Source organism: Patella vulgata, chromosome 1 (assembly GCF_932274485.2).
Source record: "Patella vulgata chromosome 1, xgPatVulg1.2, whole genome shotgun sequence".
Lineage (NCBI taxonomy): Eukaryota > Metazoa > Mollusca > Gastropoda > Patellidae > Patella > Patella vulgata.
The window spans coordinates 2,453,971-2,526,059 of NC_065879.2; the positions used below are offsets into that span (position 1 = coordinate 2,453,971).

The following is a 72,089-nucleotide window of genomic DNA, read 5'->3' on the forward strand; positions in this document are numbered from 1 at the left end:
ACCTATGTTAAGAATTACAATGTGAAATATAATACTCCTGTCAAAAGTCAAAACCTATTAACTCACTTTTTTTTTTGATCAAAATTGAGTTAGGACCAAATTTGTAATTACTAGGGTATGTGCTTCCTGTTGTTTTACTAGATATTCTGATCTTTTGATTTTGTAAGCAGTACACCCATGACACAACCTAGCAACTTCCTTCATTTGCCTAGTATGCCACAGAAAAACCTAGTAACTCAATAGTCAAATCAATGGATAAGCTGGTGTTTAATATTCATTCATAATTACGTTTTCCTTTGTTTTTTCAAAATAAGAAACACATGTAGGTGTTGCCTTTTGACAGGAGATTAAATGCCTAGACCCAGACATGATTTAAGTTAAAACTGCCAAAATATCTGGCACTTTTAACTTTGTGTTGAATGCATTAAATATGAAATGAAATGGAGTTTAACATCCTATTCTTCTGCTTCAACTGGGCTAATCATCTTAATAAGACGGGCATACATCATTCCCTGTGCTATCAGGGAAATTTTGCCCAGACATCGGGGCTACGGCTTACTCTTATTTTGAATTGCAACTGTTCTGAGTTTTTTTTATGTGCACCAATATCTGTACACTGGACCTCAGTTTTCCGTCTCATATACTATACGTACGTTGCCCCTAATAATTGCAAGCTGGGCCCTCCATCCTGCACCAATTGACATGGGGGAACTACGCCTGAAAATCAAAATGAACTTTCTTGGCCAACACAGGGGTCGAGCACAGGACGTCCAGGTTTGCGAGCCAACGTCCCATCCACTGAGCCACCGTGGCTTTCGACATTGAAATAGCCCAAAGTCGAAAAAGTAAAAAGCAAACACATCAAATATAGGCCTATTCAATGACATCATGTCATCATCATGGTTTTAGGAGCTGTCTGTAAACTGTAAGCTTATCTATTGCTTGTTTCATCTCTCTTCCCATCTAATCAGTTAGACACAAATATCTCACCTACAATTAATTACAATGTAATTACCTGTCACACGGTTTCCAAACTCCGAAAACTGTGAAAACTCCAATCAAGATATTTTGTCGGCCATTTGTTTACAGGTTGATAACGAAGGTCACGTGGATGCCATTGGGTCATTTCATTGGTTAAACTATGCCGAAAAGAGTAATGCAGTGAAGTTGTAAATTACCAAATTTGTTTAAAACTGGGCAATTCTATGTTTGTGTACTCAATTTATATTCCACACAATTATTTATGTTATTGGAATAAAATGTTATCGGTCTGTTTATTCTAAGATAAAAAAATCAGATGGTCGTAAAACGGAAGTAGGAACGTTTAGGATTAGGATCGTTTGACAACGGTGACGGTTTCTAATCCGTTGAGAAAGTCATTTTGAGTTTTCAATTTTAATTGTTGAATAAAATGAACCCTTTAACGTGAGTATTTGATTTCGGAAACGTTTAAACAAAAAGTTCGCTTTGCCTCTCTTGAACTTGAACATAGTTTGGCGGAATATCGTTTGATTTTTTATATTTAGAAATCATTTCCTGAAAAAGAAGCCACACGACTGACGACACGTTTAACTTTTTATGGAACTGGAGCTCGTGGTACTAGGAGAAAAAAACGAGTTAGCAAGGATAAATGCCCCCCCCCACCCAATCTTACCAAATATAAATCATTTCCCATACGATAAACCAGTTTTAGCAAGATTTTGTAGTGTAGACCTGCTGTACCGCAGTGTAGCGAATTGTAGAAATTCATCAAAAATCTACCTCAAGTTAAGGCTCAAGTGTCATTGACGGAAACGATGCATACAACTGTCACATTTAATCCTAGATCACAAGTTATTATATCGAATTCAAACTGTCACGTGTTAATTTACTTGCATTTTGTCCTATCCAAATGACTATTCATTACCCCAAAACCAGGCCCTCTATCCTCCTGCATCACTGGCAAGAGCAATCACACAAGAATATCCTGATGACCTTTCTCAGTCAACCCAGGGATCAAACACAGGGCCTCCAGACTAGCGAGCCAACATCTTACTCACAAAGCCACCGTCCCTCACACTTTTTAAAGGACCCTTGTGCCTTGACAGTTGGAATTTTAAATAAAAGTAGACTGAAGGGCCGCTGTCTGAGAAACTTCACCTTATTGCACAGTTCATTTCTAAAGTTTAAAATTTCAAATTGAATGACTCAAATTTAATTGAGGATTTAAAACCCAATCGTGTACATTGTGATAATTGAAATATTTATAATTATAAATTTGGTGTTATTTGCTTATTACATCACATGTTTGTGATCTTATTGATGTACACTCCTTTCATTTTCTTCTGGGGAGTTGGATGGTCGAATGGTTAGTGTGTGCGTGCTGCATAATAAGGTCTGTCATTGAGTCAACTGGCATGGTTTTGATTCCCCGGTTGTGGGTGACAATAAGTAGGGTTGTCTGTCCAACCTTGGGGGGTTTTCTCCAGGTCCTCCGGTTTCTTCCCACTGCTAAAACTCCCATCAAGTGAGTTATTGAAATAAAAATTGAACTATATTTTAGCCTCTCTCTCTCTCTTCCTGTCTTCTTCCCCTTATTACAAGTTATTCATTCATGTTTTAATTTCAGGAATGTGAAGAATCTACAGAAGATAAATCAGCGTGAATTGGAACTTGGAGTGATTGGTAAAAAGTCATGGCATGATGAATATAAAGACAGTGCATGGATATTTATAGGTGGTCTACCCTATGATCTCACGGAGGGTGATATTGTCTGTGTCTTCTCTCAGTAAGTATATGTGGCAGGGATTTAAAGCAGCTGTCACAGACAGACATTGTCCGGCATGATTCAGACATTTCAGGTACAAGCCTTCCAGTAGTACCACGCCGGAAAATCTCGATATGAGTGAATGATGAGTGGTGATTGGCTAATGAGTTCTACAATCGGGTGAATGAGTGGTGATTGGCTAATGAATTCTACAATCGGGTGAATGCTTCGGCGAAGTGGATACACTAGGCGAATATTCGTCTGATTATATCAAACATGTTTGATTGGGCCGAATGAGAGTGGACATACTAGGCGAATTTCGGCGCCGATTGATTAGGCCGAATCATTCGCCTTGTGTGTCCACCGCTTTAGACCTGCTGTGTCTCAAAATAGTGAGGGTACCAGTACATGTTTGGTTTTATCTGGTGAACCTTAATCTTTACACTTTGTAGTACCTTTTCTGTCCACTTAAACATCCTTATATCCAGGCCCAGGCTTGCACAAAGGCCAAATTTATAAGTTGTTCTACCATAAAATATATAACCACTATAACATTGGTCCGTTTTTTATTTTAGGTATGGGGAGTTGGTGAATATAAATTTAGTTCGTGACAAAGCGACAGGTAAATCTAAAGGTTATGGTTTTCTGTGTTACGAAGATCAAAGATCAACTGTTCTTGCTGTCGACAATCTCAATAGTTTTAAGGTAAGTTATTTTTATAAACGTAATTTACTTTTTATATGCCCACATTTCTGAAGTTGAACTGTGTGGTATAAATTGTGGTATTAATATATTTTGTTTGTCTAGCTATGTGGTATTGATATATTTGTTTGTCTAGCTATGTATTGATATATTTGTTTGTCTAGCTGTGTGGTATTAATATATCTTGTTTTGTCTAGCTATGTGGTATTAATATATTTGTTTGTCTAGCTATGTGGTATTGATATATTTTGTCTTGTCTAGCTATGTGGTATTAATATATTTTTTTTTGTCTAGCTATGTGGTATTAATATATTTGTTTGTCTAGCTGTGTGGTATTGATATATTTTGTCTTGTCTAGCTATGTGGTATTGATATATTTGTTTGCCTAGCTATGAGGTATTGATATATTTGTTTGTCTAGCTGTGTGGTATTAATATATTTTGTTTAGTCTAGCTGTGTATTATGAATATTTACTATATGTTTTGTTGTAGCTGTGTGGAAGAGTGTTACGTGTAGATCATGTATCAGAATATAAATTACCTAAAGAATTACAGGACATTGACGACGTTACCAAGAAAATACGCAATGAAGGAATAGCACCACGGACACCAAGTCCAGAACCCGAGTCGGAAGAAGAACAGGAGTATGAAATTCCAATTAAAAAAATTAAAACAGGTGGGTTAATTTTTGAAATTTGGGAATGATTTAACATTCGATCGTTTGGGATAAGTATTGATCATCTGCAATCTAATTAAAACACAGATCCTATTTTGTTTAGTTTTTTATAGTTCAAAATTTCGTTTTACTTGTCTTTACTACACTAGTATCTTCAAGAGTTGTTATATAACCCACGGTCTGGATGATGTAAGGGATTAGCCAATGAAACGTTCTGTTAAGAAGAGTTTTTGGCGTAGGGGTGCATGGAACTGTGGGTAACCCACTAGAAACATCAACGCTGATTGGTTAATCAAATGTCTGATGCCATGGGGGTCAAAAGTCGCTCGTATAACCCCTGAAGCAACCTTCCACTACAATTGGTCAGATCATCATGTAGTGTAGGCCATCAAAATTATATAAAAAAAAAAAAACAAAACGAAATATAGATCCGTATTATAATCAGATTGGATGATCTAGGTAGTTTTGTGTTTGAAAGGTTGCAGTACAAACCAAGTGTATTGATCTAAGTTTGCTTGTGTCATGTGAAAGATAAACTGGAGAAAATAGGGAATAACACGCTAGTATATTCTTATTGATTTACATTATAGGAAATTGCTAGTGTTGTGCAGTGTTTTCCTTACTGAATTTGCTTGGATTTCTGGCTAAAATTACTAGTGTTTTGCATGCTAAAATTACTAGTGTTTCTCAGTGTTTTACATGCTAAAATTGCTAGCATTTTGCAGTGTGTTCCATGCTAGAATTTCTAGCGTTTTGGTGTGTGTTCCATGCTAGGTGTGCTAGTGTTTCGCAGTGTGTTCCATGCTAGTTATGCAAGTATTTTGCAGTGTGTTCCATGCTAGTATGGCTAGCGTATCGCAGCTTGTTCCATGCTAGATGGCTAGTGTTTTACAGTCGGATGGTTTATCATTTGATAATTTTGATTAGAATTATTTTTATAAGCCCACATTTGTATGAAATTTGTCGACCACTCAGACAATTTAGCTGTGTGCATATGCCTCGGTGTCTGGCAACCTATCTTACACTAATATTTTTTGTTCATTATTTCAGAACAGGGATCTGAAAAAAAAATCAAAAAAGAGAAGAAAAAGAAGAAGAAAAGAGAGAAAAAAGAAAATTCATCAGAGACGAGTAGTGAATCTGACGCGGAAACTAGTAAAAATGGCACTGGCAAAGTAAAAGAGGAAAAGGAGGATCGTGGTTACGACCGAGCTATGGCGAGAAAATCACATGATTCTAACGACAGGAGACCTTGCCTCAACGAGGGTAGGGGTGAAAGATCGATGGAAGCTACTGGTGATAGGAATCATAGCAACAGCGAGGGGAGACAAAGAACTCAGGATGATAGGTCAATGGAAAAATCTGATGATAGGAATCGTCGCAACAGCGAGGGGAGACAGAGAAATCGGGATGATAGGACGATGGAAGCAACTGGTGATAGGAAACATCGAAATAGGGATGGTAGGTCGATGGAAACATCCGATGATAGGAAACATGGCAATAGCGAGGGTAGACAAAGAACTCGGGATGATAGGTCGATGGAAGCACATAGTAAACAAGGAAATAGTGAGGGGAGACATGATAGTGATAGAATACATCGCAGTAGTGAGGGGAGACAAAGAATTCGGGATGATAGGTCGATGGAAGCAACTAGGAAACATGGCAATAGCGAGGGAAGGCACGATAGTGATAGAATACATCGCAGTAGTGAGGGGAGACAAAGAACTCGGGATGATAGATTAATGGAAATGGCTGGAGATAGAAAGGAACAAAATGATAGCAGAGGCAGAGAAAGATCTAGATATGATCGAGAAGATGAAAGACGTACTGACAGAGGGATGAATGATAGATATGAGAGGAGGAAGGAAGTAGAATGGAATAGTGACAGAAACAGAAATTATCAGGAAGATAGTTATAGGCCAGAAACAAACACTAATCGCTATGGTAACGACAGCTTGTACAGAAGTCATTATAGATCGGACACAGAGAGATCACACCAATATAATGAATCGGAGCGATATACAAATTCAGATAGGTCCCATGACAGAAACTCTTATCGATACCGCGATTATGAAAGTGAAAAACGATCAGATGAATATGATAGACATTGTGAAAGACCTAGTCGTGAATATCCAGACAGAGATTTAAATTCAGTGGATAGCAGACACAATCGTTTCGGAGAATCTGTTCGTCATGGAGAGTCAGATGTTTACAGAGACTCTGATCGTCATAGAGATTCCGATCGTCATAGAGATTCCGATCGTCATAGAGACTCCGATCGTCATAGAGATTCCGATCGTCATAGAGCTTCTGATAGATATCATGATTCCAACCACCGTGATAGATCCTCTGGTCGTGATAAGTATCGGTGATAGATAGTTTTTGAATTGTGCCCAGTATTTGTGTTTGTTGAAGGCAGCATTAAATATCAGGTTATTAAATTCATCTTTTTTATTCTTCTGAAAGAATCTGGCTCGGGGGTCACTTGCTTGAAAATTAGTACAGAAATGGCTTCTTAGGATGGTCCAGCGCTGCACAGGTTGTGCCCGAAAGCAAAAGTAGTATAAATCCAAAACCAGAAGTGGTAGTCCAACACTACCTGGCCTATGTAACTCCATGGTCCAAGCTACCCTTATACACCAAATCTGAGCCTCGGGACAACTCTAGTGTAGCTGCCCCCTCCTGAACAGACAGACAGACGAACAAACGACAGTCACAAATATTAATATAGATAATAGTTTAACATGTTAATTCTCTATATTAATCGGGTTAATGAAGGTCAGATCCGTCAGATCGGAATGACTGAAGTTAACAAGTGGTTGCCATGCATGATACGTCCACATTTTGAACAAGATGGGACAACCTACATGTAGCCTAGCTAAAAAAAAAAAAATGTTCTTACAATCAAGGGCCATCAAAATCTGCTAACAGTTGTGACTTCTAGAATGAACCACAACCTTGATATCCTTCTGCACACATAGCACTATGTATTATTCTACTTCGAGAATAGATCCCTACCCTAAATGGATCCCATATCCAACAGTTAGTACACGTATACTATTTTTTGTAATGCGGTCCTACTCTGGTTTACATCTGTTTTACACAAAAAGACTAATTAAACCTTTTCAAGTTTATTAAATAAAAGCAGAATATATACTTCTCAAAATTCTGGAAAAAAAATAAAAGGCACCATTCTGCCCGAACCAGTATCATCCTATGTAAACATTAACAATGTACATGCCATTGAGTCAACAATTAACGTCACATGTTGAAAACAGTCATCTTTTACAGAGATATTAGAAGACTTTCGTTATCCTCTGTGAAACAGATTGGTTTAAAAAGGAGAAGCTCCACAGGCATTTGCTGGCTTATGGAGGCAGACCACCATTAAATTTCACCATCTCGGTACTCACAAAATTGTAGTTCGTCTGTTTATAGCAACTCTTTCTCTCTTTTCTCCCCTTTTGCATGCCCACTTTTGTTGATTTTTTGGTCTAGAATGGACAAAGAGGGTTTGAATTAACATTTTCTGCCAGGTTTTGGTAAATATTCATGATTTTGAGGCGGAAGGATAACAGGATAACAGGCAAATAGGCCAGAATTAACATTGAAGTCAATGACGAAATTAATGGTGGTCTGCCTCCTTATGAAGAAATACATTATCTCCCTTTATTCCTACAACTCAACACTATAGTAGTATAGGTCTTATTATGTGTTTCTAAATTTTCTGCACCAACCGAGCTAAAGACAACATACGTCAGTCAATGTGCCATGAGGGGAATTTTGCCCAGAAGGCAATTTTTCCAACTGCTGTGAAATCTTTTACGTGCACATCCTTGGACGCTGTTCCTTGCCAGTTCCTCTATCGTGATTAGTGAGCTATTGCCTTACTCAATGAGCCACCCTAGCTCTTAGACTGGATAACCTGCTCTAATACGTCAGACTCGCTCCTACGTAGAAGTCAGAATAGCGCAGTGACATAGGAACCAGTCTGACGTCATTTAGAGCAGGTTGTCCAGTCTACCGTAGCTCCAATTTCTCGTCAAGACATACACGCTTGTGATATTGTAGTCCGTTCAGTTTCCATCCTTTGTCTAGTCAGGGGGGTTGGACGGTCAAATGATTAGCACGTGCGTGCTGTATCATAAGGCCTGTCATTGTGTCAACTGGCGTGGTTTCGATTCCCTGGTTGTACGTGACAAGGAGTGTCCAACTTCACAAGCAAATTATTGAAATAAAATTGAACCATATGTTAGTCCCAAAATGACCTAGGTTGTGTCGAGTGGACATTAAACCCCATTTCTCTCGCTCTCTGTCAAGTCCTGTACACCCCAAGACATTTTCATTTTTCCAAACTCAATCACGTTTACCCACTCCACACCAAATCAGCATTAACTTTGTTAGTCAGATTTCACATATTATGGCAAGGGTTATTTATGAACGTCTACACTAAGTTTGAGTATTATACCTCAATTAGAAGCAGAGTTATTGTCTTCTAAAATGTATGATAAGAGTGACAACTCTTTTTAATAATCCCTGTTTTCCTCGAATTATGGGGGACAAATAATTTAACAATATGATCAACATGTCGTTTATTCTATATTTCATATATAAAACAAAGCTATTGATATTCTCATATAGAAATACATAACTAATATATATATATATAACTTTATACACAAAGATATAAAAGTTTTTTAACAAAGAACTGTTCATTACTAGCACTTTAGCTTTTTTTATAAATAAAAAAATAAGCGAAAGTGCTAGTATCGACAAATAATGTAGTTCTTTTTTTTCAAAAACCTTTATATATTTGTGTATTTAACTTTTCATATAACTTTATATATTACATAACAGATCTAACTCTAGAGACAGAATATAACTGATATCTTACACCATGTACAAAATATTCTAGTTCTCAGATTATCCCTTCCCCAAGGAGTAGGATTGTCTTCCAACTTCATGGGTTTTCTCCGGGTCCACCGGTTTGCTCCCACTGCTAAAGACCCTTATGCACAAGCGAATTATTGAAATAAAATAGAACATGTTAGTCCTGAAATGACCTAGTTTGTGTCGAGTGTATGTTAAACCCCATCTCTCTCTCTCTTTCAGATTATCCTGCGTCATTTAAAAAGGGACACATGACTGTTTTTATTTTAAAGGATAATCATACATTCCTGTAAAACTGGATACTCATACATTTATGTTAAACATACATTATGCAAACGCTAAATCTGCCAATTGCAGATCTTTCTTTAGGCCTGAAATGTTATATAAATTATTAATTAGACATTTATCAACTTGTCCCGACCATAATCAACTCTCAATGCCACCGCTAGGCTGCGATATTTACTGAATTAAAACACGGTCTGCTGCTTCTGATCAAATAAAAAAATGGATAAACGAGACTTATGTTTTTTATCGTACCAACTTTAGTAATGATGATCGAGGCTGGGCCCAAAATTCAATCGCTAAATCCTCAGTTCAGAGTGGATCAATTTGACTGAAATTTTCAGCAAATTCCCTTTACATTATCTAGTTCTTAAGTATTATAGTGAGAACTACCAGCTCTTTATCTAATCTCCCATAATGTATCTGAAGAGTTCAGGGGAAGAACGATGTAAGTCACGTCTTTTCGCTTAAAAGGCAAAACAGACTTTTGGACGAGAATGCTTGACGCAAACAGAACAACAAGTGGGTTTAATTACAACTTAGAAATGATGTTTAATACGAATCATAATTACCAGTACAACAACAGACTTCCACTTTTCAGCCAAATTAAGGTCAAATAAAGGGTATGATGGACGTATTTGTCCAGGAGGCCATTTCAGGAGGGCCTTGGTTCGATGTGACTCAGATTGTTTTTACCTGAAATTGATACAGAAAGCTTATACAATTTGCTACCAGATGGCGCTATTAATTGGGGCTCGTTGAAAGAGTGGCTTAGATTGTTGTTCCCTGGGGCTCTTCATTTAATCTCTAATTAGGAATATCTGTCCAATGAATAACAGTTCAATTCCGATCAGTATTTGCAAAGTTATGATAAATTGAAATTTCGTCGATCTATGCTGCTTGGTTGAATTCAAGCCAGGAGATTACCAAGCATTGGTATTTTAAATTTTTAATGTTAAATAATCAATCTGAGTACATATAAGTGTGGATTAAGCCGTGAGAAATTTGATATTTTAACGAGAAATTCAAATGACACATTGTTACTTTAAACATCTTCTATGACAATACAACAACTTCAACAAACAACAACTGTTCGATCAGTGTTTAAATCAAAATAAGAAATAATAGTGACTATGAACAGCTGGTTATCCTGGGTGTCAGTGACTAGTTTCGTTCATCTTGAACTCTTCAGACTGATTGGACTCACGTGCCAGGCGTTTTTATTTATAGATCAACTTTAGGGCCTTGAATTGTTCCCATTTGTGATTGCCTGGCATCGAACAATCGCAACAGAGAATTTGATTTAGCCCTGAAGATGTCCCGAAACTCTTTGGTGCTTGGTTTGCAGAATGCAGGAGCTGTATTATTATCACAAGAAATTACTTTAATTAAATAAGTGTTACAGTGTATGACAGGCTTCTCAGTTATCATTGTTTATTGATTGTAGTTTTCCAGAACTATAAAAATTGTAAATAGTGATCCAAGAGGCTGATCCAGCAGTTGTTGATTCACAGAATCTGATATGTTCAACATAAATCATAATAATATACTAGATGATACATCTATATGTAGATATCTTCTGTCTGTCTAACCACAGTTTTTCTCCAGATAACGGCTTGAAACTTCGAAAAATGAGGTCATATTCAGGTATAAAGGGACCGTCTGAGGGTCCCAGAAAATACAAGCATCAAAATATATATCCATATCCCATTTCACATCCCCTCCCCACCCCCCCCCTCCTCCATAGCCTGTTCACACAAATCATGAACTCCTGATATTTCTGATATCAACAGACGATTTTGTTTTTCAGTGGGGTTTAACCAGTTTAAAGTTCTGCTGTTCTGTTCCAACTGGGTTCTTCAGTAACATGTTGGTTGTAATTAGACGACTTTTGAAACAACAGAAAAAAAGAGAATAGTTTAGAATCAGAACACATCGGGGCACAAGGCGGTCGTCTAAACTCTTCATTAATTCAATCTCACAACTCCCCAACCAAAACCTAAAAAATATTCTAAAATCCTGGACGATCCTCTCCATTGATTTTACTCTCACAAACTAAATCCAAGGACGGTCATCAGGAGTAGAGTTTGATGCCAAAGTTTCTGTCCATGCGTAACGGTAAAGTACTGGATAATGCGGACACCTCCCAATAGAGAGATCTGGATAGAAAGAGTCTATATAATAACGCACCGGCTAACGACTGTATCAACACAACTCCCATCGTAATTAACTGAAATATTTAAAAATAAAATGTTAAATAATAACTCAATCTGATTAAAATACAGATCTATATTTCGTTTTGTTTTTTGATATTTTTGATGGCCAACACTACGTGAAGATCTGACCGATTTTACTGGAAGATCGCTTCAGGGGTCGTACGAGCAGCTTTTGACCCTATGATGTCAGACATTTGATTAATCATTCAGCGTTGACATTTCTAGTGGTTTACCCACAGTTCCGTGCAGAGCACACCAAGAACTCGCCGTAAAAGACCGTTTCATTGGCTAATCCCTCACTTCAACCAGAACAGTATTATATAACAACTCTTCCAGATCCTAGTGTAGTAAAGACAAGTAAAATGAAATTTTGAACTATAAAAAACGAAACGAAATAGGATCTATGTTTTAATCAGATTGATAAAAATTATAACACATACTTATAGTTTATTGCTCTATCCAGTTACTAAATGCCTCTAAAAGATTATATTAAATATAATAAACTATTAAAAAAATAAAAATATTGGGGACGTTCAGTGAGTAAGACGTTGAAACACTATCCAGGACGTCCCATGTTCGCTTCCGGTGTTGCCCGAGAAATTTCCTCAGGATTTGTCAGAGTGGTTTCCCTGTCGGTGGTGCTTGACAGAGAGCCTGGCAAGAAACAGGGTCTAACTATCATTTCTTTTATTTTTTTGTTTCTATATGTTTGACTTGACGCCATAAATCATAGTAACTGGTTATCCAAACATAGTAGTTTTTTTTTATTATGTCCAAAGTACTAAATGACATTTAATTCTATTAATTCTGACCGTTAGTATAAGTTATGAATCAATCTAAAACTATTGAGTGAAAATGCTGTTGATAATTTATCATAAAGAAGTTATATATGACAGTACCTTAAACCTGAGATATTCGGGAATAATCCAAGAAATGGCTACAGCAAATGGAAAACACAGAAACCATAACATACATAACTATAATAATAAAAAAATATCAATACTTATAATCCCAGAATAAACTCTTAACATCAATTTTTAAAACGGTTGTTGTCAACAATTGGCATCGATATAATCAATCAGTTTGGATACATTGAAGGGTGGGTTAAGTCTTAGAAGTCTTAGAAGGTTATGTAAAATAATGTACCTTTCTCAAATAAGAGAGAGAGAGAGAGAGAGAGAGAGAGAGAGAGAGAGAGAGAGCATATCATGTTCCATGTCACTCTGTAAAATAATGTACATTTCACTAAATTAAAGAGACAACCAAACCCAACTGTGATCATATAGTGAATGAACTACCAAATTCATATATCATTACAGATGCATTATGTTAGAGCTATATCTGTCTATTGCAGATCTTTATTCACATGTCAAACCTATAATCAACTCTCTGGTCATCGGATGTCTTTTTTTTTTCCAACGAATTTAAACACGATTGCCAATTAATAATTGAATTTTAAAAAAAAATGGATAATCAAGACTTGGTGTATTATTGTAACAAAGAGAGGGAGAGAAATGGGGTTTAAGGTCCACTCGACACAAACTAGGCCATTTCGGGGCTAACATGGTTTAATTTTATTTCAATAATCGCATGCGCATAGGGGTCTTTAGCAAATGGGAAGAAACCAGAGGACCCGGAGAAAATCCATGATGTTGGACAGGCGACCCCACTCCTTGTCACGTACAACCAGGGAATAGAAACCACGGCAGTTGACTCAATGACAGACCCTATGATACAACGCGCCTACGTTCTCAGATGAGAGACTTTTGAAAAGCAACAAATAGGTAGGAATTATTTGCTTTCAAAAAAATATCTCACCACAAGCGCCATCTAACCAAGTGAATCTATAATACAGTAATATTAATGTATCCTAATGAAGTATTTTCATTTCCATTACCTTTGTGAAAGTTCCGTAAAATCCTCGTTTGAGTGAACTGCGTTCTGCTGCTATTGTTGAATGAAGATTCCACGCAAATAAGGCAGCCAATAGAATACGTAATACAACTAATGATATTCCTGCGTAACTTCTGTGAGCATGAAACATTCGATGACCTCGATCCTCATACTGTTCAGATAAAAACAAAAAACCCTGAAAATAAAATTAAACAGTTTGAAAATTGAGGGATTCAGATACTGTGAAAGTAGAATCTCTAATCGACATACATGTGTCAGTTCAAAAATGGTTCAGTTTCATTCAGGATTTACAAAGATGTGATGAATTATAAATTTGACAATATTCAGCATCATCTATATAGAATAAAAATAAGTCTGCACCAACTGTAGGGGGAGACTCAAACGTTCCGAGTGTCAAACGAGTGAAAAGGGGGATTTCAGGCTACAATGCACATGCACTGACGCCATGGAGAAAATATCTCAATCAACCTTGACAGCTGAAACATATTTATTATTTAAATACATCACGATTTTACCCGTCTTCATTAGCCCAGATTAGGAGCAGAACAATAGGACGTTAAACCCCATTTCATTTCATTTCATCACGATTCTAGCCACACCACCTTAGTTGTCGGGAGTGACAGAACTATGACAGATGTGAATTCTGCGTCACTCAATTGTGAATCTATCAATTCGGAACGTTCCGGACTGACAATCTAGCATCCCCTAGGTGTTGGTAAAAGTATTTAGATGGGCCTCTTTGTATTCTAATTGAATCCAAGCCAGAAGTGTTGGGAGGGGTAGGGAGGGGGAGGCTTAAATCTTTTTAACCATTGTCTTGTCCGGTCTGCCTTGTCAAACAAACAACATGACATCTTCAATAGCGAGTATTAGAGTTTCATCACATGGGGGCTCAGTACAAAGACTAAACTAGTTCACAATTACAAAAGATAGTTTGGTGTACTAAAACAGTGTTATCTCCCTTGATCAGTTCTCCACACGCCTTATATTGTCTTTACCAGAAGATTATCTATCATTAATTAAGCGTTAAATATAAATCAATCCAAGTACAAGGTTCTTTCTACAGATGACGAATTACCTACAGTCTTATTTTATTTAGCTCAACCTAGATACAATAGTGGCAATAACTAACCAATCGGACCATTTTTCTAAATTACAAAAATAAAATACAACAAAAATTCTTTGAGATCGATAAATATTCCGAAATGAACAACAAGGTCTCTTCTATTGCCACAGACAGTAAGACATACAGTAGGAATGTTTGATTATCCAGAATCATGTGTAATTATCAGGGCTGCGGACTTGATAATTGAGTCTTTCAGTTTCAATTGCATTACTCTGTGTTATGAACGTGGGGAAACTATCACTGTAGCCTGGGTATCATTTAATCTTGTGTATTCAGCACTAATTTCTTTCACATTCATTTAATATTAAATCTTTGTTTAAAAACTCGTAAAAATCAATTAAAATCACCCAAAATCATCTAATTTGTACTTGCGTCCAAGTTACAGTGTATGAACATGCTGTAATTAATGAGACAAAGTTAATTTTTATTCTTTGTATTAAGACGGGGTCCAACAATCCTTTCTAAGCGAGGAAGGAGAAACAGAATATTTCTTATATGTCCTAGATTACCTGTAAAATACCCAGAACTCCAACAACTTTCGCAGCAGGTTTTTTACTAATAACGGAAAGATGGGTATAACGACAATGTGCGCTGGCCAACGTCCATCCTAACGACAAACTCAACAACATATATAACATGGCAAACTGCGATAAAACATCAAATACTGAAAAATATAATTCATAAATATCAGAATGATCATTTTAACTAATCCTATTACACAAGACAAATTTGAGATTCCCTCAAAGATACATTATGTTAGAGCTTTTCTGGCTTCAAATGTTAAATAAATCATTATTTAGGCATTTATTCACATGGGCAAGCCAATAATTCTCTTGGGAGAGAAATGGGGTTTAACGTCCATTCGACACAAACTTGGTCATTTCAGGACTAACATATGGTTCAGTTTTATTTCATTAAATCACTTGCGAGTGAGGTCTTTAGCAGTGGGAGGACCCAGAGAAAACCCACTAGGTTGGTCAGGCAACCCTACTCCTTGTCACGTACTAGCGGGGAATCGAAACCACGCCACTGGATTCAATGTCAGACCTTCTGATCCAATGTGCATGCGTTAACCATTCAAAACTATACAGTTATATGGGACAACAATCACTGGTTTATTATACACAAGCACGACGTTTCGATAAGTATTCTCTTATCGTTATCAAGCACAACGGATTGTGCTTGATAACGATAAGAGAATACTTATCGAAACGTCATGCTTGTGTATAATAAACCAGTGATTGTTGTCCCATATAACTGTATAGTTTTGTTATGTTTCCAATTGCTAAATGCCACTAAAGGATTAACCATTCAGTTCGTTCTTTTATACTTTTGATGGCCTCTACTACATGAAAATCTGACCGGTTGTAGTGTGTTATATAACTCGACACAAACTAGGTCATTTTGGGACTAACATATGGTTCAATTTTATTTTAATAATTTGCTTGTGCGTAGGGGTCTTTAGCAGTGGGAGGAAAGCGGAGGACCCAGAGAAAAAGCCACGAGATTGATGGGTTATATTACAACTCTTCCAGTAGTAAAGACAAGTAAAACGAAATTTTGAACTAAACGAAATAGGATCTGTGTTTTAATCAGATTGTAAGCAAAATTATAAGGGCATATATAAATCACTGCCATAATTCATAACAATTTTTAGGCTACTGTTTTATTGGTCAATTCTGTTGGTAAAATAAACCGTATAACCTGTGGTGTTTGTATTTCTATTAAATCTATAATCAGCCAAATTAAAAACTTGACACTCTGGATTTTGGGGACTAGATTTTTAATATTTGGTTTAAGACAACTATTTTAGTGTTATGTTGGGCACAGACGACCTTGACATCAACAGAAAGCAAGAATACGTCTCGCCGAAAGTCCTTGACATTGATAACGTTCGTGATGTCACAGTACCCCCCAAAATGAAATTCACAGACTTGGAGAACAATCGGAATAAAGTGTTTAGTAACGGTTGTGGCCTCCTCTAGCGTCTTGTACTGCCACACAACGTCTTCTCATGGATCTCAGAACATTAGTAAACACTACCCGAGGAAGACGTCGCCACTGCTCAGCAAGAGCATGTTGAAGGTCCTGCAACGTCAGTGGTGGATTCACGTTTTTCCAGTTCAAGTTACGTGTGCGTGTTCAGCTTAAGCAAACTTGCATAGATTGACCTCACAAGCTTTTGTTTGCACGTGTTTTTCAGGTTTTTCATCTTTATATGCTCAAAAGTCACGTGATCCACGTGACTTTACAATTTTATGAAATTAAAGGCTTCTTACTACTTACTATCATTAGAAACACTTTAAAAATATATTTGACTTACCAGAAAAAAAAATTTGTTGAAATTCATCAGTGTCAAGTTTTTAATTTGGCTGAGTATATATATAACTGTTGTTCAATATTCACAACCACATCAATACAGATAGTAGGACATTGTATAATTTAACTGAGGAGTTCAAAGCAAAGGACGAAAAAAAAACAAGGTCCTGTGACCCGTGTACACATTAGCGTACATAAAAGATGAAATACTCACATTCTGATAGAAGTTCTTTAAAGGGTGATCCCATACCATCTTTAGAATAACTGAAATAAACAAATAAATATAAATCGTCAACAGAAACTCAACTAGATCATTTCTTAAATAATGTACAGCACAGTTGAGTTCACATAGCACAGTGGATGCTTACTGCTGGCCCCTGGATCTATTCACTTTAAAAGTTGATATATATCGATACAGGTTTTGTTCATTGCTTACAATGGGCCGTGTTGTTTGTCATGTCTACATGGTTTGTTTGTGTGTAGTGTGGTTCTCCTGCGCTTACTATACGCACGCAGGGGTCGTCAGTTCATTTTAATTTCAAATATAGTCTATATTCGTAAAGATGCAGGTTTTATCGTACAGGTTGGTCCAGAATTTTGACATTTTTGTATGATGGACAAAAAAAACCCTGCCCGGCCGGGTCCAGGGTCTTCAATTGCACATGCAAAAGACCTGCTCAGTTCCCTAATTACAAACTGTTGTTTAATTGGCTTGGTACAAACCAGGGTAAATGTTGTGTATTGGCTTGCAACAAACCATTGTAAATGTTTAGTATTGTAAATGTCTGGAAATTGGCACAAACCTACGTAAATGAAGCATCATTAGAAATCCACCAACAGATTGTAAACATACAGAGGTAGTGAGAAGTTGTATAACAAGCTGCATCGGGCCGCCTTTACTTAGTGTCTGGTACAATCTTGGTGCAAATATACACGCTAATACAAAATATCCCAACGTTAACAGCTGATAGAATCTCAACAATCCTGTAAAACACACAAATAATAGAACATAATAATAATCCTGTAAAAGAGAGAGAGAGAGAGAAAGAGAGAGAGAGAGAGAGAGAGAGGTCCACTTGACACAGACTAGATCATTTTTATTTCAATAAAATCGCTTGCATGTGGGAGGAAACCGGAGGTTGGACAGGAAACCTAATGCCTTGTCACGTACAACCGGGGAATCGATGACTCAATGACAGAGCTTCTGATCCAACGCGCATGAGCTGACCATTCGTCCACCAGACCCCCTCTATGGAGCGGACATTGGATATAAAAAGTATTTTTTTTAAGAAGCAGCTACAGTAAATACAACTGATTATCAATTTCTATTGGACAATCCAACATAATACAATATCTTCCTACCTGTTTCATCATCACCGAAATGTTCTGTAGGATTGCCGAGAGAATCCGGATTAAAGAAAGAGATGTTATACTGGACATAGTTTGGTTGTTCTAGCGGAGATCGTGGTCTGTCTACATCACAGGTATACGCATCACTGTAAACAACATGCCATATACGTGGTTTCACAAAGTGAGATACACTTAAATTTCCCTTCGTGGCATTCAGGTGATCTGAATAATACAATTTAATATTACACAGGTACATGTATCACATTACTTTTTACCTTTGTTTAAAATACAGGTACGTTACAACAAGTGTACCATCCGAACAACTAGACAATATACCTAGCTGCTAGCTAAAGGCACTCTTTCAGGGATTTACAAGCCTGCTATGTTTATAGTTAAAGTTTTAGGAGAGAGGTAATATAGGCCTAGTCTGTTTCTCAATCCTTTTCTGATAATAAAATATTGTTTATACAAACAAAAATAGTTAAAGTTTTAAAATATTAAACAACGCACCTAAAAATCAATTTGAAAACAATGAAAAGATAACATACAAACAAGTCTTGCTTTATTAAGTTGACGTAAACAATTATCATCTTGTCTAGCATCTCGCCAATCTTCGTTAAGGTACAGGTAAATATAAACAGGTGTGTTACCTGTAGTATTTAAACTATAACGTAGAACTGCATCACCTGTAACAAATAATTATTACACCTTACATACATGTACCGTATATCTAAAAAATGAAAAGAAATGTGGTTTAACATCCTACTGTTCTGCTCCGACAGGGCCAATGAAGACAAGCTCTGAGGGATATCTTGCCAGGACAGCGGCACTACGGCCTACTCTTGTATCAAATTCCAACTGCCTAGGGATCTTTTACGTGCATGGCAACCTGTACAAGGGACCTCAGTTTATCATCCCATCTGAATGACTATATGTTGTCCCTTGCCAGGCCCTGGCCCTATCTATCCTGCATCACCAGAAAATCCTGATGAACTTTCACGGCCAAGACCAGACTCGAACACGGGACGTCCAGGTTAGCGAGCCAACATCTTACTCACTGAGTCACCACTGCTCCTTTATCTAAAAAAACAACAAAGTTAATTGTTGTATAGGTGCATTGCATTCTTGGTATTTTGTCCAAGCATGCTTCATATCACTTTATTGTTTGTACATTTATACCGCACAACTAAGTGCTCACACTCACGTTAAAAAATATGGTACAGAAATGGTATAGACAAATAAATAAAAAACCTGAAATACAATAATGAATAAGACATATGTAAACATTGAAATCAATTTAAATTCTTATAAATTTCTTTAATGATTGACATGGTCCAAAATTTCATGACAGCCGTCTTACGTGCACGCGAATGTCTACACAGGAGCCCTTTTTTTTTGTACCATCCGAACGACTAGGTATTTAAGATAGGTGGGTTGGGTTTGACTTTTGATTTAACAGTAGGCCTAATTTTAGCTGTAATAAAGCCTTTAAAAGATGTTTGGAAATAGACTGAATCACTGATAATTAATGTTTTATAATCTCACCATGGAAACAAAAGGAAGAGATATATTGTCCCCCTTCAACTTGTGCTGTAAAACTATTAAACGTTCCTAACGTCGTCTTACTATCCACAATATTGACACAAGAAAAAATATAAACAAAAAAAAAATAAATAAATCGCATCCTATAACTGAAGAGAAAAATAAAATCTCAATAAATTCCCATTAACTCCACAAACATCGCAACCGGCTGTCTAATAGTTATTTCAAAAGAAATTATTGTTTATTGATGTACAAGAATTTTCTAAATAGGCCCTATATTCACAAGTACGTGTTAGCAGATGTCGTAAATAGATGTGGTTTTCTTATTTATTTAAATCGATGTTTTATGTCCCAGTATTCTTTGAAATTGTTAAGAAAATCTGTAGCAAAGAAAATATATCGGACATGATACAAATATTTAATTCTCCGCGTAATATTTTAAAACGAAATTGAATTTCGTGAAGCTTCATTTGTCGTAAAAACGACCCATTTATGGTAAAACTATCAAAATTGTGGATTGTTAATTCTGTATTTTGCGGAACGAAAATCAAAAACCTTTAAATAGAGTTCCCTCCCTTATAATATTAAAATGACAAATGCTATTTTATTTATATTCAACTTGATTTTAAATGACTGAAATATAAGCTCTGGTTTGATCATAAAGTCCGTCATTCAGTTATTTTCAAGTGGCTTGGTTTTTTGAGGGTCCTCAGGTTTCTTCCCATGGCTCTCTAAATAAACATGTACCAATAGGCTAGGCCTACATGTTTGGTGTCAGTCCTGATATAATCTAGTTTTATTTGAATCACCTTGCTTAACCCTTGTCGGTGCACGTTGTGAGAATCACATATCAGGTATCAAGGGGTTCATATGAACCCCAGTTATAATTCAAAATTTTTACGTACAGATATATCTGAATAAAAAGACAGCCGTTTAGTTTTTATTTGCATTCATATTTGACAACTGAAAAACAACTAAATTATTATACAAAAACATTTAAGTGACATTTGAAAAAGATTTAATAATTCTCACAAAATTGCTACTTTGTGTACTATGTGATAAAGAGGTTAAATGGCAATTCACGCTTGATACACAAATCATTGAATATTTGGAATTCATCATTTAATTTTTGGTATTTGTAACATGCAGATGTTAAAAGAGAGAATACTCTGGCATACGCAATATGGTATTAGGCAGCAAATACATTAGCAAAATCACTACTGTGAGTTGAAAGTTAGGGGTCCGATTGGACCCCTTGTTCACTTCAAGCTTTGGGCCTGATTTGCATGTAACAGAACTCTGCATGTGAGAAGCATATGAATACCGAACTCTTCGCTACGTGTAAAAATGTATAGGAGACAAAGTCACTAAATTTCAGAAAGCAGTGCCCAGTAATAACAAAACACTATAAAACATGTGCATGGGGTCCGAGGAGACCCCACATGCACCGACAAGGGTTAACAAATGTCACATATACCTTGGTTCACTTATATTCTGCAAATTGGCTTTAGCATGTCACATGTCACCCTCGTAATATTGGTCATACTTTATAAACCCATAGTTTCATCTTAAAGCAGGGGGTTGGATGGTGGAATGGTTCACGCGTGAGCATTGTAGCCCATCATAAGGTCTGTCATTGAGTCAACTGGCGTGGTTTCGATTTCCCGGTTGTACGTGACAAGCAGTGGGGTCGCCTGTCCAACCTTCGTGGGTTTTCTCCAGGTCCTCTGGTGTCCTCCCGCTGCTAAAGACCCCTACGCGCACGCGAATTATTGAAATAAAATTGAAACATATGTTAGTCCCGAAATGACTTATTAGTTTGTGTCAAGTGGACATTAAACTCCTTTTTTCTCTCTCAACCAGAATGCGAGCACTGCCAAGTTCCTTTGACAGTTAAGCACATTTTGATTGAGTGCAATCATATCATGAACATATTATAAGATCAAATTATTATCACTGCGCTCCACTACCTCATTATTTGCTGTTATAAATTTTAATTGAATATAATGTAACCTGTATTTTTGATTTAAACTATTTATAAAGGACTTGTATTTATTTTTAATTCTATGTATTATCTGTGATACTTGTTTATATTTTCGTACATATATTACTAATGTTTGGTGTCATACATGTAGCCCGGTTGGAGCTGATGTGCCATAAAGCTTAATTTCATTTCAATTCACGTTCTATGCAGTGGTAGGTTTTTATTGTCAAAATCCTACTGATAGAACACCAGAGACTGTTGTTATTTGTTGTTATTGTATTAGGCCCACTGATAGAACACCAGACAGTTTTTTTATTGTATTAGGCCTACTGATAGAACACTAGACCCTGTTGTTAATAGGGGTTCACGGTGGCTAAGTGGTTAAGACGCTGGCTCACTAGCCTGGAGGTCGGGTGTTCGATCCCTGCATTGGCCGAGAAAGTTCACCCAGATTTTCTGGCGTGGCTCCCCCTTGTCAGTGATGCAGGAAGGAGGGCCTGACAAGGACAGCTGTCTAGTCATTCGGATGAGACAAAAAACTGAGGTCCTGTGTACACATTGGCGTGCACGCAAAAGATCCCTTGACAGTTGGAATTCGATATAAGAGTAGGCCGTAGTGCCGCTGTCCGGGCAAAATTTCGTCTTCATTAGCCCAGTTCGGAGCAAAACAGTAGGACGCTAAACCCCATTTCATTTCATTTCTGTTGTTAATATTGTATTAGGCCTACTGATAGAACACCAGACAATGTTGCTATGATTGCACATGGTTACTGAGGAAAATAGTCTGTTTTCATGTCAATAAGTCATTTGTTTGAAATGTCAATCGTCGTGGGCGATTCGGATGAAGGTTTGATTTCTACTCCCTCGATTCAGTCAATGAAAACTGGACAAAAACCAATGATAATAACGAATCAATCTTTATATAGATGGAGTCCTGTCTAGTGCATACAACGTACATGTAGGCTGGATACCATTCTAGACTTAAGCCTACACACATGTACATGGGCTTGAGGGCTAGAGGCATACAGGCTGGAGTCTTGTCAATGGCTAGAGGAGACATACATGTAGGCCGGATTTCAATCTAGACTTAGGCCTACATAGGCTGGAGTCTTGTCAAGAGCTAGAGGAGGCATACATGTAGGCTGGAGTTCTGTGTAAGGATAGGCCTACATGGGCTGGAGTTCTGTGTAGGGTTAGGCCTAAACACAAAATAAAGCATAATGTAAAAATGCAGTAAACTATTAACACTACCAACAATTTAAATTTATTCCCATTTCATAATAAATAAATAATATATTAATATAGCTCATTGTTACTTTGTAAAACTTGTACCATTCTCTCTTTCCAAAAACTGATCTAAAAATCATTCACAACACATCACTGCATTATTATAGTTCGAAATATATTGATAGTCAATACTTGTACAGCCCTATGGATATATTCACTTGATAATCATATTACCGTACTTGATATGTTTGTTGTCTGTCTTGTCCACAGGTTTGTCATCATTTGTTTCTGGGTTTTTTATGCGTGGTACTGTTCTCCATCAAGTACTAGGAACACCCACAAGTTGACAAGTGTATGTAGGTATACCTGACCTATTTAACACCAACCGACCGACCGACAGAAATATTTTACTCTGATCATATATCTTCACCAACAAAAGTACACGATGTAGCTATGAATCGTCAATGTTTTCATCAGTTTTGCTTTCATCATGAGTCATAACACTAGTGTAATTCGAAAGCATCCGATCGCAATGTTTGGAAGAAATAGTTCCAGAACGTTTTGCCGCCAATAATAATTCTGCGATGTCTTCGGTGGCTATGTCTTGTGTTTCTCCATCTTTTGATTGCTGAATAACGTAGCTGACCGTATTGTCGCCATCCTCGACCTGGAACACCAGGCGCTCTCCAATCATCTCTTTTCCTGATGATGTCTCGGACATTTCTACATTTGCATCAAGATTCAAAGAAGTTTCAACTTCTTCCAGGTTTTCATATTCTACGTTGGTTACATATGTCACATTACCAGACTCACTGGATGAATACATCACCTCTGATTCCACATTTTCAGTCTTCAAAAACGTCACCTCGCCATCGTTTTCACTGGTAAGATAGGCAATGTTTCCGTTATCAGCCGTGATGAACGATACATTTGAAGTATCGTAAGATAAATTTGTATCATTTTGTACGACATATCTGATATTGCTCTTCGATCCAACAAAAGAAAAGGCATCTTCGGGCGTTCCGTTATTTTGTATTGTGATTAATTCTTCAGATATGTCCGCTGCTGCATTGTGCATTTCCGAGGTTTCTAATTCTTCTTCCTCTTCTTGCGTTAAAGTTGCATTATGGGCAATTTTTCTATGTCTATTTAAGAAATGTTGTTGCATGAAGCCCTGTTTGCACTCGACGCACACAAAGGAAAATGAATCTGCATGAGCCGTGTGCATGTGCTCTATTAATTCTGCTTTGTAACAAAACGATTGCGAACATTTGGAGCACTGCAGCAGATCGTCAGGGGTACGGTTGTATTTATAGCGTGTGGGACGAGACTCTAAAACCTTGAAGTCCTTTACATTATGGATATGCACCATATGATCCACCAATAACTTTGATCGTGCAAATACGACAGAGCACTCGGAACATCGAAAATTCAATAAATTCATGTGAATCAATTTGATGTGAGAGATCATTCCGGCTTTGTGGGTAAATCCTTTCCCGCAGTATGGACAATGGAATTTTTCAATATGAGGTTTCATGTGAATGAGCCTAATATGGCGCTGGCGATTCGATTCATGCCAAAAGCCCTGCCCACATTTTTCACACCTCAGTTTTGTTTTAGCATCACCGTGAATTTTTTCATGTCTCCGTAACTGAGATAGTTTATAAAATGATTTACCACAAACTTTGCACTTCAGGTTTGAAATTCCCTCGTGTATTTCCTCAATGTGCTGCTTCAAACTGTTGGCAAATTTAAATCTGGATGAACAAAGGTGGCACAAATGTTTTTTACTGTTAGAATTTTTACCATGAATCCAGATGCAATGACTTTTTAACGAATGAATGTGTTTATAAACTTTGTTATCACATTTAGAGCAAGTTAGATTCTTGTGATCATTTAATTCGTGTGTTTTTAATTCATGCCTTGTGGGAAATAATTTATTGTCACATATTACGCAAGCATACATCTTTTGCTTTAAATTTGCCCTTATCAATGTTTGCGTCTTGCCAGCAAGCTCAGAAATGCCATCGTTTTCACTATCTGTTCTTAAAACCCTCTTTGTTTTTATCAAATGTTTAACTACCCTAGTTTGATCTGCCTTTTCTTTTAATGAATTTAATTTTGAAATTTCATGTGCATTTGCGTCATCCATTTGACCTGGTTTTATATCGTTAGAATTAGAAGAATTTTGGTCCAGATTTTCCTTTCCGAAGAGATTATCGTTGACGCTTTGGAAAGATTTATTATCTGAATTCGGAGTCGTATCCACATCTTGTCCATCACTCAATTCATCTTCTTCTTCTTCATCAAACGAGCTTTTCTCCAGTTTCATGATTTTCGACGAGAGCTTTACCCCACGTAATCTATAATTACTCTTAGACGAATCATTGTTTGCTGACAGCAGATCTGTGTCTGTTGGAGGAATTTCTTTATTGATTACAGATTTTGTGCTTCCCTTTGGTCTTCCACGTTTTCTTGGTATTCTGTCAGTCAACTTCTCAGAATCATTGTTAGCATCTTTTTGAACAGTTTCGTTTGGTTCATCATTAATGATGCCTAAATTTGTCTCAACATCAGCTGATGGCAAAGCTTCGGATAAATTTGTCACGGAGCATTTCAACTGTCCCCTGTTCAATTTCTGTCGGGATTGAAGGAAATCCAAGATGAAAGTTAAACTGACTTCACTGTCCAGAATATCGGACCTCTTAACGTCTAAAATACATTTATTATTATTGGTCTCAGCGTTGTATCTTTCAACGATTTCAGTTTTGGAATCGACATCTTTTAAAACAAGATTTCGGAGAAATGACAGCGGAAAAGTCACTTCAATCCCTTTGACAATGTTGGACAAAAGCGGCATTTTGTTTAAGATTCATGCATAAAGAAGCGTCTGAAAATCGTCATCGAAGGTGTTGTGTCAAATTAGAAACATTTTTCTGGCATATCTCTTGCATGTTTTGTGAGTTTTTCGAAACATGATTCAGTGTTCATTACATTCTCATAAAATTCTCACGCTGACCAATTTTTAACTCTAGAACAAGAAATCTTTCAAGGGAAGCAACTCTTTTCCAAATATAGGATCAGACCACTTTTATATTTTATTTTTTTTATAAGTACAAAGATGAATAATACAACCGGATAACAATGAATAAAACATTTACTGAGTTGACTCACTAGGTTTGTATTGTACAAGGATGTCGAGTAGGCCTATTATACACTACACAATTATATGGAATACAAGTTATTAAAAGTTTATTCTTTGCTTAATAAAGACGAGAGATCACCGATCGCCGAAACGTCTCCAGAAATAAAGGTAGCTTGTAGTCTATATAATTGTATCACGTGTCATTCTCATTCAGTTACTAAATACCACTTAACCCATCTATTATCCACTCTTTGCAAAACACAATGGTTTTTGCACGTGTACATTATATTGCTTACAATGGTGGGGATTAACCGGTCATTCTAAAAGACAATAGTTTTATGCACACTTATATGGTTTATGAACTTGTGATTCACGCTTTAAGTTGAAACCGTTTAAAACGTATTTCCTAGCACAACATGGTTTCTTATTAATTGTATGCCTGTAGTAAGTAAAGGAGAGTCGCACCGCACAAACAGAAAACCACAAGACAAACCCGCGGACATCACACACAAAACACACAGACACCAAAAAAAACCCCGCTTATTATTTAAAAAAAAACAAAAAAAAACCACCCGTATTTTTATTATTTGAAGTTGAAATGAAATGAAATGAAATGAAATGAAATGGAGTTTAACGTCCTACTATTTTGCTCCGAACAGGGCTAATGAAGACGGGCATACGCCATACAGTGTGCTATTAGAGAAATTTTGCCCGGACAGCGGCACTACGGCCTACTCTTATATCGAATTCCAACTGTCAAGGGATCTTTTACATGCACGCCAATGTGTACACGGGACCTCGTTTTTTGTCTCATCCAAATGACTAGACAGCTGTCCTTGTCAGGCCCTCCGTCCTGCATCACTGACATGGGGGGGGACCACGCCGGAAAATATGGGTGAACTTTCTCGGCCAATGCAAGGATCGAACACCCGACCTCCAGGCTAGCAAGCCAGCGTCTTACCCACTTAGCCACCGTGCCCCCTTATTAAAATGAGAGTGAGAAATGGGGTTTAACATCCACTCGACACAAACTAGGTCATTTCGGGACTAACATATGGTTTAATTTTATTTCAATAATTCGCTTGCGCGTAGGGGTCTTTAGCAGTGGGAGGAAATTGGAGGACCCGTATAAAACCCACGAGCTTGGACAGGCGATCCTACTCCTTGTCACGTACAACCGGGGAATCGAAACCCCGCCAGTTGACTCAATGACCGACCGTATGATACAGCGCGCGCGTGCTAACCATTCGGCCATCTAACCCCCTTAATCAACAATGACAAAAAAACAACAGTTTCCCAAATTTGTACAGTATACTTGATAATTCCAGGATGAAGTAAAACTATCAGTTGAGTCATGTGCATCGTTACCGTTTCTAACTTGAATTATATCCAGACACCTTCATTTGTTTTCATAATAATTCAAGCCTGGAGGTCGGGTGTTCGATCCCTGCATTGGCCGAGAAAGTTCATCCCGATTTTCCGGCGTGGTTTCCCCTTGTCAGTGATGCAGGACGGATGGCCTGACAAGGACAGCTGTATAGTCGTTCGGATGGGACGAAAAACCGAGGTCCCGTGTACACATTGGCGTGCACGTAAAAGATCCCTTGACAGTTGGAATTCGATATAAGAGTAGGCCGTAGCGCCGCTGCCCGGTCAAATTTCCCAAATAGCACACTGTATGGCGTATGCCCGTCTTCAGTAGCCCAGGTTAGGAGCAGAACAGTAGGACGTTAAACCCCTTTTCATTTCATTTCATTTCTAATAATTTAAAGACATATTTTAGAATTTAATTTGCAGAATATTGAGAGCTAATTAACTCGAAAATATCCATTATCCAGATATACTCCCAACATATTTATTTGTTGTTTTTTTTCTTAATAACTTTAAAAAGATATAATAGAATTTAATTTGCAGAAGAAAAAAGCTAATATTGCGAGCTGAAATGAAATGGGGTTTAACGTCCCACTGTTCTGCTCCGAATGGGCTAATGAAGACGGGCATACGCCATACAGTGTGCTATGAGGAAAATTTTGCCCGGGCACCGGCGCTATGGCCTACTCTTATATCGAATTCCAACTGTCAAGGGATCTTTTACGTGCACGCCAATGTGTACATAGGACCTCGGTGTTTCGTATCATCCGAACGACTAGACAACTGTCCTTGTCAGGCCCTCTGTCCTGCACCACTGACAAGGGGAAACCACGTCGGAAAATCCGACTGAACTTTCACGGCCAAGGCGGGGATCGAACACGGGATCCCCAAGTTAGCGAGCCAACGTCTCACCCACCGAGCCACCGTGAAAAAACTTAAAATTGAGAGCTAATTAACGCGACAATATCTCTTATCCAGATCTACTTTCAACGCCTTTATTATTTTTCTTAATAATTGAAACAAATATTTTAGAATGTCAATTTGCAGAAGAAAAAAAGTTAAAATTGTGAGTCAATTAACTTGCCCCGATGTCATCGTTATCAGTGGTAGTAGCGGTCAGGCGAATAGTCACTGTTGATCAGTTCACTTTAAGAATACCATTCATAACTTTATTTGAATATTTAGAAGAGGCACCATTACTCTCTCTTCACGAAAATGTTCAAAATAACCCACACCCACCGAAGTATTGAAAATCCCAACATAGTTCACCCGCTCATAGCAATGGATTTATTTTCGTAAGCGTTCATTTAACTTCTAGAAAACCATTTAAAAATGAAAATAGACTTGTTAATTAAAAAATGAAAATATTTTACTGGGCCATGGTGAACAATTTATCTTAATATTGTTGAGAATGTGAATTTGAAAATCCTGGACGTAACTGCTATAGTCAAATCACATTTTATTAAAAAAAAAAAAAAAAGGCTCTCTTATTTACCAATCGACAAAGACCTCAAAAAGCGTCAATTCTTCTTCTAAGATTTTTTGTTTCATTTTGGAACAAATTTTTAAAACTATTTCTTCCACTGTTTCGGAAACCCGGGCTATATCTTCTTAATATGGTCTGTGTGACTGGTTAATGTTTTATCCCGAGGTGTTATTAAAAAAAATAAATAAAAAAAAGTGTTATAATTTGTCAAGTGTACTGGGTTGATATTTCCATTGTCGTTGACGCAGAATTCACAATAGGAATATACTATAATAAACTATATAATCGGCAAAAACCAGGAAGTCATTTCTTTTATTAAATGCTGTTTTCTCTTTGTTTTTCATTTTCTAAGAATTACCAAATTTAGTAACACAAAAGCAACTTGTTGAGTAACAGTACGTGATTCTTGTTTCATTGTCCTGGAGACTGTGAAGCGGGCGTGGAACATCTCCTAAAATAAAAACAGTTTTAAATTAGAAAATAAATCAACATCTTTAGACGGAACCAAGAAGGTGTATGGTTTAATGGGGCATAGAACAAATATAAACCATCCTTTGTCTTTTATAAGTACCATCTCAAATTGATTATAGATTATGTTAATGGCGCAATATTCAACAGGGTGAGGGTGGGTGTTGGATGGCCGAATGGTCTGTTATTGAGTCAACTGGCGCGGTTTCGATTCCCCGCCCGGTTGTATGTAGGATCGCCTGTCCAACCTCGTGGGTTTTCTCCGGGGCCTTCGGTTTCCTCCCACTGCATGCTAAAGACCACTACGCGCAAGAGAATTATTGAATTGAAAAATGAATCATATGTCAGTCCCGAATTGACCTACCCCTCTCCCTCCCTCTCTCTCTCTCTCTCTCTCTCTCCCTTACTCTTAATATTCAACGGAATCGGTACCACTGCAAAGCCGTGAGGGTAATATCGTGACACCAAATCTTATTTAATCAAGCCAGACTGAGCTTAAGATCTAAAGCTACAATAAGAATACGACCCTTTAAATTAGGCACACCCAAACATAGCAAAATAGTTTTGTAGAAGTAATTCAACAATAACCACTGGTTGTAGTCTATTATCAACAAAATGAAATGGAATGGGGTTTCACGTCCTACTTTTCTGCTCCGACTGGGCTGTCTATTATCTCCAGCTCGATGCTTTGTTTGTGAATGATATAAAACCAGATAAAACGCGCAGTAAAGCTATGAGTTCTACAGACCGAGCTTTACAGTTGACAAGAAGACGGTTTCTAAATATGAGGACTATAACAGTAAGTACTGCGAACACCGATTATTCGAATATTGTATTTATAGGTATCCGGTATTTAAATGGCCGATAGCGAATTCTTCTGTTGGACGACGAAATTCATCCTATATATCGGCAAATCGAAAGGTTTCGGGGCGATATGGCTGATATTCAGCGATGACAAACCAATGCGGTTTATATCGGCATGCGCAGTCGTGGACTATTTCTTGGAAAGTTTAATTTGCACAAAGGGTAGGTTTTTATTTACAATATACGCATGCCTTTTTTTATTATCGAGTTTACTTTAAAATCTAAACGATTTAATTTGTGATAATTACGGGATGGCCATTTATCGCTGGCAAGAGTTTTCTACGTCGATATTGCGAAACTAATGTAGATGTGGCACGCGGGATATATACTCTGCCCAGACAACGGACAGAAGATTTCTGAACCATTCGAACGATTAGAAGCCCTTTGTTAACAAGGCCTTTCGGCCTGGACCTGTTTATAATCACGAAGAAAACACCTTGAGGAACTTTCTCGGCCAGCACCGGGATCGAACCCGGTTAATGTAAACCAGCGCCACAATGCCCCCCCCCACTATAAGTAGATTTGCATATTAGTGTATATCACTTCTATTTAGATCGGGCGGCGACTGGTTAAGGCGTGCGCGTTGAATCATAAGGTCTGTCATTGAGTTAAGCGGCGTGATTTCGATTCCCCGCTTGTACGTGATAAGAAGTAGGGTCGCCTGTCCAACCTTGTGGCTTTACCCTGGTCCTCTGGCCCCCTCCCACTGCTAAAGACCCCTACGCGCAAGCGAATGATTGCAATAAAATTGAACCTTATGTTAGTCCCGAAATGACCTAGTTTGTGTAGTTTGTGTCGAGTGGACGTTAAACCCCATTTCTCCCTCTATTTAGATCCGGGGGTTGTGTGGCCGAATTCTCTAACGGATGTGCTTTAGATCAAGAGGTGAGTCATGAAGTTGGGTAGCCTGCTTACAATGTTGGTTTTCTCTGCCCCCCCCCCCCCCCCCTTAGTGCCCCCCCCCCCCACTTCCTGAGACCCCTACGCGCTAGCGAATTATTGAAATAAAATTGTACCACATGCTAGTACCGAAATGGTATAATTTGTGTCGAGTGGACGTTAAACTCAATGTCCCTCTCTATATTTAGCTAGATCAATAAATGACGTAATTTTTGTAGGTCTCCGTATGCTTTCTGGTATGTGCTGTAGTACTAGCTGAAGATCACAGCGCCTCCACAGACGATGACCGAGAACTTTCTCGACAGAAGAGGCAGTATGGAAGCTACGGTAGCAGCGGTTATGGAGGTGGCAGCGCATATGGGAGTAGTGGCGGTTATGGAAGTAGCAGCGGTTATGGAGGTAGTAGCGCTTATGGGGGTAGTAGCGGCGGATATCAACAATACGACTTAGATCATCAAGAGGCGGCAAACAGATATCAACAAAATAAAGTCGATGCCGCCCAGCGCTACCAACAGGACCTTTACCAAAACGAACAAGAGATGGCAGAAGCTGAACGCCAGTACGAACAAGCCAAATATGATGCCGCTAATGGTAATACCCGCGTAAGACGAAATGCTATGGATGATGATGACGACGATGATGATCTCGTTAGACGGAAGAGACAGGCTTATGGTGCTGGTGGGTATGGCGCTGTCGCCGATGGTGGATATGGAGGAGGTTACGGTGGTGGTTATGGCAACGCCGGATATGGCGCTGTTGCTGATGGCGGCTATGGCGGTGGGTATGGCGGTGGGGGATATCAGGCAGGGTACGGAGGAGGTGCATATCAGGGGGGCTACGGTGGTGATCCGGCTGCTGCCAACCAACAAGCATATGGTGGATACGGTCGATAGTCTCTTTCAGAAGAGGTCCGCTCCAACTTTTTAAAATGTTTATAATATTTCTACTATGATAATTCCTAATATTGCACTTTGTATTTAGGCTTCGCTTGTTTTCTAAGATTGCAATGTTTTTCTATACACGTAATGCTACTTTCAAATAGGACAGACATTTCGTACTTTGAATTATAATTGCTTTATATTTACGCTTCGCTTGTTTTCTAAGATTACATTTGTTCCTATTCATGTTATGCTACTTTCAATTAGGGCAGACATTTCGTACTTTGAATTATAATTTCTTTGTATTTCGGCCACGGTATTATCTTACTATGGTTATTATGTTAAATTGCTTTCTAGTTTTATTTATCTTGTGAAGTTATTCTCTTCTGGTGACACCTCGAGTAGATAGATGTACACAAGCTCTGTTTAGTATAACAAACTCTGGCAATCTTGTAGACGAGAAAGTCCACGTTAATTCATATTCACACCACACTCCATGATAGAAAACTATGTTACTCTGTGATTTGACGTTTCACCCACGGTAGAAATAAATAAGATTTCCCTAGTGAACTAACACCCGATAGAAAACATGTGTCCTTCCATCATCCATCTACTCCTGGTTCCACATGTATAATATATAAAATATAAAATCAATGTCATAATTGTTTACTATATTAGTAAGGGTTTATGTCTAAATGTAGAAATCAAGTAATACTTGTGGATCAATAATAATAATAATAAAAATATTTATGGTTCTTTTCTGTGTCTGTGATTTCTTTTAAACTTTTAATTTGGTGCATTTCAGTTGATGTTTGACCCTGGGAAGCAGTATTAAGTACCTTGGACGCTTACCACTCACTTTAATAGTGACATCATAATAGTAGTAGTACTCTGACCGTTTAACGTCTTCGTCCATACAAGTGATATCGTAGACAAACTGATTAAAACACAGATCCTATTTCGTTTCGATTTTTATAGTTCAAAATTTCGCTTAACTTGTCTTTACAGCGCTAGGATCTGGGAGAGTTGTTATATAACCCGCGTTCTGGATGATGTGAGGGATTAGCCAATGAAACGGTCTGTTACGGCAAGTTTCTGGCGTGAGGTGAACGGAACTGTGGGTAAACCACTAGAAACGTAAACGTTGATTGATTAATCAATGTCTGACGTCATAAGGTCAAAAGTCGTTCGTATGACACCCGACGCTGCCCACCACTGTTTGTCGTGTATTTTGTACACGGTGAACAGTCCATATGCTGATTACACTATTTTGCCTTATTACACTATTTTGCCTATACCGTTTTTTTTAGGACTTCGAATTTTGTCTAATGGTTTGGATTGTTCGTACTTGGTTTTATTTTATTTTATTTGTAATCTTTTCATTTGAGGAAATGGCTACACATTTCTACGCATTTGACTAGAAGACTAACGAAATGTTATCTCATAAACTTTGTCCAGATTTTACTCTGCCATCTAAACTAAATGCTTGTCTAATCTGAGATGTTGTATTGTACTCAACAGCGACCCGAATCCAATTTCTAGCAGATCATACCTTATACCATCATCATGTTAGCTTTGGGTAAAGTTTGATCTTGCCTGGTTCGTTTCAAAGTGATATCCTTTCAATTGACCCCATCGCCACATACTAATTTAAATCTTTAGAACTGGCACCAGTGTAACATTAAAAAGGATGATTGAAACATCCCCAAAACGTCAGCTTACAGATGATGTTGGTTTCATGAAGTCACAGGAATCACCGTAAAGCTTTGTCCAGGAACACGCCCACTGATGCCTTCCAGGGGTTTATTTGTTTGTGGCATTAACGTATGACAGATGTTTTTGTAATCAATTTACGCTATTTTTTCAGGTTTTAGTATTGTGTGTGTTGGGACTAAACTTGGTGACGTGTGAAAACCAAGCTCGATTGTCCAGACAGAAGAGGCAGTATTCGTCTTCTTCGTCGTCCACGTCAAGCTCTTCGAATCCAGTAGATTACTACCAAGTCATACAATCACGATACGATCTGGAACGACGAGAAGCTGTTCTCAAATACCAACAAGAGGTTATTGAATCCATGCAGCGATTTCGACAAGAACGGTTGGAGGCAGCACAAAGATTCCGAGAAGAAGAACTACGATTTGAATTAGAGCAGGAAGAAGCGATTCAGAGATACAACCAGGGCTTGACTTCTCTCGCTGACGTCATGGCCTTACAGGTTAATGACGTCACGTCTTTTGAGGACACCGTTAATCACGCTTTAGGTGATGAGAATTTATTGTCTCGACGCAAGCGATCACATGACGAGGACGCCGAGGAAGACGTTGATATAGGTATCAGTAACCGAGGCAACTACGCAGGGCTTAATTTCGGATCAAGTTCTGGGGACAACAATAAAGACGCATCCAGTGACCAAAGAGAAACTACGTGGACCCGGAGATAATGGCAAACTAACATACCTATAATCTCGAACATTTTCTATTTATATTAGAGTACTCCTTTAACAAAGTGATAAAATGGGCTAATAGTTTCCATGAATATTTAACATGCTTGTTAGACCAATCTGATTAAAACACAGATCGGATTTCGTTTCGTTTTTTATAGTTCAAAATTCATTTTACTTGTCTTTACTACACTAGGATCTGGAAGAGTTGTTATATTACCGGCGTTTTAGTTGATGTGGGGGATAAGCCAATAAAACGGTTTGTTACGGCGAGTTCTTGGTGTACTGTAGGTAAACCTTTAGAAACGTCAACCCTGATTGATTAATCAATGTCTGACTTCATAGGGTCAAAAGCCGCTCGCACGACATGACCTTCGAGTACAACTTGTCAGATATTCATGTAGTGTAGGCCATCGAAAGTATAAAAAAACGAAACGAAATATAGATCGGTATTTTAATCAAATTGTTTAAACGTACTAAATAATTTATTTAGTTATTATTATACATATTTTAAAACATTTGACGAGAATCAACTATTGTATATTTTATTTATATAAAATTCGTTTTTAATTAAATGATTTGTTTGTATTTTTATCCCAGAAGAATGCACCACACCAAAAGGAAAGAGAATTCGGGTTTAACACCCAGTCAACAAAAAATAACGCATTTCGGAACAATTATATTTCAATAATTCACTTGTGAGTAGGGGTATTTAGCTGTGAACGGAAACCGAAGGTCCCAGAAAAAACCCACGAGGTTAGACAAATCCAAAAGGCATGTAATGGGGTTTGGCCGTCGCGTCAGCACAATATTTTGGTCATTTTGAGACAAAAATATGGTATTTTTTTTATTTCTCGAGAGAGATTGGGTTTAAAATCCACTCAACACAAACTAGATCATTTTGGGACTAACATATAGTTCTATTTTATTTCAATACTTCGCTTGCGCGTAGGGGTCTTTAGCAGTGGGAGGAAACCGGAGGACCCGGGGAAAACCCACGAGGTTACTCCTTGTTTCGTACTGGTGGGGAATCAAAACCACGCCATTGAACTTAATGACCGACCTTGTTGTCTAGTGCGAACACGTTAAACCACTCAGCCACTAACTCCCTGTTTTTATTTCTATTGTAGCGCGTGCAATGCGAGATGAAGATTTTGCCCGAACAGCGCCGTTTTCACATACTAGACTTCCAATTCCAACTGTCAAGGGATATTTTACGTGCATTATATAGCAATTTGCAATCGGGACCTCGTTTGTTCGTCCCATTCGAACGACTAGACACACTTTACATGTCAACCTTGGTAAATGGGACAGGGCTTGAAAACTCTAAAAGTCTCTTCTCGGCCGACGTCGGGATTCGAACCCTATAGCCAAGTAGTTAATTCTCAGCTCCGTAGTGGTTACTTTATAATTCTTCACCTTTCTGGCCACTGAACTAGGCTCTAACAAATTCAGGTTGTGAATGTCTCAGCTCCGTAACATATCAAAAAGACGCAGTTGCTTTAGAATCGTCCCTTCCCTTTCTAGCTCTAAACGAGAGAGCGAGAGAGAGAGAGAGAGAGAGAGAGAGAGAGAGAGAGAGAAGGGGGGGGGGGTATCGTTCACTCGACACAGACTAAGTCATTTCGGGACTAATATATGGTTCAATTTTATTTCAAGAAATTTGCTTACGCGTTGGGGTCTTTAGCATTGGGAGGAAACCAGAGAACCCGGAGAAAACCCACGAGGTTAGACAGGCGACCCTACTCCTTGTCACGTACAACCGGGGTATCAAAACCACGCCAGCTGACTCAATGACAGTCCTTATGATTCAACGCGCTAGGGCTACCTATTCGGCCATCCAACACGCCTATGTCTACAAAGCTATGGGGTTCCTCTTTTAGAACATAATCTGTTTAACACTCATTATCTTGTTTTTTAAGCTTTTATTATTCTCGTTATTCATTACAAGTCATTATACATATTCTACAGAATGAAGACGGTGAACTAGATACATAAATACATATATAAATGACAGAGAACAATAGAAAAAATACGCACACACCCAACATCGCCCACAAAACACAAGCCTGTCTTCATTAGCCCAGTCGGCGCAGAAAGGTAGGATATGAAACCTCATTGCATTTCATTCATTCATTCATTTCATTCATTCATTCATTCATTCATTTCACTCATAACAAAACGCAAGCGTGGTGTTTATAAAGAAATGTTATTGAGCAAATCCCCAGTCAAGTGTTTTACGCACGACTGGATACTTACTAGAAATGGACAGATTATTAATATTATTATCATAAAATCATTTATATAGCGCACGCTTTCAAAAAATCTATTCAGATACCCTGTACAATATACATAAAATACTTTTAAAAATGTATCATAATATAGAAAAAAAAGTATAGTTACAAATGAAAAAAAACTCTATAAAAATACAAACATTTAAGAATCTAGAATAATTTAAGAAAAGCTCTATAAAGTTGTATAAATAAAAACATACAATTCAAATAGACAGCCAAATAAATATTAAAAAAAACCTCTATAAAGTTGTATAAATAAAAACATACAATTCAAATAGACAGCCAAATAAATATTAAAAAAAACCTCTATAAAGTTGTATAAATAAAAGGAATAAACATAAATCTATAAATCAAAAGCTTGTCTAAATAAAACTGTTCTCAATTCTGATTTTATAAAACTCGATCAGGAGGTATAACTACTGAGGGGAAAATGAGAGCATATTCCGTAATTTTGACACTTGCAATGTAAACGATTATTCACGGACAGTTTTCAGTCTTGGTTGGTGTTTTGCAGACAATAGAACAATGATAAATATAACGGTGCCACATGATGAAAACATTTAAAGTTTAAAGAATGATCTTGTATTGAATTTCTAAAAAACAGTAGTATACAGTGAAGTTGGGATTAAAACAGGTGTGATATGATCATGATATTTACTTCCGGTAATGAGTCGAGCTGCCGCGTTTTGAACCTTTTGTAGTTTATCAGTAAGACGAGATGGTAATCCAATGAGTAAGGAAATACAGTTTTGATGAACTCAACTTGCAAACGTTTACTGATTTTACTAATATTGCTCAGTTGACAAAGATAACACCAATGTTACAGGTTGAAGATATGGGTATTATTTCATGCTCACTAAATAAGAGTAAAACATTTTGACCAGAGAGAGAGATGGGGTTCAACGTCCACTCGACACAAACTAGGTCATTTCGGGACTAACACGTGGTTCAATTTTATTTCAATAATTCGCTTGGCGTAGGGGTCTTTAGCAGTGGGAGAAAACCGGAGGACCCGGAGAAAACCCACGAGGTTGGACCGGCGACCTTACACCTTGTCACGTACAACCGGGGAATGGAAATCATGCCATTTGACTCAATGACAGACCTCATGATACAGCGCGTACGTGCTAACCATTCGGCCATCCAACCCCCCACATCTTGATCAAGTTTGGACACGAAGCTGTTTGATCCAAAAAGAACATATTCGGTGTTTTCGTCGTTCAATTTAAAAAATTGATTCCCAACGATGTACGAATTTTACTAATAGCTTCGCATCACCCCCTTTCTTTACCCTACATCAACCTCCTTCGTCCTTGTGCGTTCTGCGTCGACCACTTCATCAATCTTCATCATGCTTCGACCTTCTTCATGTCCCTTTCCTCCTTCTTCATTCCCCGCCAGTTTGGTCCGTCTTTATCCTCTTTCGCCCCCTTTCACCTTCTTCGTTTTGCTTCAACCTCCTTCGCCCACTTAGCCCTTCGTCATCCCGCTTCAAACTATTGCAACCTTCATCCTGCCTACTTCCTCCTTCTTTACCCTACTTTTTGATCCCTTCGGTCTTCTTCATCCTACCAACTTGTTCCTTCTTCCACCTCTATCGTCCCCTTTGACCTTCGTTCTGTTCCAACCTCATTCGCCGGCTTCGCCTCTTCATTACGCTTAGATCTACTTCAATCGTCACCCTGCTCACTTGGCCCTTCTTCATCCCGCTTCAAACTATTGCAACCTCATCCTGTCCACTTCGGCCTTCTTCAACATGCACCGCTTTACTTCGGCCTGTCACCTTCGTCCTTCTTCATCCAGCCTCTAAATACATCCTGCTCCTCTACCCCCTTTCACCTCCTTCTTCACCCGTGTTCACTCTACCTCATACGCCCAAGCATCCATATTAATAACTGTGTAAACGACCCAGGAACAGTCGACCAATATGGTTATTTATTTCAATCCATTACAATGTATAAATAAATCAACGTATAATAACCAAGTGACATCACATGTCCTTCTTCAACCTGCATCGCCTTCCTGTCAGCCACCTTCGCCCTTCTTCATCCAGCCTCTAACTGCATCCTGCTTCTGCGAATTCCCCCTCACCTCCTTAGCCCTTCCTCATCCGTTTTGACTCTACCTTATCCTTCCAAACATCCATATTAATAATTGTGCAAACGACCCGGGAACAGTCGATCAATATGGTTATTTATTTCGATTCATTACAATGTATAAATATACTATTCAAAAAAAGTAGGGGATATTTGATTTTTAAGTGTTATTAAAGTCACCTAATGAAACTGACGAAGAAACAAATGACAAAATGAAATGAAGTTCACATTCAACGATTTATTCCAAATGATCGTTAGACTAAGTAAGGCACAGACTGACCATTATAAGGGTAAAATGATACCCGGGGTCAAACAGCAAAGTTACCACAGCATCACAACCAAGTCAGTAACGGGTAAATCCTCCTCTGTTTGCCAAACAAGCATTGATCCGACGTGGCATACTCCTAATGAGACGTCTAAGGTCATTTTGGTCCAGATTGTCCCATTCCTGTTGCAACGCAGCAGCAAGTTCTTGGACATTGGCAGGACGTTGTTGACGTTGACGTAACCTCTGTCCAAGCATGTCCCAGACATGCTCGATGGGGGAGAGGTCGGGACTCAGTGCTGGCCAAGGTAATGTGGTGATGTTCTGTTGTTGGAGGTAACCTGTAACGATCCTGGCCCTGTGACATCTTGCGTTGTCATCCTGGAAGATGAAACGGCGGCCATGACGTCGTGCGAACGGCACAACATGGACTGCCAAGATGTTGTCCCGGTAGTACTGGCCTGTAACACGCCCTGCAACAACATGTAAAGTCGTTCTTCCAGCAACAGTGATGCCTCCCCACACCATAACAGAACCACCCCCAAATCGATCATGTCTGATGACGTTAACGTCTTGGAAGCGCTCGTTTCGACGACGCCACACCCTCCTACGTCTGTCCAAAAAATCAACAGTGAACCTTGACTCATCTGAAAACATCACATTGCTCCAGCGTCGATTATCCCAGTGTTGACGATCCCTACACCAACGACGTCTTGCCTGAATGTGATGATCTCTCAAACAAGGGATCACGCGAGGACGTCGGGCGCGAAGGTGACCCCTATGCAGTCGATTCCGAATCGTCTGGCCACTCACTCTCACACCAATGTCTGTTTGAAGACGAGCGCTGATCTGATTTGCTGTGATGACACGATTTCTCAAGGCCAAGGTACGGATAAATCGATCCTGGGCTTGAGTTGTCGCCCTTGGTCGACCTGAGCGTGGTCTGTCCTGTACAGATTGTGTATCACGGTATCTGGACCATAGCCTGCTTATGACAGACTGAGAAACATTCATCGTCCGCACCACAACCGCCTGTGTTGTGCCGATCTGTAGCATGCCAAGGGCACGTAACCTTTCATTTTGGGTAAGCCGACGCATATCAAAATTTGTTTTCTGGTCACTAAAACAATTAAACTGATGTTTCCACCCTGGAATTCAATGCCACAATGACTGTAACATTCAAAGTCAGAGTCGTGCAAATCTTGGGTTGGACCCCCATGATGATCCCAAGCATCACATGCATTCCATGCGGTAGCTATTGGTGCGTTTGGGCGTCAAATGTAACTGGAAATGTTTCTTCTGTTAGGTTCTATAGTGACTTTTTTCGTAGTCATTTGCATATTTTAGTATTATGCCCCCAAAATCAAATATCCCCTACTTTTTTTGAATAGTATACATCAACGCATAACAACAAAGTAACATCATATGTTCTAGAAAAAAATGAACTTATTTCTAACATTAATATATTCTTAAACAATTCCACTAATCTAAATAGGACTGCATCTTCATTAGCCCAGTCGGTGCAGAACAGATGGACTTTAAACACCACGAGCACGACAGAAAGTGGAGTTTTTAGTGCTATATCATTGAAATTATTATCATTATTTCCTCTCATTTCCAAATAGAACTTTGTAAAGGCGGTATCTGCACACAAACGGTAAATGTCTATAATCATTCAAGTTAAAAATATCCAGATTCATCGATTTCACTTTTTAAAAAAAATATATGTCTTTACCAACATTTCAAACCTTCTTCTGTCAGTAAATCTATATTCTCACCAAACTCTTCTGTAAGTAAATCAATGGTCTCCCAAAACTCTTTTACAAGTGAATGTGTATAAGTAAACAGATGTCTAGAGATAAAACATAACGGTTTCCGCATCTTTTGTTGTTGACCACCAGTGGGTAATAATATGTCTATTGTTGTACAAGTTAAATTTGTGGTTTTATAAAATTATAAATATAGAAAATGTGAGATGTAGAAGATTTTAAAATGAGGCGTGGCTGATAATGTGTTGCTATTGTTACAAAGGTTTAATTTGAAGTTTTCTTAAATTATAAATATATATAAAAAAAAATGTGCGATAAATAAGATTCTAAATAAGGCGTGGCTGACACATTTAAAATGTTTGGCTGACAATTTGTGGCTATTGTTATAAAAGTTAAATTTGAAGTTTGTAAAATTATAAATATAAAAAAAATGTGAGATAGACAATATTCTAAAATAAGGCGTGGCTGGTATTGTAAAAATGTTTCTATTTTCTAGTGCATTACGTTGATATTCCTGACCTTCGTTGATATCTTAATACAGAGTGGATAAATTCTGTTAATATCTTTATGTGATGTCCAGGTATATAAGATGACTGTAGAACTGTTGTACTTCACAATCAAGTTTCTGGTCCAGGCTGAAGAAGATTGACAGTAAATACAGTATGAAGACCTTTCTCGTAAGTTTTGACTAATTCCTTGTGGTTTATTACAAGGTCGAGATTTCATAACACATCGACTATTTTCTTAGATGACCATGGACGCCATACGTGTAAGTCTTGGGGTGATAATGTTTTGTTTTTATAGCGCTGGTGCTACGGTCGCTCAGTAGGTTTCCCTTGTCAGAGGTGCTGGACGGCGGGTTTCCCTTGTCAGAGGTGCTGGACGGAGGGTTTGGAAGGGAACGGCGTTTAGTCGGTGGGAAGAAGAAATAAACCGAGATCCCGTGTACACGTTGGTTTAAACAAAAAGAACCCTTGGCAGATGGAATTAAGCGACAACTAAACGGTAACACCACCGTCCATGGGAAATGTCCTGTATAGCAGGTTACGGTGGTGGTTGTGGCAACGCCGGATATGGCGCTGTTGCTGATGGCGGTTATGGCGGTGGTTATGGCGGTGGGGGATATCAGGCAGGGTATGGAGGAGGTACTTATCAGGGGGGCTACGGTGGTGATCCGGCTGCTGCCAACCAACAAGCATATGGTGGATACGGTCGATAGTCTCTTTTAGAAGAGGCTCAGCTCCAAATTTTTAAAATGTTTATAATATTTCTACTATGCTAATTCCTAATATTGCACTTTGTATTTAGGCTTCGCTTGTTTTCTAAGATTGCAATGTTTTTCTATCCATGTAATGCTACTTTCAAATAAGGCAGACATTTCGTACTTTGAATTATAATTTCTTTGTATTTCGGCCACGGTATTATCTTACTATGGTTATTATGTTAAATTGCTTTCTAGTTTTATTTATCTTGTGAAGTTATTCTCTTCTGGTGACACCTCGAGTAGATAGATGTACACAAGCTCTGTTTAGTATAACAAACTCTGGAAATCTTGTAGACGAGAAAGTCCACGTTAATTCATATTTACACCACACTCTATGATAGAAAACTATAAAAAAAATGTTACTCTGTGATTTGACTTTTCACCCACGGTAGAAATAAATAAGATTTCCCTAGTGAAAACATGTGACTTTCCATCATCCATCTACTCCTGCTTCGACATGTATAATTTATAAAATATAAAATCAATGTCATAGTTGTTTACTATATTAGTAAGGGTTTATGTCTAAATGTAGAAATTAATTAATACTCGTGGATCAGTAATAATAATAATAATAAAAATATTTATGGTTCTTTTCTGTGTCTGTGATTTCTTTTAAACTTTTAATTTGGTGCATTTCAGTTGATGTTTGACCCTGGGAAGCAGTATTAAGTACCTTGGACGCTTACCACTCACTTCAATAGTGACATCACCATAGTACTCTGGGTGTTAAACGTCTGCTTCAATACAAGTGATATCGCAGACAAACTGATTAAAACACAGATCCTATTTCGTTTCGATTTTTATAGTTCAAAATTTCGTTTTACTTGTCTTTACTACACTAGGATCTGGAAGAGTTGTTATATAGCCCGCGTTCTGGATGATGTGAGGGATTAGCCAATGAAACGGTCTGTTACGGCAAGTTTTTGGCGTAAGGTGAACGGAACTGTGGGTAAACCACCAGAAACGTAAACGTTGATTGATTAATCAATTGATTGATTAATTGATTGATCATAAGTCGTTCGTATGACACCCGACGCTGATATCGCAGACAAGAACTCGTAGAGTCGAGGACTGGCTTCTGTATAGTAACACCTGTTACCACTGTTTGTCGTGTATTTTGTACACGGTGAACAGTCCATATGCTGATTACACTATTTTGCCTTATTACACTATTTTGCCTATACCGTTTTTTTAGGACTTCGAATTTTGTCTAATGGTTTGGATTGTTCGTACTTGGTTTAATTTTATTTTATTTGTAATCTTTTCATTTGAGGAAATGGCTACACATTTCTACGCATTTGACTAGAAGACTAACGAAATGTTATCTCATAAACTTTGTCCAGATTTTACTCTGCCATCTAAACTAAATGCTTGTCTAATCTGAGATGTTGTATTGTACTCAACAGAGACCCGAATCCAATTTCTAGCACACCATACCTTATATCATCATCATGTTAGCTTTGGGTAAAGTTTGACCTTGCCTGGTTCGTTTCAAAGTGATATCCTTTCAATTGACCCCATGACCCCATACTAATTATAATCATTAGAACTGGCACAAGTGTAACATTAAAAAGGATGATTGAAACATCCCCCAAACGTCAGCTTACAGATGATGTTGGTTTCATGAAGTCACAGGAACCACCGTAAAGCTTTGTCCAGGAACACAACCACTGATGCCTTCCAGGGATTTTTTTGTTTGTGGCATTAACGTATGACAGATGTTTTTGTAATCAATTTACGCTATTTTTTTCAGGTTTTAGTATTGTGTGTGTTGGGATTAAACTTGACGACGTGTGAAAACCAAGCTCGATTGTCCAGACAGAAGAGGCAGTATTCGTCTTCTTCGTCGTCCACGTCAAGTTCTTCGAATCCAGTAGATTACTACCAAGTCATACAATCACGATACGATCTGGAACGACGAGAAGCTGTTCTCAGATACCAACAAGAGGTTATTGAATCCAGGCAGCGATTTCGACAAGAACGCTTGGAGGCAGCACAAAGATTCCGAGAAGAAGAACTACGATTTGAGTTAGAGCAGGCTGAAGCGATTCAGAGATACAACCAGGGGTTGACTTCTCTCGCTGACGTCATGGCCTTACAGGTTAATGACGTCACGTCTTTTGAGGACAACGTTAATCACTCTTTAGGCGATGAGAATTTATTGTCTCGACGCAAGAGATCACATGACGAGGACGCCGAGGAAGACGTTGATATAGGTATCAGTAACCGAGGTAACTACGCAGGGCTTAATTTCGGATCAAGTTCTGGGGACAACAATAAAGACGCATCCAGTGATCAAAGGCACACCACGTGGACCCGGAGATAATGGCAAACTAACATATCTATAATCTCGAACATTTTCTATTTATATTGGAGTACTCATTTAACAAAGTGATAAAATGGGCTAATAGTTTCCATGAATATTTAACATGCTTGTTAGACCAATTTGATTAAAACACAGATACTATTTCGTTTCGTTCTTTATAGTTCAAAATTTCGTTTTACTTGTCTTTACTACACTAGGATCGGGAAGAGTTGTTATATTACCGGCATTTTAGTTGAAGTGAGGGATAAGTCAATGAAACGGTCTGTTACGGCGAGTTCTTGGCGTGTTGTGGTTAAACCATGGACCGTGTATAGGGTCCATGGTTAAACCACTAGAAACGTCAACGCTGATAGATTAATCAATGTCTGACGTTATATAGTCAAAAGCCACTCGTACGACCCCTGACATGACCTTCGAGTACAACTTGTCAGATCTTCATGTAGTGTAGGCCATCGAAAGTATAAAAAAACGAAACGAAATATAGATCTCTATTTAATCAGATTGGTTAAACGTATTCAATAATTTATTTAGTTATTATTATATATATTTAAAACATTTGAAGAGAATCAACCCTTGTATATTTCATTTATATAAAACTAGCAGGATACCCGGCTTCGCTCGGGGGTCATAACTCCGAAACCGGAAGTGGTAGACTAACGCCACCTGGCCTATGTTACTCCCCGGTCCGAGCTACCCCTATACCCCAAATTTCAGACTCGGGGCAGGCCTAGTGTAGCCGCCAACCCCGAACAGACAGACAGATAGATAGACAGACAAACGACAGTCTCAAATATATATATATAGATTAGTTTTTATTTAATGATTTGTTTGTATTTTTATCCCAGAAGAATGCACGACAATAAAAGGAAAGAGAAATCGCGTTTAACACCCACTCAACAAAAAAATAACGCATTTTGGAACAATTTTATTTCAATAAATCACTTGTGTATAGGGGTCTTTAGCTCTGGATGGAAACCGGAGGACCCGTAGAAAACCCACGAAGTTAGAAAAGTCACAAACCCAAAAGGCATGCGATGGGGTTTGACCGTCGCGTCAGCACAATATTTTGGTCATTTTGAGACAAAAATATGGTATTTTTTTATTTCTAGAGAGAGATTGGGTTTAAAGTCCACTCAATACAAACTAGATCATTTTGGGACTAACATATAGTTCTATTTTATTTCAATACTTCGCTTGCGCGTAGGGGTCTTTAGCAGTGGGAGGAAACCTGAGGACCCGGAGAAAACCCACGAGGTTACTCCTTGTTTCGTACTGGTAGGGAATCAAAACCGCACCACTGAACTTAATGACCGACCTTGTTGTCTAGTGCGCACACGTTAAACCACTCAGCCACCAACTCCCTGTTTTTATTTCTATTGTAGCGCGTGCAATGCGAGATGAAGGTTTTGCCCGAACAGCGCTGTTTTCACATACTAGACTTCCAATTCCAACTGTCAAGGGATATTTTACGTGCATTATATAGCAATTTACAATAGGGACCTCGTTTGTTCGTCCCATTCGAACGACTAGACACACTTTACGTGTCAACCCTGGTAAATGGGACAGGGCTTGAAAACTCTAAAAGTCTCTTCTCGGCCGACGTCGGGATTCAAACCTTATAGCCAAGTAGTTAATTCTCAGCTCCGTAGTGGTTACTTTATAATTCTTCACCTAACAAATTCAGGTTGTGAATGTCTCAGCTTCGTAACATATGAAAAAGACGCGGTTGCTTTAGAATCGTCCATTCCCTTTCTAGCTCTAAACGAGAGAGAGAGAGAGAGAGAGAAAGAGAGAGAGAGAGAGAGGGAGAGAGAGAGAGGTATCGTTCACTCGACACAGACTAGGTCATTTCGGGACTAATATGTGGTTCAATTTTATTTCAAGAAATTGCTTGCGCGTTGGGGTCTTTAGCATTGGGAGGAAATCGGAGAACCCTGAGAAAACCCACGAGGTTGGACAGGCGACCCCTCTCCTTGTCACGTACAGCCGGGGTATCAAAACCACGTCAGCTGACTCAATGACAGACCTTATGATTCAACGCGCTAGGGCTACCTATTCGGCCATCCAACCCGCCTATGTCTACAAAGCTATGGGGTTCCTCTTTTAGAACATTATCTGTTTAACACTCATTTTCTCGTTTTTTAAGCTTTTATTATTCTCGTTATTCATTACAATTCATTATACATATTGTACAGAATGAAGACGGTGAACTAGATACATAAATACATATATAAATGACAGAGAACAATAGAAAAAATACGCACACACCCAACATTGCCCACATAACACAAGCCTGTCTTCATTAGCCCAGTCGGCGCAGAAAGGTTGGATATGAAACCTCATTGCATTTCATTCATTCGATTAATTAATTAATTAATTCATTAATTCATTCATTCATTCATTCATTCGTTTCATTCACTCATTCATTCATTCATAACAAAACACAAGCGTGGTGTTTATAAAGAAATGTTATTGAGCAAATCCCCAGTCAAGTGTTTAAAGACGGCTGGATACTTACTAGAAATGGACATATATTATTAATATTATTATCATAAAATCATTTATATAGCGCATGCTTTCAAAAAATCTATTCAGATACGCTGTACAATATACATAAAATACTTTTAAAAATGTATAATAATTTAAAAAAAAGTATAGTTACAAACGAAAAAAACTGGATAAACGTATTGAACTAAAAGCTTGTCTAAAAAAAAAAAAAAATTTCAATTGTGATTTAAAAAAAACCTCGATTAGGAGTCTAGCACTATGCGTCGCTATGCACAGTTCGTCGCTGATTAGATGTGGAAAACCAAACTGTCAAAAACTCCCCACATCCAACGTGTGACGCATATTTTCTTCTCTGCTACGTATTTTATTAACCATTTGACCTTCTAGTATTGTCACTGGTTAAATTTGTAATTTCTCTTCTTATGATTCACGTTGTGTATATATTTCTATCTCCGCCGTTGTGTATATATTTCTATCTCCGCCGTTAAGGCGTATCTCTAAATGTCACTCTGACATGCCACGTTATCAGTCCCAAATTATTAACAAACAAGATGACAGGAACAATAGTACGGTTACTACAGTTTTATATCAAGCTGGATACATAGAGTACAAGCATAGATCAAAATCTCTCAACCCAGATGTTGCCACTTGAACCTCAACCGTCTCTCCTAACGAATTTCTACATGATGTTTGCTCTCTCAAATCTACATGGTGTCTAAAATCGCGCGATCGTTCATTCCTGGAGTTTTACGTCCACTTCCACCGAGAGTGATATCATAGACAATAAAATCGCTCACATCTCGACTTTTGCTATCTATTATTTAATTGGTCAAATATTACGTAATAAATTATGATGATTGGTTACTGAGCCCAATGACCACATAACTAAGCCAAATATGGATTGGAATATTCCTCACATGAGTGTAATAGACAATAGAATTTATCCTTGGCCTTGTGACAATATTTCATAAACAATTTAATTTGTGTTTTAAAATAAACTCATACAAAGATAATATACTGACATTGGAGAAGACAAATAAAACATAAGTATTTATCAAATTGTAAATCATATCATCTGGTGTACTTATATTCTCCTAATGCAATTTCGCATAAATTACCAAATAGTATTACAAGAGGTAGAACTTCTTAGGGCAAATGGGAGCATATTCCATAATTTTGGAACCTGCACTGTAAACGATTATTCACGGACAGTTTTCAGTCTATAGGTGTTTTGCAGATAAGAGAATCGCTCGATGATCTCAGTGTACGGGTGGGGTGAATATATCTAAAACCGTTGATAAATATAACGGTGCAACATGATGAAAACATTTAAAAGTTTAAAGAATGATTTTATATTGAATTTCTAAAACACAGTAGTATACAGTGAAGTTGGGATTAAAACAGGTGTGATATGATCATGATATTTACTTCCGGTAATAAGTCGAGCTGCCGCGTTTTGAACCTTTTGTAGTTTATCAGTTGGACGAGATGGTAATCCAATCGGTAATGAAATACAGTTTTGATGAACTCAACCTGCAAACGTTTTCTGATTTTACTAATATTGCTCAGTTGAAAATAAAAGATATTGCTAATTTGTTTACCCATGAATAGTTCACTGACAAAGATAACACCAATGTTACTGGCTGAAGATATGGGCATTATTTCACGCTCACCAACTAAGAGTGAAACACCTTGATCAAGTTTGGACACTTAAGCTGTTTGATCCAAAAAGAACATATTCGGTGTTTACGTCGTTCAATTTAAAGAAATTGATTCCCAACGATGTACGAATCTTACTAATAGCTTCGCATCACCCCCCTTCTTTACCCTACATTAACCTCCTTCGTCCTTCTGCTTCGACCTTCTGCTTATCCCTTTCGTCCTTCTTGATTCCCCGCCAGCCTGGCCCTTCTTTATCCTCTTTCGCCCCCTTTCACCTTCTTCGTTTTGCTTCAACCTCCTTCGCCCACTTTGCCCTTCGTCATCCCGCTTCAAACGTTCATCCTGCCCACTTCCTCCTTCTTTATCCTACTTCTTCATCCTGCCAACTTGTCCCCTTTGACCTTCGTTCTGTTCCAACCTCATTCGCCCACTTCGCCTTCTTTATTACGCTTAGACCTACTTCAATCGTCACCCTGCTCACTTGGCCCTTCTTCATCCCGCTTCAAACTATTGCAACCTTCATCCTGCCCACTTCGTCCTTCTTCAACCTGCATCGCCTTCCTGTCAGCCACCTTCGCCCTTCTTCATCCAGCCTCTAACTGCATCCGGCTTCTGCGAATTCCCCCCTCACCTCCTTAGCCCTTCCATATCCGTTTTGACTCTACCTTACCCTTCCAAACATCCATATTAATAATATATTCTTAAACAATTCCACTAATCTAAATAGGACTGCCTCTTCATTAGCCCAGTCGGTGCAGAACAGATGGACTTTAAACACCACGAGCACGACAGAAAGTGTAGTTTTTAGTGCGATATCATTGAAATTATTATCATTATTTCCTCTCATTTCCAAATAGAACTTTGTAAAGGCGGTATCTGCACACAGAGTAAATGTCGATAATTATTCAAGTTAGAAATATCCGGATTCATCGATTTCACTTTAAAAAAAAAAATATATGTCTTTAACAACATTTCAAACCTTCTTCTGTCAATAAATCTATATTCTCACCAAACTCTTCTGTAAGTAAATCAATGGTCTCCCAAAACTCATCTACAAGTGAATGGGTATACTTAAAGAGATGTCTAGAGATAAAACATACACGGTTTCCGCATCTTTTGTGGTTGAGCTACCAGCGGGTAATAATATGTCTATTGTTGTAAAAGTTAAATTTGTGGTTTTATAAAATTATAAATATAAAAAAATGTGAGATGTAGAAGATTTTTAAATGAGGTGTGGCTGATAAGGCGTTGCTATTGTTACAAAGGTTAAATTTGAAGTTTTCTTAAATTATAAATATAAAATATTGTGCGATAGATAAGATTCTAAATAAGGCGTGGCTGACAAATTTAAAATGTTTGGCTGACAATTTGTGGCTATTGTTATAAAAGTTAAATTTGAAGTTTGTAAAATTATAAATATATAAAAAATGTGAGATTGATAAGATTCTAAAATAAGGCGTGGCTCACAATTTAAAAATGTTTGTATTTCTCTGTACGTTACGTTGATATCCCTGACATTGGTTGATATCTTAATACAGAATGGATAAATTCTGTAAATATCTTTACGTGATGATCCGTCTGTGAAACTGGTATATAAGATGACTGTAGAACTGTTGTACTTCACAATCCAGTTTCTGGTCCAGGCAGAAGAAGATTCACAGTAAATACAGTATGAAGGCCTTTCTCGTAAGTTTTGACTAATTCATTGTGGTTTATTTCAAGATTTCATAACACATCGACTATTTTCTTAGATGACCATGGACACTATACGTGTGAGGCTTGGGGTGATAATGTTTTGTTTGTGTAGCGCTGGTGCTACGGTCGCTCAGTAGGTTTCCCTTGTCAGAGGTGCTGGACGGCGGGTTTCCCTTGTCAGAGGTGCTGGACGGCGGGTTTGGAAGGGAACGGCGTTTAGTCGTTAGGAAGAAGAAATAAACCGAAGTCCCGTGTACACGTTGGTTTAAACACAAAGAACCCTTGGTAGATGGAATTAAGAGACAACTAAACGGTAACACCACCGTCCATGGGAAATGTCCTGTAAAGCACACTGATTGGCACATATTCGTGTTCATTATCATCATTCGTGCAGAAAAGTGGGACGTTAAACTTTAATTCTTATCATGCCATTTTGACAGTGACGTTCCCATCTACTCTTCAAAGGTATACAGCGCACAGAATCGGTCTCTTTTTATTTCATCTTAAATCATCAGCTAATGAATTATATTTCTAAATCCATAAAAAGATTTCATTTTAAATTAATTCATTGTTCCACTTCAGATTGTGTCGTGTTTGGTTGTTTGTGCTGCAGCACTGAACGATGTTAAAGTTCGTGAGAAGAGACAAGCTAATAATTACCGGCAGAGATATCAGGACGAACGTCAGGCGTACGCTGACCAGCAACAACAGATGTACGCTGACCAACAACGACAGATGTACGACGAGCAACAAGCAGCCTATCAGGAATATGAACAACAACAGAGAGATGACGGCGAGAGACGATTCGAAGAACAAATGGATGCTCGATATGGTCGAGGTAAACGTGAAGCTGTTGATAACAACACTGAAACAGACAGTTTCGTCCGACAGAAGAGACAAGCTAATAATTACTATCAGAGATATCAGGAAGAACGTCAGGCCTACGCTGACCAGCAACAACAGATGTACGCTGACCAACAACGACAGATGTACGACGAGCAACAAGCAGCCTATCAGGAATATGAACAACAACAGAGAGATGACGCCGAGAGACGATTCGAGGAACAAATGGATGCTCGATACGGTCGAGGTAAGCGTGAAGCTGTCGATAAAAACACTGAAACAGTTTCTACTCAAGAGAACCACGATAGTTTAGTCCGACAGAAAAGACAAGCGTACGGTGATAATGTAGGATACGGTGGTTATGGAGTACCAGCCGATCCAGCTATGGGGTATGGTCAGAGATTTAGTAGTGGATACAGTCAATCATATGGTGGTTATGGTGGGGGATATTCTCCTAATTCACCATATGATGGAAGAATCTACAGTTATGGACGATAAAACATCAAACTACCTCTTGATATAGAACTGATTTTGTTTTTTACAATGTTATGTTATATTAATAAATTTAATTGACAATACGTGGATATTTCTTCTTTATTCCTTCCTGAATTGTCAAGCCTCTATTCGGGGTATGGTTTAATTTTATATAGCCCCCCCCCCCCGTCTTATTAAACAGAATTCAGTTGACTTTGATAATGTTTGGAATATGAAAATTAACCTCTATGTGGATGTTTCGGACATTGAAATAAACCAAGTGAGTTCATTCAGTGCCGGATTAAGGCTCTGCTTGCCCCAAGCAGATTTTGATAGCTGGGGTATTTTGGGTTCAGCGATAAAAGCAAGACAGTTAAATTTAACCGGACCATTTTTTGGACAGTACTGTAATTACTATAAAATGACAGTGGCTAGATTGCAACTTTTCTTCTTTATTTTTGTTGTAACCTCGATTTTGGACTTGTTCTAAGGCACGTGTTTTATTTGTCTAATGGTTAATACGGCACTGGATTCATTAGGCGAGGTAACATGACAAAAAACTAATAAACGAATCCCAAACTGCCATTAATACCACAAGCAAGCTTCAAAATACTTTCCATCTTTTGTCCTTTAAAATCTACGGATATTCATTTTAAGAATTGCAACATTGTTTAATCCCACACCCCTCTCCTCACCTCGACACACCCACCCTTATTCGTATACTTTAGGGGTAGATACATGATTAGGCAAAATTGGTCTTCTGTTAAGGATTTGTTCGAAAAAATGTGACAAAGTGATCTATAACTTTTATCAAATTGAACGTATTGACCATCAGCTGCTGATAATATATATATATATATATATATATATATATATATAATTGAAATTAAAGATGGCAAAATAAAACTACATTTTTATGCTAACGTTTTCACCGCGATAGCGGCTCTTCAGGCATTTATTAAACAATAATTCAATTAACAATAGTCTATGACGTCACAATGTCATAGTTACATTATTATACAGGCAAGGGTAGTAATTTCTTAGCCTACAGCAGCTTTAATTAACTATTCTACTATATATATATATATATATAATATTGACCTTTAACTCTGTATGCACTGTTCTTAAGTCACGATTTTCTGTGTTGTAATTAAACATGTAATTAATTCAATATGTCCTCTGAAAGCTACACATGATATGTGTGCAACACTCGACAGAACTTCAAAGGGAATGTACTGGTGGTCAGTGCATCATTCCATGACCTGTTAATCACTTCAAAGGAAATATGCAGTGCAATTACAGATACCATAATCTGATAAATAAACAATATCATATATGATGATCACTCTTAACCATATTCCCAAATTGTCGTACGCTATATAAGCAGGAGTTTGCTGACAGTTAGGCAGACGACTAGCGACGAGCGGAACCGGAGAGACCGGCGTATGGACTCACCCGAGTTCAACCGCTGCCTTGGCAGAGGGGCGGAATAGTGGATTTAATATTGTTATATGTGTTACTGTCGTAGTCTAGTTCCTGTATATTAGTTTAAGTTCCTGTATTATTTTGTATATAGATGTGTTATATTCTGTTCCGATGTAAAAAAAAAAAACCCTATATGTACTAAACTGATCTCTGTTATCACTAAAATAGTGTTACACAAAATCAAAAGATAAAGTTGAACACGAAATACAATTTGTTGTGGGACATAGTTTGTGACATTCGTATAACTGACCCTGTTATAAAACGGATCCTGTTGACCTTATTCTGTTACACAAATAATTCTGGTTGACAATACTTGGAATTCTCTTCTCCATTGTCTCACATTTTAGTTAAGCAGAAATGAAATGAAATGGGGTTTAACGTCTTGTTCTTTTCCATTGGGACTCATGAATGCGGATATGTGCTATACAGTGTGCATTGAGGGCAAGCGTGTCCACCTACCCATCTTGAAACCTAAATTGTCGGGTGTATTTTACTTGCACGCCAATGTGTACACGGAATCCTGGGGTTTCGTTCCGACTGACACCTCCGAGAACGGGAAAGTAGGTTCATGGTTTTTCACCCCGGTCCAGGGACATCCTGGTTGTAAACCTGCTCAAGACATATTAGAACCACGAACATTGATTGATCTTAATTCGTATTGCCTGGGTTTATAAAACTGTAGGCGGAGCTACATTTTTTATATCAGGTCAACTGATCCCATACCTATTGTGAGTGTGTCTCGGCTGCTTTATCTCTGGGTGTGGATTTAACTTCGTCAGTTCTACAGATTGAAAACAAGAACAACATCGTAAATTACCAAATGATAATACAACCTCCACGGGTTCTAGTAACATCAGAACTTACCAGATGATAATAATACAATTTTCACAGATTCTAGTAACTATAGAACTTACCCAATGATGATACAACCTCCATAGGTTATGGTAACAACCATGGCCGCAGATCTTATTAAATTTTAGGGGGGGACGGAGTTGGCGGGCGGAGCCCGACACACGGCTAGCGCCGCAGGCGCGAACCGTTCTGCGGGGGGTCTGGGGGTCCTCCCCCATAAAATTTTGAAAGCAGGATGCCTGAAAACGCTATCTGAGACCATTTCTGAGCATTCTGCAGAGATGAACGTACCGAGAATAAATTGTCGTTTTTGAGCGAGAATAATCAATACGAATACGGTAAAAAGTAGTTATGAGGGCTTAGAGTGCAGGCGGACTGGTTATATTACAAAAGTTAAAAACGCCTCCACAGACTCTAGTAACTACAGAACTTACCCAATCATGATACAACCTCCAAAGATTCTAGTAACAACAGAACTTACCTATTGATGATACAACCTCCACAGATTCTAGTAACAATAGAACTTACCCAATGATGATACAGTCTCCACAGATTCTAGTAACAGCAGACCTTACCCAATGAAAATACAGCCTCCACAGGTTCTGGTAACTGTACAACTTACCATTTGATGATACAACCTCCACAGATTATAGTAACAACAACACTTACCCAATGATGATAGAACCTCCACAGGTTCTAGTAACTACAGACCTTACCCAATGATACAACCTCCACAGGTTCCAGTAACTACAGACCTTACCCAATGATGATACAACCTCCACAGGTTCTAGTAACTACAGACCTTACCCAATGATGATACAACCCCCACAGGTTCTAGTAACTACAGACCTCACCCAATGATGATACAACCTCCACAGGTTCTAGTAACTACAGACCTTACCCAATGATGATACAACCCCCACAGGTTCTAGTAACTACAGACCTCACCCAATGATGATACAATCTCTACTGGTTCTAGTAACTACAGAAATTACCCAATGATGATACAACCCCCACAGGTTCTAGTAACTACAGACCTCACCCAATGATGATACAATCTCCACTGGTTCTAGTAACTACAGACCTTACCCAATGATGATACAATCTCCACAGGTTCCAGTAACTACATAAATTACCCTGGGGTCAGATTCTTTCTCTGATTAATCCATTTTCAAATAATTTACAGCCTCTCTGTCTGAGCACATAATCCATTTCAAACCAGCTGGCTCTACTTGTGGACAGGATTCCGGATATCTTCCATTGTTGATATTTACTTCCATTTTTGAGTCCGCTTGGAAGTCGGGCTTTGTGTCCACATGTGATGTATCACAATAATTATTATATCCTATCCTATATTAGAATTAGGAAGGTCTATTATTTATTTTGTTTCCTCTAATATGTTACTCAATACATTATCATGGTCAATATCCAGCACGCCCTTGCATATCGTTTTAAGCATCGCCGACATTAAAATTGTTTTTAATGTATTTAATAAACAGTTCCTCCCGACTGGATTAAGATATGACTATATTTATTGACATTTAGTTAGTGACAGTCACATGACATGTTGAGTTGTTCTGTGGTGTTACAAGTCATTGTCTATACAGAGTGGAAGAGAACCCGCTTTGTACAAAGACCACAGTTTGAAGTCATCGGTGAGGCCTTAAACACCTGGTTGGTTACCAATCTGATTATAACACAGATTGTTTTTTATAGTCCAAAATTTAATTTTATGTGTCCTTACTACACTAGGATCTGGAAGAGTTGTCATATAACAGGCGTTCTAGTTGATATGGGGAATTAGTCAATGAAACGATCTGTTACGGCGAGTTCTTGACGTACTCTGCACGGAACGTCAACGCTGATTGATTAATCAATGTCTGACGTTATAGGGTCAAAAGCCACTCGAATGACCCTTGACGCGACCTTCCAGTACAACCAGTCAGATCATTATGTAGTGTAGGCCATCGAAAGTATAAAAAACGAAACGTGATATGGATCTGTATTTTAATCAGATTGGTCACACATGCACCCATATCACGTTTACAAAAAGCAATTTATTTTTCTATGAGCATGGAAACGGTCCCATTACATTGGTATTAGACCGATTGTCTCGCCAGTGGAAACGCGTACATCGAAAGCGGGCCTTAAGTTAGATAAAATCCACAGAATGCCCGGTATGTGACTCGAAAGCTTCATTGCCATTTCCGAACACATTTATTTCATCAATAACTATATTCTCGTATAAACAAGTGGTTTCAATTTCACTAATCCAATTAGAATTCCACAGATAGACGGTATTTACACAAAGACAGACAGAAAGACGGTATTTATACAAAAACAGAAAGAAACGGATACTAGATTTTATAAAAGGTAACAAAATCTGCATTCATCGATTTCACCTTTAAAAAATATTGTTCCTTCTTGACATTCCAAACCTTCTTCTGTCAGTAAATCTACATTCTCACAAAACAATTTCTCCCAATTTCCAACTCTACATGCCAAGAGATAAAAATACACGGTGTTATGTTGTATCTTATTCACCTTTACACTGTGGACTTTCCTCATCTTTTGTTTTCGCGCACCAGTGGGTAATATATATCTATTGTTGTAAAAGTTAAATTTGTGGTTTTATAAAATTATAAATATAAAAAATGTGGGACGTATAAGATTTTAAAATGAGGCGTGTCTGACAGTTTGTGGCTATTGTTATAAAAGTTATATTTGAAGTTTTGTAAAATTATAAATATATAAAAAATGTGAGATAGATAAGATTTTAAAATAAGGCGTGGCTGACACTTTAAAAAAATTTGTATTTGTCTGTACGTTACGTTGATATACCTGACTTTGGTTGATATCTTAATACAGAATGGATAAATTCTGTAAATGTTTTTACGTGATTTTCCGTCTGTGAAACTGGTATATAAGATGACTGTAGAACTGTTGTACTTCACAATCCAGTTTTTGGTCCAGTCTGAAGAAGATTCACAGTAAATACAGTATGAAGGCCTTTCTCGTAAGTTTTGACTAATTCAAATATGCTTTATTTCAAGATCTAAATACCGTATTACGTCTAATATCTTTAACTGACCATGGACACTACACATGCAACATATGGTATGATAATTTTGGTTTAGCAAAGGCGGTGCTACGGTTGCTCAGTGCGTTATGTGCTGGCTCACTAACTCTGTGATCCCAGGTGTTGGTCGTGAAAGTTTGCTCGGGATTTTTAAAATTATAAATATATTATAATACATGTGAGGTGCATTAGATCTTGTGTCAGTAGACAGAATTAGATTAGAAGTAGGCGATGACGCCGCTGCCCTGGCGAAATGTCCCTCATAGTACGTTCAAACCTGTTTCATTTCATTCTAATCCAGGTTCCTGCCTACTCCCCACAATATGTTTATTTTAAATGAATTCATTGTTTCATTTCAGATTGTGGCGTGTGTGGTTGTTTGTGCTGCAGCACTGAACGATGTTAAAGTTCGTGAGAGGAGACAAGCTAATAATTACTATCAGAGATATCAGGAAGAACGTCAGGCATACGCTGACCAACAACAACAGATGTACGCTGACCAACAACGACAGATGTACGACGAGCAACAAGCAGCCTACCAGGAATATGAACAACAACAGAGAGATGAAGCCGAGAGACGATTCGAAGAACAAATGGATGCTCGATATGGTCGAGGTAAACGTGAAGCTGTCGATAAAAACACTGAAACGGTTTCTACTCAAGATAACGAGGATAGTTTAGTCCGACAGAAAAGACAAGCGTACGGTGATAATGTAGGATACGGTGGTTATGGAGTACCAGCTGATCCAGCTATGGGGTATGGTCAGAGATTTAGTAGTGGATACAGTCAATCATATGGTGGTTATGGTGGGGGATATTCATCTAATTCACCATATGATGGAAGAATCTACAGTTATGGACGATAAAACATCAAACTACCTCTTGATATAGAACTGATTTTGTTTTTTACAATGTTATGTTTTAGAAATAAATTTGATTGACAATACGTGGATATCTCTTATTCATTCCTTCCTGAATTGTCAAGCAGACGAGTTGCCTCTATTCGGGGTATGGTTTGATTTTATATAGCCCCCCCCCACCCCGTCTTATTAAACAGAATTCAGTTGACTTTGATAATGTTTGGAATATGATAACCTCTATGTGGATGTTTCGGACATTGAAATAAACCAAGTGGGTTCATTCAGTACCGGATTAAGGCTCTGCTTGCCCTAAGGCAGATTTTGATAGCTGGCCTAAAAATACAGATATTTTGTGTTCACCGATAAAAGGAAGAAAGTTAAATATAAAAACATGAAATTTAATGCAAAATAGTTCAGAACCAATTTTTTCGACATAACTGTAATTACTATAAGACGACAGTAACTAGATTACATCTTTATTTTTACTTTATTTTCTTTTTTTTTTGCAGCCTAGTTTTATGTCTGGCTCTAAAACACATAATACTGGATTCATCAGGCGAGGCAACATGACAAAAAACTAATAAACGAATCCCAAACTGCAATTAATAACACGGGGGAACTGGAAATTACTTTCTATATTTTGTCCTGTAAAATCTATAGACATTCTTCTAATAAAACTGTTCATGTTATAAACCTGATCTTATTATAAAACTGTTCTTGTTATAAACCTGATCTTATTATAAAACTGTTCTTGTTATAAACCTGATCTTATTATAAAACTGTTCTTGTTATAAACCTGATCTTATTATAAAACTGTTCATGTTATAAACCTGATCTTATTATAAAACAGTTCTTGTTATAAACCTGATCTTATTATAAAACGGTACATGTTATAAACCTGATCTTATTATAAAACGGTACATGTTATAAACCTGATCTTATTATAAAACTGTTCATGTTATAAACCTGATCTTATTATAAAAACGGTACATGTTATAAACCTGATCTTATTATAAAACTGTTCTTGTTATAAACCTGATCTTATTATAAAACTGTTCTTGTTATAAACCTGATCTTATTATAAAACTGTTCTTGTTATAAACCTGATCTTATTATAAAACTGTTCATGTTATAAACCTGATCTTATTATAAAACTGTTCATGTTATAAACCTGATCTTATTATAAAAACGGTACATGTTATAAACCTGATCTTATTATAAAACCGAACTTATTATAAAACTGAACTTATTATAAGCCCGATTTGGTTATAAAACCTATCTTGTTATCAAGCAGGTCATGTTATAAAACAGGTCTTGTTGACCTTCTTCTTTTACACAAATAATTATGGTTGACAATATTTGGATTTCTCTACTTTATTTGTCTCAAATTTTCGTTAAGCAGAAAATGAAATGAAATGGGGTTTAACGTCTTGTTGTTCTTTTCCATTGGGACTAATGAATGCGGCTTTGCACTATACAGTGTGCAATGAAGGAAAGCGTGTCCACCTAATCTTCTTGGAACCCAAACTGCCAGGTATATTTTACTTGCACGCCAATGTGTACACGGAATCCTGAGGTATCGTTCAGGTCGACACAACACAGAAAGGGAAACCAGGTTGCTTTCTCGCCCAGGTCCAGGCACATTCTGGCTGTGAACCTGTCCAAGACATACTAGAACAACGTACATTTATTGAAATAAATCGTATTGTCTGGGTTTATATGACTGTAGGCGAGGGTATTATTTTGGTATCATGTCAACTGATCCCATACCTATTGTGAGGGTGTCTCTGCTGCTTTATAACTGGGTGTGGATTTAACTTCCACAGTTCCACAGATTGAAAATAGGAATAGCAACGTAAATTACCAAACCGTGATACAACCTTCACTGGATCTAGTAATTATAACAGGATTTAGTTATGACAGGCCTTACCCAATGATGATACAACCTCCACAGATTCTAGTAACAACAGAATTTACCCAATGATGATACATCCTCCACAGATTCTAGTAACTACAGACCTTACCCAATGATAATACAACCTCCACGGGTTCTAGTAACAACAGAATTTACCAGATGATACAACCTCCACAGATTGTAGTAACAACAGAACTTACCCAATGATGATACAACTTCCACAGATTCTAGTAACAACAGACTTTAACCAATGATGATACAACAGATTCTAGTAACAACAGATCTTACCTGATGATACGACCTCCACAGATTGTAATCAATATATCATCACCTGTTCTATAGAGTATAAATTTTATCTTCATTTAAATTATAGCTAAGGCGCCATCCTTTGACCTTTCAGTCCATTCTAATGGTAAAATGCATAAACAATGTAGTATTTGTTAAGCAAACTGCAAATACATTCAAACAATATCCCTAGATGGAGGTGTTGGTCTATAGTCTCCTCCAGACTCATTTCGTACTCAGAATAAACCGTTTTTCAAATAATTTACAGCTCCTCGTTGTGCACATAATCCATTTCAAACCATCTAGCCCTACTTGTGGACAGGGTTCAGCATATCTAGCTCTGTTTATGGACAGGGTTCAGCATATCTAGCTCTGTTTGTGGACAGGGTTTACATTAGCTAACTCTGCTTCAACATATCTAGATCTGTTTATGGACAGGGTTCAGCATATCGTGCATTGTTGAAATTTACATCCATTTTTGTGTCCGCTTGGAAGTCAGGCTTTGTGTCTGTCCACATGTTATGTATCGCAATAATTATTATTATATCCTATCCTATATTAAAATTAGGAAGGTCTATTTATTTACTTCGTCCAATGCCCAATATGTCACTCAATACATTATCATAGTCAATATTCAGCATGCCCGTATGCACAGTTTTAAGCATCGTTAGCATTAAAATTTATAACAAATACATGTAAACGACTATAAATGATTTAAGTCTGGTTAACAAACACTTCCTTTCCACTGGATTTCATCTTCTCCTATTAGTGTTTAACTTCCGCTTCCATCGATGGTGATATCGCAGACAAGTTATCTTATTTTATTTTATACTCTTCAAAAAAAGTAGGGGATATTCAGAAACAATACAAAACTGCGGAAATGCACTGCTGATTTTATTAGAGGTAACCAGTGTATTTTAATAACAGGCCACTTGCCTACACATGAACATAAACAGTTCATATGGGCGGCTTTTCTGACGGCCCCATTTCACTCGCAAAGAGATACGCTGTCAAAAGTTAAAATAAAGTTTTTGATTTTTGTCTTGATAAAGAGTAATTGCTCCACCAATCCTCAGACATTCAGCAATTCGTCGTGGCATGCTCCTAATCAACCGTCCAATCACGATTTGGGGCAATTTGACCCACTTCTCTTGCAGTGACACGGGCAATTTTTGCATTGTTGTCGGTTGACGTTGACGTCGACGAACACGTCTCCCGATCAAATTAAACGTAACCCATTAAAGCAAAGATACACTAAACAGTAAATCTTATGCAAGAACCATTAGGAAAGCAAACATGGATAGGATAAACCAGCAAGCGGCAGTTTTCATCAACCTTTCCTTGAAGTGTCAAATTTGACAATGAACCCCTACCACGTGTATGACTCTATTGCGTGTCGCACATTTAGCTCAGTGGCTCTGTTGGGGCGATAAGTTCTTCTTCTGTGAACATACTCTCAAAGCATGTCAAGTGTCCATGACTATTTATCATATCACAACCGGCATAGGTATTTGCATTTCAATATCCCCTACTTTGTTTAAAGAGTATACTAAGGTCACGAGTAGAGGTCCTTCCTGTGGGAGCAAACCGGAGTACCCAGAGTAAACCCAGTCAAGTCAAATATGTTCACATTAGGGATCGAAACTACGACCACAAGCCAGATGTGACCGGCCAGTTAGAGCTCGAAGCCCGACACTTTAAACCACGACCCTCACCCCCTCTATTCAATGGATTAAAATTTATATTCTACTTCCTTTGACGTTTAGTAAGTGACAGTCACATGACACGTTGAGTTGTTCCGTGGTTCTATAAGCCATTGTCTATATCGAGTAGACTGGACACGTGTTTGTACAACACAGCAAACAAAACCCACAGTTTCTAACAATTGTCAGGACGTAAACATCCGGCTGGGCACACATGCGCACACTTCACGCGAGCAAAAAAAATCCCGCAACTTGTTTTTTTACGCACATGGAGCCGGTCCAATTACATTTGCATTAAACCGATTTTCTCGCCGGCGGAAACGCGTACATGGCAGGCGGGCTTTAAGTTAGATAAAATCCACAGACTGCCTGGTATGTAACTCGAAAACTTCTGGGCTTACATAAACAATTCATTGTCATTTCCGAACATATTCTTTCATCAATAACTATATTCTCGTATAAACAAGTTGTTTCAATTGCACTAATCCAATTAGAATTTCACAGAAAGACGGTATTTACACAAAGACAGTAAGAAGATATAGATACCGGTAATTATAAAATCCGGATTCATTGATTGCACCTTTAAAGAACATTGTCCCTTCTTGGCATTCCAATCCTTCTTTATTCCCACAAAACTATTTCTTCTACATGCCAAGAGATAAAAATACTCAGTTAGTTGTTGAATCTTATTCACCTTTAGATTTTGGACTTTCCTCATCTTTTGTGGTTGACCACCAGTAGGTAATAATATGTCTATTGTTGTAAAAGTTAAATTTGTGGCTTTATGAAATTATAAATATAAAAAAATGTGAGATGTTAAAGATTTTAAAATGAGGTGTGGCTGACAATTTGTGGCTATTGTTATAAAAGTTAAATTTGAAGTTTGTAAAATTATAAATATAAAAAAATGTGCGATATGTAAGATTTTAAAATAAGGCGTGGCTGGTAATTTTAAAAAGTTGGTATTTTCTAGTACGTTACGTTGATATTCCTGACCTTGGTTAATATCTTAATACAGAATGGATAAATTCTGTAAATATCTTTACGTGATGTTCCGTTTGTGAAACTGGTATATAAGATGACTGTAGAACTGTTGTACTTCACAATCCATTTTCTGGTCCAGTCTGAAGAAGATTCGCAGTAAATACAGTATGAAGGCCTTTCTCGTAAGTTTTGACTAATTCAAATATGCTTTATTTCAAGATCTAAATACCGTATTACGTCCAATATCTTTAACTGACTACGGACACTAGACATGTAACATATGGGATGATAATGTTGGTTTAGCAAAGGCGGTGCTACGATCGCTCAGTGAGTTAGGTACTAGTTCACTAACCCTGTGATCGCAGGTGTTGGCCGTGAAAGTTTGCTCGGGATTTTTAAAATTATAAATATATTATAATACATGTGCGGTGCATTAGATCTTGTGTCAGTAGACAGAATTAGATTAGAAGCAGGCGATGACGCCGCTGCCCTGGCGAAATGTCCGTCATATCACACTTCCTACAAGTAGTACGTTCAAACCTGTTTCATTTCATTCTAATCCAGGTTCCTGCCTACTCCCCACAATATGTTTATTTTAAATTAATTCATTGTTTCATTTCAGATTGTGGCGTGTGTGGTTGTTTGTGCTGCAGCACTGAACGATTTTAACGTTCGTGAGAAGAGACAAGCTAATAATTACTATCAGAGATATCAGGAAGAACGTCAGGCATACGCTGACCAACAACGGCAGATGTACGACGAGCAACAAGCAGCATATCAGGAATATGAACAACAACAGAGAGATGACGCCGAGAGACGATTCGAAGAACAAATGGATGCTCGATACGGTCGAGGTAAACGTGAAGCTGTTGATAACAACACTGAAACAGACAGTTTAGTCCGACAGAAGAGACAAGCTAATAATTACTATCAAAGATATCAGGAAGAACGTCAGGCATACGCTGACCAGCAACAACAGATGTACGCTGACCAACAACGACAGATGTACGACGAGCAACAAGCAGCCTACCAGGAATATGAACAACAACAGAGAGATGACGCCGAGAGACGATTCGAAGAACAAATGGATGCTCGATATGGTCGAGGTAAACGTGAAGCTGTCGATAACACCACTGAAACAGTGTCTACTCAAGTTAACCAGGATAGTTTAGTACGACAGAAGCGACAAGCGTATGGTTATAATGTAGGATACGGTGGTTATGGAGTACCAGCTGATCCAGCTATGGTGTATGCTCAGAGATTTGGTAGTGGATACAGTCAGTCATATGGTGGTTATGGTGGGGGATATTATCCTAATTCACCATATGATGGTAGAATCTATGGACGATAAACACTCAAACTATTTGTCTCATCAAATTGTAAATAATAATTCTCTTAATATATAACTGAAATAAATTTTATTGACAATGTATGTCTTTTTATTCTTGAGTTGTCAAGCAGACAATTTGCTACCAAACGGACCATGGTGCTGAATTCTAGAAACATCGTGTACTGTTAAAATAAAGGGGGGTTGGATGGCCGAATGGTTAGCACGTGTGTGCTGTATCATAAGGCCTGTCATTGAGCCAACTGGCATGGTTTCGAATCCCCAGTTGTACGTGACAAAGATTAGGGTCGCCTGTCCAACCTCGTGGGTTCTCTCCGGGTCCTCCTGTTTCCTCCCCACTGTGACAATAGAGGATTATAATATCCAGTATTTAAGACACAATTAACATCTTACAATCAGTATACTAAAGTATTCTACAGACATAATGGTGTCTAACCCTCTTTTTAAATCAATGGTTTCCAGCGCCATGTTCATGAAGAAAACAAAACACAGAACAGAAGACAATGTGGAAGAAATTAAAAATGGCTGATTCATAAATGAAAACAAGTCAGTCTAGAATGTACTGAGCAGGCGCAAACGACTGTCGTTCAATTCGGATTGTTTGCATTTTCCACTTAACATAATTGATTGGAAATTACAATAATTTCTTTTTTTTTAAATTGAATATAAATCTCTTTATATAAACTTATATTACGTGCATGTTTAGACCCATTTTTGTCTATTTTAAGACTCTAAAGAATGGAGCCATACGCCCTTTAACAGTAAATGCACGGGGGGGGGGGGGGCACACTACACACAAACAATTACGCAAAACTCATCCACGGACAAGACAAAATATACAGAAACCACAAACAACAAACGGATATATCAGATCAAGTGAATGGATCCAGGGGCTATCTGTAAGCGTCACTGTGCTGTACAGTCCCGGGCGTAGATACAGACTTGACAATAAGGCAAACAACTCAACAAAGAAGGGAATATGTCCCAAACGTTGTATAATACTAGTGTGAGTTATGATAGGCTATGTCGTACATGAAATTTAAACATGTATTTAAACAATCGAGCATGGTCAATCTTAAACATGAAACCGGACGATTCATTGAGCAACACCCCGCACACTTGTAGATCTAATTTTACGTCAAATTTGGCGACACCGATTAGGTTAGATATCGCACCGCGGAATAAAGAGACACTGATGGTAGGTCTAAGCTGTCAAACGGAGCCATGGTGGCTAAGTGGGTAGGTAAGACGCTGGCTCGCTAGCCTGGAGGTCACGTGTTCAATCCCTGCGTTCGCCGAGAAAGTTCATTGGGATTTTCCGGCGTGGTTTCCCCTTGTCAGTGATGCAGGACAGAGGGCCTGACAAGGACAACTGTCTAGTCGTTCGGATGGGACGAAAAACCGAGGTCCCATGTACACATTGGAGTGCACGTAAAAGATCCCTTGGCAGTTGGAATTCGATATAAGAGTAGGCCGTGGTGCCGGTGCCCGGGTAAAATATCCCTTATAGCACACTGAATGGCGTATGCCCGTCTTCGTTAGCCCAGTCGGAGCAGAACAGTAGGACGTTAAACCCCATTACATTTTATTCCATTTCTAAGCATCGAAACAACTCAACACAAAATACATTAGTAAATCCAAAGTGTGTATAGAATTCACGGATTTTAAAGTTGTTTACCGACAGGTTAAACAGGAATAACAAATAAATACTCTTAACCGACATGTTGTTCGTATTGACCTAACATCAACAGAAAGGTGTTAGTAAATAGAGGGTAGAATTCAACATGTCGGTGTCCGTGTGGTCGACTGCGTGCGTCGCAAGTCGCAAACTCTGCCATTGATTCAAGCTTAAATATATGCAGACTTTTATATTTATGGGAACTTTTAAAAATGTATTGATATTAGTATTGTTTTGAGATCAAGTAACTATTCCACCCGCCTGACATTTTAATAAAGAAGGGGTTTAAAGTGCACTCAAAGTATGACACTTCGGGAATATATTGGTTGCAATCTTATTACAATAATTCGCTTGCGCGCAGGTGTCTTTAGCAGTGGGAGGAAACGGGAGGACCCGGAGAAACCCACGAAGATGGTCAAACGACACTACTTCTTGTCCCGTACAAGCTCGAAACCAAAACAACGTCACTCTACTCAATGACAGGTCTTATGATCTAACGCGCACATCTCGACGACCCAACTTTCTGTCATTGAGTCAAAATAAAATGTCGCGGTTTAGAACCCAGGCTTGTATGTGTCAAGAAGTGGGTTTTCTTTCCGTATGCTCTTGTTTCTGCTACAGAAATAAAATTAAATGGGCTTTAAATTCCGACCCATCTGGACTAATCGGGCTAATGAAGCGACCCCATTATTGACAGGAACGATATACCATATGTTAGTCCCGAAATGAGCGTGTCAATCTATATCTATAATATGTTAAATCTGCCTATAATATGGTATAAGTCCTTGATCTGTGTGATGTGTGTATTTGGGAGGTAAGCGGATGGTAGTTGCATGTTGTATGTGGTTAGTTGGTTGGTTGGTTGGTTAGAGGGACGGGGGGGGGGGGGTCTTTAGTTCCCACCCGTTCCCTTTTTTTGCAATTTCTTTTATTAAAAGGTACTTTGACATTTCTAAAAAATATTTGTATCTTGTAGTTTATTCATTTTATAATAATAATAATAATAATTTAATACATTTATAAAGCGCACACGTTCCAGCTAGTATAGCTGCTCAGTGGCGCTGGTTTTACATCAAGATAAATACTTTAAAAATACATTTTAAATTTGAGATATATTAAATTTATAATTATTTTAAAAAACATATACGATTTAAACAATTATTTAAAAAACACACAAGGCTTAAAATTACTCAAAATTTAAAATATATATAAGTTTTAAAAGTTAATTAGCAAATACGAATAAAATCATTACATGAATAAAGCAATTTAAACACTATTTACACACTATTTATAAGCATGATTAAAAAGTTCAGTTTTAAGGTTTTTCTTAAATACTGCATTGTTTGAGCTGGATTTGGTTTGTTGGGAAAGTTTGTTCCACAGCATCGGGGCAGAAAATGAGAAGGCTCTTTGTCCAAATAGGGTAGTGACTTTTGGAATTTCCAAAAGATTTTGATCACTTGATCTTAAAGATCTTGATGGCCTGTAAGGTTGAATTAGGTCTTGAAGATATCTTGGAGCATTGTCACAGTTTCAACAGAGGTATGTCAATGATAATATTTTAAACTCAATACGGAATGGGATTGGAAGCCAATGTAAGACTTTGAGCACTGGTGTTATATGTATACTCCTGTTTGTCCGGGACACTATTCGGGCAGCTTTATTTTGAATTAGCTGTAACGGTTGGATATATGACGAAGGAGTAAAGTATACATAATTATTATTTTTATAGTATACAGAATGTTTAATATTTCAGAAATCATTTTCCAACAGAATTGACGGTGAATGTGAATTGGTTGCTTTCGTTGCAAAATATAAGTGCAATGTGTCGGAATTTAATAAAAAAAAATAATCATTTCTGTAACATTCAATACATTTTCATTGCATAGGCATGCGCTTAATCCTCCCTTCAACTACCCCCCCCCCCCCGAGATGACAAAATATTTGGGCGATTTAGTCAAAGATTAAGTACAAGTCAACGTTCCAGAATATCACATTTTATGGTCTTCTCGAACAATGATAAACTCAATGATTAGGCTGATCAAAGTTTAAAATTTAATCAGCTTTCCAGAAAATGACTGGTTAGAAACTCGACGACTAAAGAAAGACCTGCAATAGGCAGATTTAGCTCTTGCATAATGTATGTTTAACCGTTTTACTAGACCGTGTAGTGGTCGATTTGATATTAATCCCCGTTCCTCCTCTCTCTCTTAACATTTGTATAGCTGCAGTCTAGACATGGGTTTAATGTATTTAGCGGTCTGACTAGACCACACCACAGTCCCTTATTATATACCTCTAGAAGTTTAATATCACGTAGATGATAATATTTACATATAACAACAATTACTCATATTAATCTATCTTTACACCTCAGACTTTCCGCATCTTTTGTTTTCATTAACCGCTAAATTATTTTTATAAATGCTAATTTTAGTTTTTACAAACATAGTGAGTTATTTTTTGCGGGGTGAATTTCCGTCTTGCGTCTTGCGGGACGTCGAAACTTAAGGTGTGGTAGAAATTTCTAAATTTACAGATGCAATTTCTGTAAATATGTGCACTACCCACGGTGCTACCGTGATTTTATTAAACATGGAACGGTATATAAGGGAGCAGAAAGACTCCAATATCATTCATCTAAGTTTCTGTTCTACGGTGATAAACATCAACAGTACGTTAACATGAGAACCTTAGCAGTAAGTCTTCTGGGTTTGTTCGTAATCTATCGTTTAGTCTTTCATAACACTTATACGGCGTTCTTAGGACTGAAATGAAGTGGAGTTTAACGTCCTACTGTTCTGCACCGACTGGGCGAATGAAGATGGGCATGCGCCATACAGCGTGCTATAAGAGACAGCGGCACTACGGCCTATGCTTCTGTCGAATTCCAAACTATACACGAGACCTCGGGTTTTCGTCCCATCCGAACGATTACCTTTGTATGACACTCAATAACCCTTTTCGTGTGGCTTATTTTTAGTTGCGTGGTTAATTGATATTATCGACACGTTATTAGGCCCTCAAAACATATTGTTACTAGAATTCTACCACGATCTACGTTGAATACAGGTATTTTTAGTTGCACAGTTTACATCGATGGCTAAGTGTTATAATCGGCATTTGTAAGGATCTGCGTTGTATACAGGTAATTCCAGTTGTATTGACTATGGCATTGTTTTGTGACTCGGAATTGCACAAGTATCTGTCAGAATTTAGTTTTATCATGATTCCCCGATCGATTCCATTGTATAATATTGGAGTTTTATATATTTTCAGGTATTTATGTGTATAGTAGCATGTGCTGCAGCACTAGAAGAAGTCAAGAGTAACGGCGAGGAAGAGTTGGTTCGCCAGAAGAGACAAGGTAACTCCTATTGGGATCGATATCAGCAGGAGCAACAGGCTTACCAGGACCAACAGCGCCAGATGGAAGAGGAACGTGAAGCCGCCATGCAGGAATATGAACAACAACAGCGCGACGAGGCCGAAAAACGGTTCCAAGAAGAAATGGACGCTATGTACGGTGATCGGGTCAAACGGGCAACCGGCGAGGAGGAGGATCTCGTACGACAGAAACGACAAGCTTATGGTTATGGAGGCTCCGGATTGGGAGGTTATGGTGGCGGGTATGGTGGATACGGTCAGGCAGCTGATCCAGCGGCTATGGATGCTATGAGATACGGAAGTAGTTATGGTGCGATGAATGCAGGTGCAGCCTACGGCGGTTATGGTCAAGCCATGGACCCAAATGCTGCCTATGGAGGTGGTTATGGCTATGGACCATGAATGTATTAAAACTATTTTAGATAGATATCTAATAACTTGATTTATTGTATATACGTAAATCATTGAGAATTTATAGACTTTGTAGTTATAGAAAATAAAAGAAATATATTAATATAATTATTATTATTATTATTATTATGGTTTTGATATCAAGTAACGATACTTTATTTTGCAAATGGATGATAAAGGGTCAGGGGTCTGTTTTACGAAATTTTAACTGTGATAAAATCCAAATTTTAGTAATTTGATTGGATAATATTAGATTCATTTTAGTGCTTAGCCAATCAAAATTGAAAAATCTAAGATTTCGAGAAACAGGACCCCGTAAACAGGCATACAGTCTGAATACGATGTGATTTCCCATATTAGCTCCACTAGAAAGACTAATCAAGAATGCAATGAAATGAGTTTTAGCTTTCCGGACAACAAATAGATTCAGACTATCAATAGTTCTGTTACGTGCCCCAAGCTGTACACGGGGCTTTGTTTTCTTATTATCCGAACGACTGTTCTGCACCAAAGACAAACGGGAAACCACGCCGGAAAATCCTGAAGGAGTTTATCGATCAACACTAGGATGAAACCTCGGGCCTCCATGTTAACAAGCCGACACCTTACTCACCGGGCAACCGCGGCTTACAAGACTAAGCATACCATGTCTCATGTACGGCACTTGCCTATTCCTACACCTTATTGAAAAGGTAGTTACTTGATATACTGTTCTGAGAGAGAGAGAGAGAGAGAGAGAGAGAGAGAGAGCGAGATGCACATGGGAGGTTTAACGTCCACTCGACACAAAGTAGGTCATTTCGGGAGTAAAATATGTTCCATTTTTATATCAATAATTCGCTTGCACGTCGGGTTCTTTAGCAGTGGGAGGAAATGGGAGGACCCGGGGAATCCAAACCACGCCAGCTGACTCAATGGTAGACCTACGCGCACACGCTAACCATTCGACCCCCCCCCCAGCCCCCAGCCCCACACACACCACCCGAAATGGGTAATACGGGACATAATAATGTAATATCAGGGTATGTAAACTGATTTCCAATCCGATTTGTTCGTCGAACTACTTGAGTGGTCCAAAGTACGATGTGACATTGCACCCTTTTAATGATATTTTTATGTTGTTGATTTTGATGTCTTCACTGGTTACATTACATGACCCTCGTCAATTTATTTGTCTTTCATGCCCTGATTTCTGTATAAACTTTCAATGTTCCTATTGACAACGCGTTACCACGCCACTCTGGGTTATCTTTGTCGTGCTGGGTCCATATTTAGTAATGCTAGGTTCCCACTACCACGATTCGCAATCGTGGTTTTAATCGTAGAGTAATTGCGGTGATCCTATCAGGTCTTATTATACATTTAAGTTTGTCGCAGGCAGGAATCGTGTTTATCATATCGAAACGTACCCGAACGTATCTGCACGTACCAGACCGTAACGCATCGCACGACAATGTGAACCTAGCATAAGACTCAAGATTTAAAAAATATTTGGTTAGTCAATTATTCATTCATTCATATCAAGTTTCACACAGGTTTAAGTTAAGCGTCCTTTACAAACTAGAAAACACGAAATATGTAATTTAGATTCTACTTGAAGAGTCCAGGGGAAGAACGATCTAAGTCACATTTTTGTCTTTTCGCATAAAAGGCAAAACAGACTTTTGGACGAGAATGCTTGACGCGAACAGAACAACGAGTGGGTTTAATTACAACTTCAAAATGACGTTTAATACGAATCATAATTACCAGTACAACAACTGACTTCCACTTTTCAGCCAAATTACGGTCAAATAAAGGGTACGATGGACGTATTTGTCTGGGAGGCCATTTCAGATAGGCCTTGGTTAGATGTGACTCCGATCGTTTTTACCTGCAATTGATTGTTCTACAGAAAGCTTATACAAATTGCTACCAGATGGCGCTATTAACTGGGGTTCGTTGAAAAAGTGACTTAATTCGTTCTTCCCCGGGGCTCGTCACTTGATTACGGTGATTCAGCGAGTAAGGCGTTGGTTCGCGAACCTGGAGGTTCCGTGTTCGATCCCTGCGTTGGCCAAGAAAGTTCATCGGAATTTTCTGGCGTGATCCTGGCGAGGGAACAACGTATAGTTGTTCGAATGGGACGAAAACCCGAGGTCCCGAGTGCTATCTTGACACATGAAAATAGAATTGATTTAAATATCCTTATGGCACCCAATAAACATCACCATAATATAAAGTTATAGCTGGCCCGGGTTATGTAATGTCTACTGTCTTGTAAAGCAATCTGTACTGAAGGCTTAATCTGGCAATAGCCATATGTGTAATCTTGTGAGACCCTTTGTCTAGAATGGGGATATAAGCAGGAATTAAAAGGAGATTATTAGGTGAAGGCTATG

At 38.1% G+C, this 72,089-nt stretch overlaps 3 protein-coding genes and 5 long non-coding RNA genes across 9 annotated transcripts; 5 read left to right on the top strand and 3 right to left on the bottom strand.

The window, feature by feature from the left end:
* Positions 1-1,310: 1,310 nt before the first annotated feature.
* Positions 1,311-6,564, top strand: LOC126822079 (RNA-binding motif protein, X-linked 2). Its single transcript, XM_050550821.2, has 5 exons — positions 1,311-1,425; positions 2,609-2,767; positions 3,322-3,451; positions 3,940-4,123; positions 5,174-6,564. Exons 1-5 carry the CDS (start codon positions 1,412-1,414, stop codon positions 6,493-6,495), a joined length of 1,809 nt encoding a protein of 602 aa, XP_050406778.1. The 5' UTR covers positions 1,311-1,411; the 3' UTR covers positions 6,496-6,564.
* A 2,136-nt stretch (positions 6,565-8,700) lies between these two features.
* On the bottom strand, positions 8,701-20,072 carry LOC126822801 (integral membrane protein GPR180). Its single transcript, XM_050551830.2, has 9 exons — positions 19,766-20,072; positions 18,769-18,906; positions 18,233-18,442; positions 17,674-17,854; positions 17,085-17,134; positions 15,061-15,215; positions 13,409-13,600; positions 12,411-12,488; positions 8,701-11,525 (listed from the first exon to the last, which is right to left on the bottom strand). The coding sequence occupies exons 1-9, from the start codon at positions 19,902-19,904 to the stop codon at positions 11,370-11,372; spliced, it is 1,299 nt and encodes a 432-aa protein (XP_050407787.1). The 5' UTR covers positions 19,905-20,072; the 3' UTR covers positions 8,701-11,369.
* Positions 20,073-22,987: 2,915 nt separating this feature from the next.
* On the bottom strand, positions 22,988-25,997 carry LOC126822756 (zinc finger protein 37). Its single transcript, XM_050551807.1, has one exon. It carries the CDS (start codon positions 25,831-25,833, stop codon positions 23,425-23,427), a length of 2,409 nt encoding a protein of 802 aa, XP_050407764.1. The 5' UTR covers positions 25,834-25,997; the 3' UTR covers positions 22,988-23,424.
* A 2,473-nt stretch (positions 25,998-28,470) lies between these two features.
* Positions 28,471-41,067, bottom strand: LOC126825838 (uncharacterized). 2 transcript variants are annotated; one of them, XR_007682263.1, is made up of 2 exons: positions 40,920-41,067; positions 28,471-29,426 (listed from the first exon to the last, which is right to left on the bottom strand). It is a non-coding gene; the product is annotated as an uncharacterized LOC126825838 (long non-coding RNA). The 2 variants fall into 2 exon arrangements; XR_007682257.1 differs by having other exon boundaries at positions 40,916-41,067.
* LOC126825760 (uncharacterized) lies at positions 30,051-32,596 on the top strand. The gene is made up of 2 exons (XR_007682180.2): positions 30,051-30,242; positions 31,426-32,596. It is a non-coding gene; the product is annotated as an uncharacterized LOC126825760 (long non-coding RNA).
* Positions 36,595-45,047, top strand: LOC126825826 (uncharacterized). Its single transcript, XR_007682246.2, has 3 exons — positions 36,595-36,625; positions 41,446-41,626; positions 43,967-45,047. It is a non-coding gene; the product is annotated as an uncharacterized LOC126825826 (long non-coding RNA).
* Positions 45,048-62,922: 17,875 nt separating this feature from the next.
* On the top strand, positions 62,923-64,314 carry LOC126825815 (uncharacterized). Its single transcript, XR_007682235.2, has 2 exons — positions 62,923-63,066; positions 63,507-64,314. It is a non-coding gene; the product is annotated as an uncharacterized LOC126825815 (long non-coding RNA).
* Positions 64,315-68,400: 4,086 nt separating this feature from the next.
* On the top strand, positions 68,401-69,816 carry LOC126825752 (uncharacterized). Its single transcript, XR_007682171.1, has 2 exons — positions 68,401-68,609; positions 69,190-69,816. It is a non-coding gene; the product is annotated as an uncharacterized LOC126825752 (long non-coding RNA).
* Positions 69,817-72,089: the final 2,273 nt, after the last annotated feature.

What these genes read in the sequence shown, in the direction of transcription:
- LOC126822756 (XM_050551807.1), bottom strand. Translation starts at nt 25,833, where the DNA reads ATGCCGCTTTTGTCCAACATTGTCAAAGGGATTGAAGTGACTTTTCCG.
- LOC126822079 (XM_050550821.2), top strand. An exon ending in ACAATCTCAATAGTTTTAAG is followed by an intron (nt 3,452 to 3,939) that starts GTAAGTTATTTT and finishes GTTTTGTTGTAG; the next exon opens with CTGTGTGGAAGAGTGTTACG. An exon ending in AATTAAAAAAATTAAAACAG is followed by an intron (nt 4,124 to 5,173) that starts GTGGGTTAATTT and finishes TCATTATTTCAG; the next exon opens with AACAGGGATCTGAAAAAAAA.
- LOC126822801 (XM_050551830.2), bottom strand. Translation starts at nt 19,904, where the DNA reads ATGCGATTTATTTATTTTTTTTTTGTTTATATTTTTTCTTGTGTCAAT. An exon ending in ATGATGCTTCATTTACGTAG is followed by an intron (nt 17,135 to 17,673) that starts GTTTGTGCCAAT and finishes TGTTTATTTCAG; the next exon opens with TTATTCTAAAGATGGTATGG. An exon ending in CCGAATATCTCAGGTTTAAG is followed by an intron (nt 11,526 to 12,410) that starts GTACTGTCATAT and finishes TAAATATTTCAG; the next exon opens with TTAATTACGATGGGAGTTGT.